The 60,945-nt window shown below is 37.0% G+C and overlaps 6 protein-coding genes across 10 annotated transcripts; 3 read left to right on the forward strand and 3 right to left on the reverse strand.

The window, feature by feature from the left end:
• Nucleotides 1-14,481: 14,481 nt before the first annotated feature.
• On the forward strand, nucleotides 14,482-28,322 carry LOC122007156 (epidermal growth factor receptor substrate 15-like). 2 transcript variants are annotated; one of them, XM_042562960.1, is made up of 14 exons: nucleotides 14,482-14,800; nucleotides 17,379-18,131; nucleotides 18,213-18,516; nucleotides 18,813-19,031; nucleotides 19,169-19,377; nucleotides 20,040-20,114; nucleotides 21,454-21,525; nucleotides 21,776-21,874; nucleotides 21,978-22,049; nucleotides 22,128-22,242; nucleotides 23,551-23,619; nucleotides 26,555-26,948; nucleotides 27,187-27,304; nucleotides 27,409-28,322. In XM_042562960.1, the coding sequence occupies exons 1-14, from the start codon at nucleotides 14,651-14,653 to the stop codon at nucleotides 27,922-27,924; spliced, it is 3,165 nt and encodes a 1,054-aa protein (XP_042418894.1). In that variant the 5' UTR covers nucleotides 14,482-14,650; the 3' UTR covers nucleotides 27,925-28,322. The 2 variants fall into 2 exon arrangements, with proteins under 2 accessions (XP_042418894.1, XP_042418893.1); XM_042562959.1 differs by having other exon boundaries at nucleotides 17,379-18,516.
• Nucleotides 28,323-30,097: 1,775 nt separating this feature from the next.
• On the forward strand, nucleotides 30,098-37,415 carry LOC122007157 (ATP-dependent Clp protease proteolytic subunit-related protein 4, chloroplastic-like). Of its 2 annotated transcripts, none has more exons than XM_042562963.1 (8): nucleotides 30,098-30,504; nucleotides 30,956-31,159; nucleotides 32,407-32,462; nucleotides 34,458-34,584; nucleotides 34,747-34,824; nucleotides 35,814-35,927; nucleotides 36,017-36,894; nucleotides 37,059-37,415. In XM_042562963.1, the coding sequence occupies exons 1-7, from the start codon at nucleotides 30,211-30,213 to the stop codon at nucleotides 36,086-36,088; spliced, it is 945 nt and encodes a 314-aa protein (XP_042418897.1). In that variant the 5' UTR covers nucleotides 30,098-30,210; the 3' UTR covers nucleotides 36,089-36,894; nucleotides 37,059-37,415. The 2 variants fall into 2 exon arrangements, with proteins under 2 accessions (XP_042418897.1, XP_042418896.1); XM_042562962.1 differs by having other exon boundaries at nucleotides 36,017-36,884.
• A 2,154-nt stretch (nucleotides 37,416-39,569) lies between these two features.
• Nucleotides 39,570-43,477, forward strand: LOC122007159 (probable calcium-binding protein CML7). The gene is made up of 2 exons (XM_042562964.1): nucleotides 39,570-40,085; nucleotides 43,221-43,477. The coding sequence occupies exon 1, from the start codon at nucleotides 39,612-39,614 to the stop codon at nucleotides 40,053-40,055; it is 444 nt and encodes a 147-aa protein (XP_042418898.1). The 5' UTR covers nucleotides 39,570-39,611; the 3' UTR covers nucleotides 40,056-40,085; nucleotides 43,221-43,477.
• A 961-nt stretch (nucleotides 43,478-44,438) lies between these two features.
• LOC122004797 lies at nucleotides 44,439-45,635 on the reverse strand. Its single transcript, XM_042559628.1, has 2 exons — nucleotides 44,976-45,635; nucleotides 44,439-44,824 (listed from the first exon to the last, which is right to left on the reverse strand). Exons 1-2 carry the CDS (start codon nucleotides 45,559-45,561, stop codon nucleotides 44,739-44,741), a joined length of 672 nt encoding a protein of 223 aa, XP_042415562.1. The 5' UTR covers nucleotides 45,562-45,635; the 3' UTR covers nucleotides 44,439-44,738.
• A 2,001-nt stretch (nucleotides 45,636-47,636) lies between these two features.
• On the reverse strand, nucleotides 47,637-53,312 carry LOC122007160 (probable protein phosphatase 2C 66). Of its 3 annotated transcripts, XM_042562966.1 has the most exons (6): nucleotides 52,947-53,312; nucleotides 50,963-51,074; nucleotides 50,386-50,757; nucleotides 50,092-50,209; nucleotides 49,297-49,520; nucleotides 47,637-48,480 (listed from the first exon to the last, which is right to left on the reverse strand). In XM_042562966.1, the coding sequence occupies exons 2-6, from the start codon at nucleotides 50,993-50,995 to the stop codon at nucleotides 47,995-47,997; spliced, it is 1,233 nt and encodes a 410-aa protein (XP_042418900.1). In that variant the 5' UTR covers nucleotides 50,996-51,074; nucleotides 52,947-53,312; the 3' UTR covers nucleotides 47,637-47,994. The 3 variants fall into 3 exon arrangements, with proteins under 3 accessions (XP_042418900.1, XP_042418899.1, XP_042418901.1); XM_042562965.1 differs by lacking the exon at nucleotides 50,963-51,074 and having other exon boundaries at nucleotides 52,947-53,306; XM_042562967.1 differs by lacking the exon at nucleotides 52,947-53,312 and having other exon boundaries at nucleotides 50,963-52,801.
• Nucleotides 53,313-57,674: 4,362 nt separating this feature from the next.
• LOC122007161 (ER lumen protein-retaining receptor erd-2.2-like) lies at nucleotides 57,675-60,597 on the reverse strand. Its single transcript, XM_042562968.1, has 6 exons — nucleotides 60,136-60,597; nucleotides 59,445-59,644; nucleotides 58,422-58,562; nucleotides 58,267-58,347; nucleotides 57,979-58,103; nucleotides 57,675-57,888 (listed from the first exon to the last, which is right to left on the reverse strand). Exons 1-6 carry the CDS (start codon nucleotides 60,536-60,538, stop codon nucleotides 57,840-57,842), a joined length of 999 nt encoding a protein of 332 aa, XP_042418902.1. The 5' UTR covers nucleotides 60,539-60,597; the 3' UTR covers nucleotides 57,675-57,839.
• Nucleotides 60,598-60,945: the final 348 nt, after the last annotated feature.

Here is a 60,945-nt window from a genome sequence, read left to right on the forward strand (position 1 = left end):
ATTCCCTTGCAAAATGGTAAAAAGCATGATAGTTCTAATTTTTATCATTTTAATGCTATTTACCATAAAAATAGAAAGCATGAGGGCTTTAAGGAAAAGCATGTGGCCCTACATGCCAAAACTACCCAACCTAAGGTTAGGAAGGTAGATAGAAACTTGGGCGGGAACACTAAGGAAAATAGATACATGCCCAAGATCAAAAATGCTCATGGACCAAAACCTAAGGATTTAATGATAGAAAATCAAGTCTTGAGGTCAAGACTTGATAAAATGGAAAAGACCCTAAAAAGGATGGAAAATATCCTAAAAGGGCAAAATGAGCAATACCTAGGGCTAGGAGCACAAAGGTCATCCAATGGCCATAGAGGTTTGGGATACAAACCAAAGGTTAAGAAGGATGCTCCCTCTTATCATAGAGTTCCATACAGTTATGGAACAAACCCTAGGTCTAGTGGTCAAGTCAAAAATACTAGGGAGGTCATCCCTAAGAGTGTTTTTGCAATAAAAGTGACTAAGGTTTCTCAGAAGTCCAAGAAAGTCACCAACAAGGTCACAAGGGAGGCTATCCCTAGAGTTGACCTAGAAAAAGTGACCAAGGCTTATAAGAAGCCGAACAAGGTCACTAGGAAGGTATCTAGGGAAGTTATCCCTAGTGAATATCTAGAGCATCCAAGGAGCACCAATAGGTGTTGGGTTCCTAGGAGCATCTTCTCTACCCCATAGATGGGTTAGAGAGTGTCAACTCCGATTAGAAGGGTAGGTAACCCAACTTTGAGGAAATTGACACTCAAGGAGCATTTTCAAGGTTTTTGTTAACCTTTGAAAATGAAATGGAATTATTATTTACTTCTTGAAAGAGTAAAATGTGCCTAATGGTGGAAAATTGATTTATCTTAAAATGGCACAAATTAGGAAAATCTTGAGAACTACCAAGTTGGGATTTTGGTATGTTCTTAGGAAATTTAAGGCAATCCGGGCCTTAAATTTAAAAGTGCTACTTTTGTGGAAAAATGAAATTTGCCAATATTTGAGGAATACGCTTAATTTCAATTGGCATACATTAATCAAGGGAATTAGAAATGCCAATTTAGGCTTTGGTATTTTCTTGAAGCACTTTAGGGCAATCTAGGTGTAAGTTGTAAGTTTAGCTAAGATTTTAAGGATGCTTAGATAGTTAATCTAGGTATAAGTTATTTATGCTAAATCTTGTCATGATTGTTTGCCCATCATATGCCATGACATCATAACTATTTTTGCATTCATATTTTATTATGAAAAATACAAAAATACCATGTCATGTCATGCATACATCATGTAGTTATAGAAATATTTCTTTTGAAAGTTATTTTATTTTGATGTATGCCATAACATTATCATGCATTAGTTTAATTCCTTGTAATTAAGGACAAAAGGCATTTAACAACAATTATTAACAAGTGACATCCTTGGTGGATGTCTAGTATATATCTAAAATGCCTAGATAGATATGCATGATTCCTAGAATAGGGCAAAACCAAAATCTCACATCTCACAAGGACTATAAGATGACTTGTATGTGTTTTAGTGCACATTAGATACAAGTGAGATGTTAGGAAGATGAACAAAACTCAAGATGTTGATTTAGTGCATTCTTTTGAGTTTTAGGTTCATCAAAACACATAGTTATGTGTTTTCCCATCATTGGGAAAGCTAATGTACAAGTCATGTGCATTAAGCCCAAGGAACATGGTGGGATATTGGTTTTGAAAATGTTTTCAAAATGATTTTGGAAAACATTGGTGAAGGCTATCTATTGATAGTAATCACCATTGAATAGTTAGACACAAACTTGAATAAAACAATACAGTTTTTGCAAGTTTTCAAGTTTGTGTCAATCTTTGAAAATATGATGTATTTTTATAGAAAACTATTTTTCCTTGATAGTATATACCCTAAACAAAGTCTACACAAAATTTCATGATTTTGGATTTTGTAGAATTTTCTAGGGGTTTCTGTGACTGAAATGGAATTTCAGCAACTATCGAGCTCGATCGATCCATGGATCGATTGAGTGCTGAATCGATCCGTGGATCGATTGGAAGACATTGAGCAGAAGCTCATTGGATCGATCAGCCGATCGATCCGGGTGTCTGAATCGATCGGTGGATCGATTCGGAGAGGTTCAATCGATTGAACCAACTCCAATCGATCCAATTCTGATTTTGGCTGGGAAGGCCTGATTTCAGCATCTTTGAACCGATTTTAGTCTAGGTAACCATTCCAAACCCATAAAATACATTTGTATACATAAAAAGGGTGTTTTCATGTGAAAACAAGGATGGATTGGTTAAGGAAGGCTAAGTTGAAGTTTAGGTTGAGGTTTGTTTCAAATTTTGAATATTTGAACCTCAAAACTTCTAAAATTGGTTTTCCTAATGGTTTAGGGATTCCAAGTCATTGTTGGTGCAATGACAGAAGTTACCACCATGTCTTTAGGGGGAGGGACTCTTTAAAGACATGAAAATTATTTTTCATGAACCTTGGAAGGTGGTTAACCTTCTGTTGTGAACTTGCTCAAGGTTGAGCATTTAAACTTGAAATGGGGATAAATGGGGAGTGGATATCCTCATCATTTCAAGTGGCAACTCAAGTGGTTGAAAATGCTCAAGGTTGGGTATTTGTCAACATTGAGGGAGAAGTTAAGGATAATGAAGGGTATGGGACCTTCAATATTGAGTTGATCACAATGAGTGAAATTGTGATCACGATGAGCAACTCTTCAGGGGGAGAGTCTTCAACAAATGGAGTTGTTGAAGTGTGCCCAAAATTGGAGCATAGGTTGATGTGTGTCTAAAGACGGGTTGATGTGTTAGTAGAGGGTTGATGTGTGCCAATAGGGGGAGAATGAAAGGAAGTAAGTTAGGTTTTCATTACCTAGAGGGAGTTTGCCCTCTTAGGGGGAGAATGAAAAGCTTAATTTATGGGTTCATTACCTAGTGGCATGAAGAAGGAGGCTATAGGATTAGCCTAACTTACATGTGGGATTGTAAGTGTTATTGTGGTATTGTCAAACATCAAAAAGGGGGAGATTGTTGGTGCAATATCCCTCAGGTCAAGGGTGACCTGGTTAACCAAGCTGAGTCTTGGTTAGGGTTTAGATGTTTGACAATAAGATATTGATTGAAGAAGAGTCAAGTAGGTCAAGGTTGATGGATACTTGATCGAAGTCTGAAGTGAATGTCAGGCGGAAGGAAAGTCCTAGTGAGTGAAGCTAGGCGGAAGGAAATCGGTGAGTGAAGCCGGTGAAAGTCCTAGTGAGTGAAGCTAGGCGGAAAGGGAAGCTAGGCGGTGAAAGTCCTAGTAAGTGAAGCTAGGCGGATGGAAAATCCTAGTGAGTGAAGCTAGGTGAAAGCCACGTGAGTGAAGCCGTGCAAGGAAGGAAATCCGGATGGATCAAGTATGATCGGACATCCGGTATTGGGAAGTCCAAGTAGGTCAAAGGATTGATGGATACTTGGCAAGGAAGGAAGTCCAGATGGGTCAAGGTTGACCGGACATCCGGGTGGAAGTCAAGTAGGTCAATGGAGTGACCGGATACTTGGCACGACGAGTAAAAGTCCAAGTGGGTCAAAGGGATTGACGGACACTGGTGGGGAGTCCCGGGTCAAGGGAGTGACCGGATGCGAGGCATGATGTACCAACAGTCAAGGTTGACCGGATGTTGGTTAGAGGTTTGGGACTTGGTTTTGGGCAAAACCAGAGTCGGATCGATCCGTGGATCGATCCAGGATGTGGATCGATCGGTGGATCGATTCAGAATGTGGATCGATCGGTGGATCGATCCGTTCTTCCGTGATCGAACCTCGGATCGATCCGTGGATCGATCAGAGGTCCCGATCGATCGGCCGATCGATCGGACGATCTTTCGCGCGATAAGCGTGGATCGATCCGTGGATCGATCGGCGCTGCCAGAGCAAAGAGGCGCTCCGGATCGATCCGTGGATCGATCCAAGCCTCCGATCGATTCGGAACATTCGATCGGGATCCGACCGTTGCGTCGGGTTTAAAGCCGCAGGCGAGCGTGGTCTTCGGCATCTTCGAACGAGCTCTTCTCATATTCATTCCAGCTCCTCCACAGCTCTCTACAAGCACGTGATCGCCAGTTCTTGAAGGTTCTTGGAGGCTTTCCAAGTCAAGAGGCGGATCTATTGCAAGAGGAAGAAGTTAGGGTTAGGGTTTTTACTGCACATCTTGTAAGCTTTTGCTTAACTTGTATTTCCCTTTCTTCTTCTTGTATTGAGAGTGTTGTAGGGCTTCTCCGCCTTTGGTAGTTACCATAAAGGAGTGTTATTCATAGTGGAGGGTGTGTGCGTTGGTGTGGATCCTTGGATTAGTCACCTCTTGTGAGGTGGATACCAAGTAAACTCCTAGTGTTAGCGTGTTTGTGTTTGTTTATGTATTTTCCGCTGCGCATTCTTGAAGAAACAAGCAACACCGAGCAACGAGCACTCGACGAGCTATTCACCCCCCCCTCTAGCTACTTTTGGTCCTAACAGTAACGAGGGAGAGGCAAGCGAGGCAGGTGCCGGTGGCATAGAGGAAGACTCGTTTGGTGTGGTCGAGCGCTTGAGGGTGGTCAGCAGAAGCGCGACGGAGATGGTGAGGAGGGTGATCGCCCATTTGTAGGCCATCTTGCCCACGCGTTTGAAGTCCCTCTCGTCGTCTGGGGCAGAGCGAGGCGAAGGCTCGGGGGCGGACGGGGGCGGGAGCGGAGGCGGAGGCGAAGGCGGTGGAGTTTGGGGATTATTCTTCTCCTTCTCCTTGGGTAAGGGTTCACCGGTGACTCCTTCACCAGAGACATTTTTCTCGGTAGGAAGGCTAAGGGAGGAAAAGATCGTATGAAGAGAGGGGTTTAGGGTTCGGGAAGGCTAAGGGGGGAAAACAGGGCGCCAAAAAATTTTGAGGGGAGCAAAACATTGCTACAACGAAAATGACAACGGTTTATTAAAACTATTGTCTTTGACCCCTAAAAAAGCGCTTAAAGACAACAGTTTCAGAAAACCGTTGTAAAAGGTATTGTTGATTTTACAAAAAGTCACTCAACGACAACGGTTTTTGCAAAACTGTTGTCTTTTATTTTTTGGAGGAACTCAAAGACAACGGTTTTGTCAAAAATCGTTGTCTTTTACCAAATTAACAACAGTTCCTTCTAAAACCGTTGTCTTTATGGTGTTGTCTTTTAACATTTTTGTTGTAGTGGTTGTTTGTAGATGATATTATTTTGGTAGATGAGACACATGAAGGAGTAAATGCTAAGCTAGAATCTTGGAGGGAAACACTAGAAGGGAAAGGTTTTAAGGTTAGTAGATTAAAGACAGAATATATGGAATTTAAGTTTAGCAATATTAGAAGTAATGAAACAATTGTTAAGATAGGAGAGGACGAGTTGCCTGGAACCAAGCGATTTAAATATTTAGGATCATTTTTACAAAATGGTGGAGGGATTGAGAAAGATGTCTTACATAGAATACAAGCAGGATGGGTGAAATGGAGGGGAGCGTCGAGTGTTTTATGTGACTGTAAAGTACCTCTTAAACTTAAAGGTAAGTTCTATAAAACCGCAGTTAGACCTGCTATGTTATATGGAGTTGAATGTTGGGCTATGACTCGAGCACACGAGCAGAAGATGAGAGTTGCAGAGATGAGGATGTTAAGATGGATATGTGGGCATACGAAGATGGACAAAATAAGAAATGAGAGCATTAGAGAGAAAGTCGGAGTTGCATCTATTGAGGAAAAACTCCGAGAGACACGTTTAAGATGGTATGGACATGTACTTAGACGACCAATAAATGCTCCAGTTAGGCGATGTGAAACTATGATAAACATGCATATCAAACGAGGAAGAGGAAGACCAAAAAAGACTTGGTTAGCAACAATAAAATAAGATAAAATTTATTTAAATATAGATGATGATATAATAAGAGATAGAGCTCAATGGCGTAAAAGGATTCATACAGCCGACCCCACCTAGTGGGAAAAGGCTTGGTTGTTGTTGTTGTTGTTATTTCTTTACTATTTTTCCAGTAGCCAGAGGTACCACTAGACTACTCTGAGCTTATTCTCCCTCAAATAAAGACCGAATGAAGCATTAAGAGCTTATTTCAAGCGATTTAATTAAGTTGCCATGGATGTCTTCTCTGCCACTCCAAAAATTTTAGTGAGCACCTTCTCCTAGAGACTTAGTGATAGTGACTTCTTTCATTCCTTGGTGAGGAAGTCTCCCAAAGACTTTAAAAGCTTATTAGGGAGGGTAGTTAAGTACATTGATGTGGAAGATGCTCAAGTAGTTCGGAAGAAAGAAGTAGTCACACATATTCCAGCCTTTGTCGCAAAATGCAAGGCTCCCCCGCCGCCCATCCAACATAAGCGGCCTATGACAAACCATCACAATCAATCCCATGAACCAAATATGATCCAACATGTGGAGGCTATTTGGACATCATTTGCCGAACCTTGCTGATGGGTCCCCTTTTTTTGTACTTACCACTGGTCAGGGACTCATAACACCTAAGACTGCTATTAGTTCAACCAAAAGATGCATCGAGCAGCTGATCAACGATTCCGACACCAATAACCTCCTCAAAATAGACGTGATAAATGTTCAAAAGGATATTAGGGGAGGGGCCCTGCCAACACCGATCGATCAATTTAGGTGCCCCAACAACAAAATAGCCCGACCCCTGTCCTCACTGTAGCTGAGCCGGAGCACCCTTAGACTCGACAAGAAGAAAGTTGTAGCAACATCGCTCAGAGAGATGTTGGCATGAGTGTTGCCGGCTCGACCAATGGAGATTCTAATAGAGTAAGAAAGTCCCATGGGCGTCAACTTGAGATTCATGCAATTGGTTGTAGCCAAGAACAGGCTAGAGGGCTAGAAATCAATTTTGGTCATAGAGACTTAGAGGGGTAGAGGTGTCCCATGATGATGTATTGATCATCAAAGTTGTTATTATAAATTACAATACGTACAGAACCTTTGTTGATATAAGTAGCTATGTGAATGTCATCTTTAAGAAGACGTTTGACTAGATGCAGATTGATAGAGGCGAACTCCAGCCTATGACAATGCTGTTATACAGATTTACTGGTAATGAGGTACAACAGCTCGGGCAGATCAAACTTGTTATTTCTTTTGAAGAGGAGGCCCTAATGAGGACTTGACAGTCCACATTCATAGTGGCGGACGCGTCTTCTATGTATAATGTGATCTTATGAAGACGAGCATTAAATGAATTCTGAACAGTTGTATCCACATTTTGCTAGAAGATTAAATTTTTGATAGAAGACTTAGTGGGCGAAGTAAAGGGAGACCAACTAGTGGCCCGAAAATATTATGTGGATGTTATCAAAATTGAGGCACGCAAAGCCCTCAAGATCCAGTAAGCAAGGGTAAATGTGATACATGATACCCCCTAGCCCCGCTTCAGGAGGAAAAAGAAGAAGTACAAATCTGCCAAAACATATCTGTAAAGCCCGAAAAATTCCCGAATTTATTTTAGAATTATTCTATGATTTTTCTGGAATTTTTAGATATTTTTCCGGAATTTTCCGAGTAGCGGAAGTAGCAAAAATAATTAGAACCCCAAAATAGCTTAGGCGGGAATCGAACCCGAGACCTATGGTGTAAGGGATAATGCTAGTAACCGGTGAACCCAACAGGGCCGTGCTGAAAGAAAAGAGAACCAAATATATTTATATTAGAGTTGGGTTCATTGAACCACTTGATATGAATAATAAACTTAAGTTGGAATTGGTTTATTTGGGGAACTTGGTTCGGCAACATCTTTTCCACCGAGACCTAACACCACCGCCGCACCTCTCCTCTTCCCCTCTTCCTCACGCACGGCACACACCAAGCTAAGGGTTAAGGGAACATCTTCCGGCGACGACTCCAACACGAAAAAGATTCTTCTCCGCGAGAGGAACGCGAGGACGTAAGCGGTTCGTCGAGAGGATCAGTTTTCCGGAAAACCTAGCGAATAGAATCGTAAGAAAACCTTGCGATTGAGGTAAGAAACCCCTCACCTGCAGTATAATTGCTCTCGCTTGTTAGTTTTGGCGTTAGTTCAGTAGTTTTACAGTTTTCAGTTTTAGGGTGTGCTTTTAGTGCACACCAAGCATTCGGTAGAATGATCAGTTCAAAAGGATGTACCAATAGGCGTCCTAATAGCATGTAAAATGTATTAGAAATATTTTATTCAGTTTGTTATCAGTTATTACAGCTATATGGATCAGATATCCATTGGGTGGGCTCCCACAGTAGCCTCTAGGTTCAGATAACCTAGCTCTAGGTTCAGATAACCTAGAACAGCAAAGTAAAATAAAACAGTATTCAGTATTTTACTTTTATTCAGTTGGCACTGTACTTGGATCAGATATCCATGGGCTGGACTCCCACAGTCGTCCCTAGGTTCAGACAACCTAGTAACCCTGCTGGATTCGGAACTTGCAATCCCGGGTCTTGTAGGGATGCGCGCACAGTAAGTACAGTTGCCAGGGCCCAGCAGCATGTTTAGTATTTTCATCTATTATTATATATAGTTTTTCAAATATTTAATCAGTGATGGAAACACTATCTTAGTTTCAGTTTCAGTTGATTATCTCTAGTTTCAGTTTCAGTTGATTATCTCAGTTAAGTTTCATGATTTGAGTTCATGACCAGTTCAGTATGTATGCTTAGTTTCAGATACAGTATGCTATGCTCAGCTTGTTTGTATGCCATGATCAGTTCAGTACATGTTTGTATGCCATGCCATGTTGCCATGCTCAGTTCAGTTTTCAAATAGCATGTTTTGAAACCATACTCGCATCGTTGCATGTTTTTGTGAGGTAGATGGTTTCTTACTAAGCTTTAAGCTTACAGATACTATTTTCCTTATACTGCAGATACAGGTAAAAGGAAAATGGACTAGCAGTGGAGGCTGGAGGGCAATGCAGATGAGGATGTGTGTGGAAGGAACTGGAATAAAAGACCCTCTGGGGATTTAGCATTTACTTTAGCACTTTACAGTTTATTAGTTCAGTTTTCATGTTATAGGCACTTTTGAACCTTAGCAAGTTTGAGCAATTAGAACTTTTAGAAATTTATATCTTCATGCACTTTAAGTTGTTAAAATGCCATGAATCAGTAAACCTTGCTTTAGCTTAAGTTTAGAATGATTACTACATGTTGCTAGAATGTTTATTATACATTAGTTAGTTGTAGTGTGAGGTTTTGGCACGAACCAGTGCTGAAATCAGAGTTTCTGATTCGAAATCAGAAACCCTGATCGGTCAGCCAACCGATCGGGAATGAGTTGGTGTCACTGGATCGGTCAGCCGACCGACTCAGAGACGAACAGAGAGTTGGCAAGGGTTATGGATCGGTCAGCCGACCGATCCAGAAGCGAACAGAAAGCTAGGAAGTGCACTGATCGGTCTACCGACCGATCAGGGCGCTCTTGGATCGGTCGGTAGACCGATCCAGCTGCGTACAGAACGCAGCAGAAGCACCGAGGCTCACTGATCGGTCTCCCGATCGATCAGGGTGTTCCTGGATCGGTCGGTAGACCGATCCAGTTGCGTACAGGAGCGAGGTAAGCTTATGGATCGGTCAGCAGACCGATCCAGAAGGTGCCTCCGTGCCAGTGTCAGCTGGAACGATCTGTGAATCGTTCCGACAGCTCAATCGACTCACGGATCGGTTGAAATGTCTGATTACAGCTAGCAGGACATTCAAGAGGCATAGATTGTCTCTCCTAGCATGTGTACAACACTTAGGTACTCTTAGAATGTCAGGTTAAGACTTTACAGTAATTAGTTTAGCAAATTTCAAATTTGCTCAGTTTTCTGCACAGTCAGTACAGCAATAACTGTAGCGATTCGCCTTACAGCCTAGTAGTAGAAGGCGGGTCGTTACAATATCAGAGTCCACCACTCGGATAACAATCGACCTGTTCCCAGAACTCAAAAAAGAGTTGGTCACATGTTTGACACGCAATAATGATATATTCGTTTAGACACCACAAAAAATCATGGGTATATCACCAATCGTGATGGAGCATAGACTCCATATTCTCCCGGATGTCCGGCTAGTTAGGCAAAAGAAAAGGGACTTTGGTGCTGACCAGAACAAGATCATTCGAGCAGAAGTCGGCAAGATATTAGAAGCAGGTCTCATTCGAGAGATGTAATTCTCGGCTTGGTTAGATAACATGGTACTGGTATCCAAACTTGAGAATAAATGGCATGTTTGCGTTGATTTCCATGACTTGAACAATGCATGCCCGAAGGATTATTATCCTTTATCTCATATTGATCAAATGGTGGATTCAAGCTCGAGATGTGAGTTAATATGCATGTCAGATTCTTATCAAGGTTATAACTAGGTGCCGCTCGCTAAAGACGATTAGGAAAAGATTAGATTCATCATTGTCAACGAAACTTATTGTTATAATATTATGTTATTCAGGCAGAAAAATGCAAGGGCCATCTATCAATGGCTCATGAGTAAAGTCTTCTGAGATCAGGTTGGAAGAAACATAGAGGTATATGATGAGGACATCTTGATCAAATCTTGTTGATGGCAGATCTATAGTGGTAGATATTGACGAGATATATAACACATTATAAACATATGGGCTCAAGTTAAACCCTAACAAATGTATTTGGAACCAAAAATGATCATTTCCTTGGCTATGTGGTGACAGAGTGAGAGATTGAGGTCAACCTGAGTAAAATACAAACCCTAGGTAATATGGTCCCACCGTGCAATTTGAAGGAAGCACAACGGTTGACTGGATGAATCACTACCTTGCCCTGGTTTATCTCAAGATCATCCAATCAGAGCCTCTTATTTTTCAAGATACTTCGTCGAGTTACCAAATTTCAATGAGATGTGGAGTGTAATAGGGTTATAGAGGATCTTAAATATTATTTATCAAATATGCCTATCTTCACTAAGCCCATGGCTAGAGAACCACTGTGGGTGTACTTGTCCGCTACTAAGGGGGATATCGGATCTGTCCTAGTGAGACAAGAGAATAGTGAATAATAGCTAGTGTACTTTTTAAGTCATTTATTGAAATATGGTAAATGACGTTATACCGCTCTTGAAAAGTTAGCATTCAGACTAGTTTTGGTAGCCCGAAGGCTACAATCTTATTTTCTCTCTCATCCCATCATTCTGTTATAGCAATCTCAGCTTAGTCAAGTTAGGGTCGGTCAATCGATCAGCCGATCGATTGAAACAGAGCCCAATTGATCAGTTGATCTATTGGGAGAGCTTCGCGAGCAAGGATAGCCCAATCGATCAGTCGATCGATTGGGGCTAGGCCAATCGATCAGACAATGGATTGGAGGTCACTCACGAAGAGCACAGTGTACTCCCCAATCGATCAGCCGATCGATTGGGATACTCCAATCCATTGGTCGATCAATTGAAACTTGTTTTCTTGCAAGACTGCGAGGCAGTCTGAATCTATCGGTCAATCGATTCAGAGTTTATCTGTGAGAACATGAGGCGCTCTGAATCGATCGGTTGATCGATTAAAACCTCTCCAATCGATTGGTTAATCGATTGTGATATGACTGTTGCGCAGGATGCAGGCTTTGGACGGCTAGGATCACTGCGATATGACGTGACAATCGATTGAGAGCCCTAGAAACACATATATAAAGGTGACATCGAGTTCAAATGAGACAAGTCTTTTACTCCAATTCTATCTGGCTCTTCACACTCATCATCGCCAGATCTTGAAGCGTTCTTAGGACAAGTGTTGTCACACTTCCAAAAGTCAAGAGGCATCCTCAAGCTACACAAGATCAAGCAAGAAGAGGTTTTCTTTTGTATTTTTGTATTTACTTTTTTCTTTGAGTTGTATCTTGTTGTGTGACTATTGTATGAGGTTTCTCTACCTTCTATTATTCCGAGAAGTTATTTTCTTAGTGGAGGATGTGCTCGGTGTGTGGACCCTTGGATTAGTCACCTCTTATTGGGGTGGATACCAAGTAAATCTATGTGTTAGCATTAGAGAGCCTGATTGTGATTCTATCCATTGCAAACCAACATCTAAGAAGTAAGCGAACGAGCGAGATAAATATTCACCCCCTCCCCCTCTACTCCCAAGTGACCCAACAAGGACAAGAACGTATGAATTGGTTAGCTAGAACATAAGATAATTAAATGTAATAGAATTAATAATTTTTTTTCCAGCAATCGCAGTTGTAGAATGACCAGATATGCTAAGCCAAGTTGGCTTGAAGATGATGATGCAATTGACTATCATGTAACTCCTAATTCCGCCCGAGGTATTCTTGGGTAGAGCCTTGAAATATTTGTGATAGAGAATTTTCTTCATCATCCGACTAATTAGGGACATAGTTAGGAATTTTATATTGATAGGGTGAAAGATGTGTGTTTACGTCGTTGAGGGGCAACTATGTCATTGCCTCCCATTCTATATCTCTTGCACTACAAAATTGAGGGGGAATTTGTGTGTACTTAATTACTGCAAAAAGACAAGTCTAGTGTGTTGCACTTATTCCGAATTCTTTTATACTCGATTTTCTCTTCCGTAGGTACCGATAGAGTTATTTTAGTGGATTACCCATCGATAGGTCCGCGAGACTTGAGCCTTGGAGTAGGAGTCACCGAATGCTCCAAACAAAGTAAAACCGAACATGTGTTCTTTTACTTATTTTTATATTTTCGCTTTCTTACTTAGTTTTTCGTTATACACTTTGTTTCTAAAAACGAAAAAGATTTGTTTTTTAAAACCACATGATTCACGCTCCCTCTCACGTGTGACTTGATCCAACAGGCTCCATCCTTGCTACCAATGGGTTACTATATTTCTCTCATTCTCAATAATCATGTTGTGCAAAATAATATATGTATACATGATGTCCTTCAAATTATCTTTGAACCAAAATTGTTCTGGACCTTTGATCATTGTCCATTGAGATTGGAGCATCCCAAATGTTCGCTCAACATCCTTTCTCGCAACCTTCTGTCATTCCTTAAACATCTTTCTCTTGGGATCTTGGGGGCACAAAAAACTCTTGACGAAAGTAGCACATTCTTGATAGATCTCATCGGTTAGATAGTATTCTTTTATATATTGTGCACTATTAATTGTAAAATTAACTTATGATGTATTTCCTTATAAGACGTTGTTGAATAAAGATAATTCATTAAATACATTAATATCATTACGCGACCCTACAATTCTAAAAAAGACATGTCAAATCCATAAGTCTGTAGATGCTACTGCTTCAAGCTAGTCTTTCCAAGTGCCAAGATAAATTTTCTATTAACAATGTATACAATCAAGACTACTTAACATGTCAGAGAAGTCATGTCTCTGCTTATTCATTTCATACAAGTGTTGGATGTTAGTAACATCTTGTATTCTCAAGTATTAGGCCTTAAACATTTAATTACATGTCGGTAGAAGTTGAACAAGTATTTGATGACAATTGTTTCAATAATCCGTAGGTACTAGTCGTAATGATCGACAGAGATTTCATATGTCAATTGACGAATAGTCGTCGTATATTTCTGAAGTGACAACAAATCTTTTTACTATAGCATCGACCGACCATTGAAAATATTCAGAATGATTTTTCAAGGTATTGACTATGCGAAAAATAATTCTCTTTGCATCCAGAATAAATAATGAAACAAGTCATCCTGGTTCATCAAAGAAGTAATTATTGAAAAGACAAAGCATACCTAATTTCATGATCCTAGTTCAAATAGTCCCCTCGGAGTGGTGCGGTTGTTGAAATATTTGGTGTTGTCATATGAGATCTTTAAGTTGAAACTCGATACATCTGAACATGTCTTCCCCCATATCTTGCCCACCGGTACTAATGGCAGTAACTACTCGTGATTTACATCCTTCACGTTGACCTATGGATGGGTTGGCGGGAACATTGGAGTGAGTGAACCATCTTTTTGTTACATGATCCTAATTCAAATATCTTCTCCTTTATATTCTGTTGAAAGAACTTTAAACTCTTTGACGGACTATTTATAATTACATATATAATCGAAATATTCATTTATTCATTTATTTGGAATTGATAGATCTATTAGATCAACGTGGATTTTCAAATATTTTAAACTAGAGAAGATATTTATGTAGGTGAAAAAGATAATGGTGATAGAATAGAGGATTATATTTCCTTATTTATGTATATAGACTCAATTGAGGATTTCTCTAATAATTTTTGCTTCCTTATTATTTTTCTTTTTTTTTGTCGGCAATGAATCATGGGCTGTCCGCCGGTCAACCGTAGTAAACAGGCTGATGCCGTTGGCGCGGACGCAAATGTTCCACCAACTCCATCACTGGCCGTCCATCCAATGGCATCGCGTGATCTCCTTCCCAACCCATTTCCCGGCCGTCGATCGAGCGAATCCCGTCCCATGACCTGCCACCATAACTCCACGTTCTGAATCTGTTCCCCGTCTCCCAATCCTGGTCGGGCGAAACCCCTCCATGCTTGGTCTCCTGGCCCTCCCTCGATCGGAGGAACCTGAAGAGATCTTCCTCTCGAGTTATTCCTCCTCGATCTTGCAGAGAACCGGAGCTTGATCTCGTGGTCAATTTGGTCCCGAGAAATGGCAGCGCGGCCGGATCAGGTCGTCGACATGCGGGTGTTCGATGCCTACTTTACGAGGGCGGATGCGGATCGAGATGGGAGGATCAGCGGCGCCGAGGCGGTGGCTTTCTTTCAAGGATCCGGTTTGCCTAGAAATGTTCTGGCTCAGGTAGTGCAGATTCTCGACGTTAACTCATCCGATCTCTTCTTTATTGTTTCGTAGCTTTGTTTTATGAATCCTTCTGATATAACTGGTACCGTTCATGAGTTTCGATTCTTATAATTCCTTCACTGACTAGTGAAAACAACTTCTTTTAATCAGGATAGATCTGTTGCCTGTTGTCTTTGAGTTTGTAAAATTAGATTTTATTTTGTTTCGTCTCTGGAGTATGGCATGTCCAAAATACCCGAATGCTGGCACGCAACAGTGAAATTTAAATTTACCATGAAGCATTGCTTTGACACTATTTTGGTTTATTTCAAGATATTAGTGTTGATTGTCGTTTTTGCACTGCATTGGTTGTTAAATGTAGTTTGTTGCCATTGGCAGTACCTTACTCTTTTATTAGAGTGCTATAGTCATATCTTCAAGGAGTATATTGTATGGTAAAAAAAGCCCAAATAAGGAACCAAGTATCATATTGGTTTCAAAACACCATAATAAAGCTCGTTATTCTAGAAACTCCTTTTACCTCCAGAACAATGTCTTGGTAAAAAAACTGTTCTTGCATTGGGAGTTTTGAGGCTTCTCACATGTTGATCACCCATCAAAATGACGAGTTTTGCCTGCGCCGATTGGCTCAAAATGAAATTTAAAACCCTGCTTTGAACTGAACTGTAGACCGAGGGCTTGCCTTCATTGACTTATTAGGTTTGAATACGTGCTTTACTTTTCACAAGACAGATGCAGGCAATGATCTAGATGCCTAGTTCACACATTAAATATATTAACTCTTGTTCTTTTTGCTTTTTTGGTATGTTTCTTCTAGCATGTTTCATTTTCTCCTCAACCAAGCCTCTTTCTTCGTCAAAAGTATCAAACGCCTTATTTTTTTTTCTTTCAAAATATTAGTTCCATCCGTTTTTTTTTTTTCATTTTCTCCGAAACATAAATGCTAAACTCAAATCTTGGCGGGAGAAGCGAAAAGTTTTAGGCTTAGTAGAGTAAATATAGAATATATAAAATTTAAGTTTAGTAATATTAAGCGTAGTTTAATAATTGTTAAAATAGAAGATGACGAGTTGTTTGTAACTGAGAATTTTAAGATCATTTTTTAAAGGGATGGAGGGATTAAGAGATACAACATCTGCTAGAATCATATTTCCACTGAGATACCTTCATATGATCAATTCCAAGTAGGCAGTGTGCACTACTCTGTCGCTTCAATCCTCTCTTTTGTAGATCAATACCTTGTAAACCCAGGATGGGTAAGCCATCTCACTGATTGAAGCAATTTACTAAACACTATGTGCACATTTGGAATCAACCTCCACTTGCAACATACGGTGACTGACAAGAAACAGAAGAGACTGATTTATATAATTCAGTTTATGCCTAATCCACAGATAAATAATCGAACATGAGAGCAAACAATATAAATGCCCAGCCAGCACAATGCTCAAGGCACACTTCTACACCTTAAAATAAACATCCACTCTCTAGATGCCTCTCTCAAATAGATGACTGTACAATAAATACTTTAAGTGCCATTGGAACACATAATACAGTCCCCTTTGTATAGATCCCTCTCCTAGTGCTTCTAGCATCTTGCACTTTGAGGCAATCAAACTGTAACTGTCATGGTTCCCAAGGACTAAAACAACAAGACATAGGCTAAAAAGTTTTGACACTACTCTGTGGTCCCTAAGCAATGCAAAGACCCATCTGCCCAGGCTGAGTGCACACTTTTGTCTGCTAGGGGCTGCATTTGCGCATGATTGGGCTGTGGAAGCCTTCCAACCTGACAATCATTTCATGTACTATTTCATCTTTATATTTCTTTTTATTATTCATTTTATTTTGAGGTCTGGTTCTTACATCACCTGTTTAATTCTTGCTAAACTTGAGGCTTTTCATGCATTTAACCTTGATTTACAAGGCAAAATATATTATTATCTAGCCTAAATTGAACTCAAGTGAGTTGCATTAGCATTTATTCACCAAAGAGGCAAAAAAAGATGCTCCTTTTAGATCCATGAGTTGATTGATTAAAGTGGAAATGCTTCCCCAATGACAGTGTTCAAGTTAAGAAGTGACTCAATTCACACGACACATGCTCATATTGGTAGGCATGGTGCTCTAGGAGGATGAGGAGTTAATGAAGTGGTTAGTAATTTTTGCTTGCTGGACATCTCTGTGAAAACTGTTAGAAGACCTCTTTGATTTCTTTGCTAGTAGTGGCTAATGAGGGTAGTTTTTTATTTGATGGTTTAATCAAGGCTCAAAGGTCATGAGCACGAGGACATTCAAAGCCTTGAGGATACCACATAAGGATATAATTTCAGGCCAGATATCAAGTCCAATGCCTAGTATTGGTATTGGACAAAGTTTTTAACTTGGATCATCAAACAAATTCATAACTCAACCAAAGTAGAGAAGCTCATGATATTCTATAATTTTGAAAGAAGAAACAAGATACCAAAATATTTAATTCGATGCATCTACTGATTAGTTTAGTGTTCTAGTTCAGCACGGTCCTATGCAGGACTAAGAAATTATTTTCCCTTCTGTCATTCTTTTCATACAGGTGTGGATGTATGCTGATCAGAAACGAGCTGGTTTCCTTGGGCGTGAAGAATTTTACAATGCTCTGAGACTTGTAACAGTTGCACAGAGAGGCATACAGCTTACACCTGAGACTGTCCAGGCAGTTCTTAAAATCCCTGATGCAGCTAAAATTCCTGCACCAAAGATAAATCCTGTTCCTGGCCCCCCATCTCAGATGAACATTGCAGCCAGCAGTCCCCCCTCTCAGATGGGTGCCATGGTACCAACTAATCAAAATACTGGTTTAAGGGCACAACCACCACTAGCAAATGCTGAGATTAACCAACATGCCGTTCCCTTTGGAAACCATGTGATGAGGCCACCTCAAACCACACAGGTTTCTGTTTCACCTTTGCTTAAGGAAAGTGGTCAAATTTTACAGCAAGGAAATAACCTGGCAGTTATGCATCCTCCAAGTTCAGTTACACCAAGCTTTTCGACTGATTGGTTCAGTGGTAGGAACAGTGGAACCTTTGCACATGAAACTCAACAACTATCGGTTGCAAGGATCCCCCCCTCAGCAAACCAAGATGGTTTGGGTGTATCCAACTTTGGGTCAGCTCCTGGAATAATTTCTAAACCTTATACACTAGCAACAACAGCCTCAATTCCATCAAAGCCTACACATTCTACTGTGTTACGACCCCAACCAGATTCAAAAGCTTTAGTTTTGAGTGGAAACGGATTCTCTTCTGATTCAAATTATGTTGGTGATGTGTTTTCTTTAACTCAGGTAAAACAAGCAAATACCTTGGGCACCTTTCCTGAAAGTGCTACACCTAACTCTTCCAATAATGTCCCTGTTATCAAAAAGGCGCATGAAGCTGATGCTTGGCAAAACATGGCATTGGTTCCTTCTGGTGAGAACCAAACTCAACCACAGGTCAAGCAAAATCAACCAGACACAAAACAAAGTGGCCTAACAATGACTATTTCAAGTGATTCAATTGGAATTGTTGGTTTTACTTCCACTCAGCCCCAGCTTCCGTGGCCAAAATTTACTCAATCTGATATTCAGAGGTATCTTGCAATATTTTTTAAAGTAGATAATGATAGAGATGGCAAAATCACTGGTGAAGAGGCGCGCAATTTGTTCCTTAGCTGGAGACTACCTAGAGGTAGGCACTGTAGATTTCCATTTTTGAGACTTCATCTTACCAACTCATTGTGTTCATCTTTTTCAAACTTTATGAAATTTTGCCGAGCTATTATATCACATTTTCTTATGTTTAATTTTAATCTACTACTTAAATTGCTACTTTTGTTATCTATATATCTCTTTGCTTCCTTTGTTTTTTTCTCCATTTTTTAATCTTTTGTTTGTATATTGCAGAGGTTCTCTCTTCTAGTCACGTTACTCTGTTTTATTATCTGTTTGTGGCTTAAAACTGATGTTTATTTTCTGCATTTCCAGAGGTCTTAAAACAGGTATGGGATTTATCTGATCAGGACAATGATGGTATGCTTTCTCTTAGGGAGTTTTGCATTTCCCTCTATTTAATGGAGCGGCACCATGAAAAACGTCCTCTTCCAACTGTGCTTCCTGGTAGCATTGCATCTGATCAAACTTTGCTACTTGCAACAAATCAGCCTTTGACTGGATATGGTGGTCCCGTTAGCCGGCCAGCTCCTGGTACGGTTCACAAAATCATGATCTCATAGCTATTACCATTTTCTGAGACTAAAATATTTTTGTATCTTTGTCCATATAATTAATCATCATTATCATATTTAAACATTGGTGCGTTCTGATTCACTTGTCTATACAAGGTCTAGTTATGCCACAACCTCCAATGCCTGCTACTGTAGCAAAACCACCCATGCAAAAACGGATACCTCTGGCTGATGATTCGGGTGAGCCTGTGCAACAAAAGTCAAGAGTACCAGTGTTGGAAAAATATCTAGTTGACCAGCTGAGCAAGGAAGAACAGAGTGCATTGAACACCAAGTTTCAGGAGGCATCGGATGCAGACAAAAAGGTTAGTTCATATTTCTTTATTTTCAATTGCAGTATGCACTTAGAATCATTTTTATTGTAGAGCTCACTTCATTGGAGAAAGTAAAGAAAAACAGAATCAACCAGTGATAAGTGGCTTAACTTAGTTCTTTATTGCCTTATTTTTAGTAAAAGAGAAATACTTATCTGATAATATATATATAGTTGAACAGAGATATATATGAGTATGTGTATTTCTATCTTTAGTGTCTGGTAGAAGTTAGCCTATGGGAATTTGTTATGGAGGTAACTTTGATTTCATGAAATATACACAAGGAGATAATAAGAAAGAGAAAGAAAGCAATGAAGGGAACTTAATAGTTACATCTCTTCTAGATTGAGGCTGATTAGTCTAAAACTCTTTGTAATATCCCAAAGATTATAGATAACTGTTGTGATCTCTATTTGTCACAATTATGACTTCAGTGATGGATTATGATGGATGTATTTCAGTTCCTTTGGTTGCTTGGTTACTTATTTATAGCAAGTAGAGTCTCACTTGGTTATCGATCTATATTAAGTACAGTCTGGGTATCCCATGCACAGCAGCTTACTTATCAGCTTATGATAATTATAATTGAACTATTATTGAGAAATAAAATTTTGTTTATATAATTTAATGCACACTTCTCTTTTTGCATAAAGGTTCAAGACCTGGAGAAGGAAATATTAGATTCCAAAGAGAAAAGTGAATTTTACCGCTCTAAGATGCAAGAACTTGTGAGTTTCTTTCAGAATTACTTGACACTTCTAATTTTCTAGTAACTTAACTATCTGTATCCTTTATATGGTTCAAGTTTCAACAGTCTAAGTACACTACAGAGAAATGAATTGTTGTCCGTTGGTAAGATGACATTGTTGTAATGACTATAATTTCTGTATTGCTTATATCATGGAGAATATATGGTATTTTCTTTACACTACCAGAGAAACTTCTGGGATAGACACTATTTTTGATGGGTAGGCATATGATAATTGTAGTAAAAGGTGATTACGCTCACCCCAGACGCCTCTCACAACCCTTCCTCAAGTTATATGAAGGGAGGTAAATCACGGAATTAGTTTATAACCGACCGCTAAGTGGCTAGCGGGTAGGCATGTGATAATGGTTGTATTGTGTACCTATTGATTGATAATGGACTATAATAGTATATGAATTGTTTCTTAGAATAATGTTCAAATTTTATTTTGTGATCACAATGAACGGTAAGATTTTTAAGGCATTTGATTGATAATGGACTATTAAGTCAAAGAATTATTAATTTATGTTTATGGATATATTAGATTTCTTTTGCATGATTCATGACATGTAAGTTTGGTTTAAGCTCATGAGCTATATAGAAATATTATGTTCTAAATAACCTTATTTGTTTAAACATACCAAATGTTTGTTTGAATTTTTCTCTTGTGGGGCAAAAAAAACTCTACTAAAATTTAATACCTTGCTTTTTATTCACAATATGTCAATAGAAAAAGTTAATGCATTTATCTTACTCTTTCGGTTTTCTTTTTAAGTTGATAAAGGTTGCAAAGATTTAGATTTGGGACTGAATTTTGATAGGAAAAGGCACATGGAGATCATTGAGAATCGTTGTCAATAGAAAGGCATTGCCATCTTAGAAAAATGAAAATTCTGATTCTGGAAATTTCTTAGAAATCTAAAGTACGGGGCTAGCATATCGGATGCTAGGTAGATAAATTAATAATAATCTGAAAATTTTAACTACTTGGATATATATGTTTTGTTTGAAGTTCTTTAACACATTCATTAGTGCTATAGTGAGGTTTTCAAGCCATTTTCAATTATCCAATAATAATAATAAAAAAAAAGAGCAGCTCGGTGCACGAAGCTCCCGCCATGCAGGTCCTAGGGAAGGATTCATTGTACGCAGCCTTACCCTACCTTTTGCAAGAGGCTGTTTTTAGGATTCGAACCCGTGACCTTTTGGTCACAAAGCAACAACTTTACCGTTGCGCCAAGGCTCCCCTTCTTTCAATTATCCAATAATGAATCCTAATATTCGATATCCTAATGAAAATTGGTTTTTATTTGTCTTAGGTTCTTTACAAAAGTAGGTGTGATAATAGATTGAATGAAGTAACTGAAAGGGCATCTGCTGACAAACGGGAGGTAACTTTTCTTTCTTTTTTCATTTGCTTCGCTGCTGCTTCTACTACAATGTTTCTATCTTCTCTTGGTTTAGTTTTGGTTATCTGTCGTTGTAGCTTTTTATGTTGGCAATTCCTTTACTGAAGTTTCTTAGTAAAAAATAACAATAGCTACACAGGAAAATGATAGAATATGTCGAGATTTGAAACCTTGCTTTTATCAATTGAGATTTGTATTCACATTCTGCTATGAATATGTATTTCATTTTTAGGCTGAATCATTAACCAAAAGATATGAACAAAAATGCAAGCAACTTGGAGATGTGGCTTCAAAGTTAACTATTGAAGAGGCAACTTTTCATGATATTCAGGTGTACTTTCGCTTAGTATTGTGTTAATAGGGGCTTAGTTTGTAAGGTTTTAGACCAACTTTTCTTGCCTTTTCCCCTTGTTTTGACCCTGAGTTGTTTTCAGGAGAAAAAAATGGAAATTTACAATGCAATATTAAAAATTGAACAAGGAGAAACTGCAGATGGTTCACTACAGGTAAGTTTTGTTAGTACTATTCTTACATGTATATATTCAAGTCAGTTAAGTTAGTTCATTCGTGTATCGGTTGTCCAGGCACGAGCTGATCATATACAGAAAGACCTTGAGGAGCTTATAAAAATTCTAAATGAAAGATCCAAACAATATGGATTGTGTGCTAAACCAACTACATTGGTGGAGCTTCCTTTTGGTAATCTTATATTGATAAATTTATTTTCTATTTCCTTACACTATTTTCTTTAATGTTGCAATTTAAATTTCTAGAAAGTTGTTGCAATGAGTCTTTTTGTGTTTATGGTTTTCATAGTCTACTGTTTAGATCGTCAATAGTTGATACAATGTCACAGATTGTATATTGTCTTGGTTAGAGTATTTTCTTGATTAATCCAAAGTCAAGTAGCTGTTGAACTATACCAGTGTTGGATTTTTGATGAATTATTTTTCCCTACTAAATTGGTCCACTTCAAATTCTTTGTTCTTTTTTGTGTTATATGTTCATCACATCAATTTACTTGTAAGAGCTAGGTAAAATATCAAATATTTTTAATATAGTTTTAAATAATTACTTAAAAATGGTTCTGTAAGTAAAAGAGTTTGAAGACCAAACTATATTGTTCTTATATATGTAAGCTTGAATTACTCATTTCTGTTTGTGATGGCATGGACTAGGTTATCCTTGCGACAGACATACTCATTTAGTAGCAGTTATATATGCTCTGGAAGGCCCAAATTTTATAATGTGTTCGATAATGTATAATGCTTAAACCAGTGAACCTGTGTTGGTATGACGTCATCTTTCAGTGGAGCTATGGGTGTTAGCAGAGCCTAAGTTGGACACCTCTAAAGAAATCTGACTTTCACCTTTAACAAGGACTAATCGTCAATCATTTTTTTATGAATAAAAGGATTATACTTCATTCAACACAGATGAGTATAATCATCTTTCCCTTTTCTTTAAAGGGCTGCTGCCTTGTGTTTCTATGTTAGTAGCATATGAGTTAGCCTTTGCAGCTTTGCTATTATTAACAATCACATGGATTGGCTTATATATATAATAATTTTATATAATATAATAGTATATATCAGTGTATATATTTTGGTATATGCATATTGTTGTGTGTATATATACATTTTCATAGATAGTGATGATGCCAAACTAATATGGTGGATAGTTGGGAAGGTTGACTGGGTACTGATGCCTTAGCTTCTCACTTTTCTAGTCCAATGATTATGACCTGCTACATACTTAGATAGAGGTTTGATTTGTTGATATTCTCTGAGTTATTTTTATTCTACATTCCTAGTTTGCTGACTTCTCATATTGTTCCGCTCCGTTATTTTATTGAACCATAAGATTATGATATTTGCATTGGTTTCTCATTGAGTTAACTGGAGGTGACTATTCATTCTAGTGCTAATTCTAGTGCTGTTAATTCCCTTTGCTTAAGTTTCTAGTAATGTACTGACGTGGCAAAAAAATTTCTGTCATTTTGTTAAGGTTGGCAAGCTGGCATACAGGAAGGGTCTGCTGATTGGAATGAAGACTGGGACAAATTTGAAGAAGATGGTAGGTTGACAAATTCTCATGTTTGTATGGTCATAAGTAAATATTTGTTGACTTGTTATTACAATGAAATGCTTTGTTGTTGCTCCATGTGATGCTAAGTGATTTGAAAATGGATTTTGTGTTTGTAATTCTACTAATTAGGATTTATTACTTTTAACTGTGTGGCTGTGTTGTATCTCTAATCCTTGCATGGGATGTTGCCCTAGCCATACCAGTTAGGAATTTGTAGTTCAAAACTTTATCGTCAAAGATCTCAATTATACACATTATTGAAATTCTCAAAACAAGAAATGCTAATTCTAGTGCTGTCTAAAATCTTAGTTACCTGTGAGGGTAATAATGTTTATTCTCCCCATTTAATATGTGTTGCTTGAGTATATTTTATTTTTTGTTAATGATAAGACATTGTTTTGGAAAATTTAACTTTGTAGTTGAATACTGATATAAAAGAATACATAGATAATTATACTGCTAGTAATTCATTTTCATCTTAGAATTAATAGATTTTATGCATGATCAAAAGTAGTTAATTCTGTCGGCAAGCTTTTTCAACCAAATTTATGTTGTGCCTATTATTGGTATGAATATTTTATGAATACAAATTTTTTCAGTGTGTGTAGCTTTTCAGACTTCTTATAGCTTATGCTTCATGAGTCTCATTAGATTTTCAAATAATTAGCTTCATTACGTTTCCATGAAAGAATTTGTTTAGAGCATGAAAAATAGAATATATGATTGCTCAAGTGATAGTGTTTGTATCCACCTTTTTTTTGTACCAGTGTTTTATCATTGGCATAATGCTTTATGATGGGCATTTTAGTTCTGTTTATTGTTCTTTAATTCCTTTATGTTTTAGTCAGTTTGCTAAATTTTTGGAACTTAATCAAATAGTGTTTGATTATCTAGTAATAATGTGTAATATTATATTGTTGGAATAAACTACGTCTGACGAGCAGAATTAGCATGATAAGGGTTATTCCAGTGTCATTTCTAGCTTTTGCCTTACATTTTCTTGTTTCTCCTATACATTATCTATATTACTTCTTTTGTACAACCCTCTAGCATTTCAGTGCTAGATAGGAGCCATAAAATCCTGTTTTGCTCTTAGTTTTATTCTCAAGGAAAGTTTTATATTATACATATTCTTAGTTTTATTCTCAAGGAAAGTATTCTATTATACATATTCAATTAATATGTACTATTTGTCTTTTCCATTATGTGCACATGATTTTGACTGATTCACATCTAACGCAAACTATATCTCACATTCAGTATAATTAACCATTTCCATTTTTTTTTTAGATTTTCTCAGTTTGATGTTGTGGAATAATTATTTATGATCTTGAATCTTTAGCATTTTTTCCCCGCAAAATAATCCCCCTGAGAGTTGGTTTTCTACCGGTGAGGCTCATGTACACTCATTAAATTGACAAAACAAGTCGTTGATTTATTGTTTGATATATGTAGTAATGGGATATCACATTAGTTTGGCTTACTAAATTTCATGCTAACATTCACATCTCAATTATCTCGCCAAATTAATAACATAAAAATGGTTAATCTTTGTTAGCTTGTATGCATTTTTTGGTGTAATTACTTAATATAACTGTTTGTTCACTGAAAATGTCTCCTATATATGATCCAATCCTGTCACTTGTAACTACAATATTTGAGTATCTATTTTTTTTGGTAATTTTCCATAATTGTGCACGTAATAATATGAGGGGGCGTTTGGTTCTTTCCTAGGAATAGGAATCGGAATGAAAATCATTGTATTGTGGAATGGGAATGGGTATGAGCATGGATATCACTCTTAAAAGCAATGTTTGGTTAGTTGTATATCTTCTATCGGAATAAATCAAAGTTTCCTTTTTTACCCTTAAAGGAAAATAAGAGAAAAAATTAGATGTGAGAGAAAGATGAATGTGAGAGAAAAATATGATGAAAGAGAATGATGAGAGAGAAAGTGTGATAAGAAAGAATGAAGAGAGAGAAAGTGTGGTGAGAGAAAATAAAAAAAGAGAGTGTGATTGGAGAGAGCATGATGAGAGAAAATATGATGTGAGAGAAAGTATGATAGGAGAGGATGAAGAGAGAGAAAATATAGTGAGAAAAAAATGAGGAGAGAGAGTGTCATGAGAGAGATTGAGGAGAGAGAAAGTATGGTGAGAGAAAAAGAGAGCAATGAATATGATGGGAGAGATTGAGGAGAGAGAAAGTATGATGAGAGAGAAAGTATATTGAGGAAAAAAGTAGTAAGTGTGATAAGAGAGATTGAGGAGAGAGAAAGTATGATGAGAGAGAAAGTGTGTTGAGGAAAAAAGGAGGAAGTGTGATAAGAGAGATTGAGGAGAGAGAAAGTGTGATGAGAAAAAAGAGTGTGATGGGAGAGATTGAGGAGAGAGAAAGTATGATGAGAGAGAAAGTGTGATGAGGAAAAAAAGAAGGAAGAGAGTGCGATGGAAGAGATTGAGGAGAGAGAAAGTATGATGAGAGAAAAAGTGTAATGAGAAAAAAAGAGGAAAGAGAGTGTGATAGGAGAGATTAAGGAGAGAGAAAGTGTGTGATAAAATGATGAGAGAGAAAATATGATAAGAGAGAATAAGGAAAGATAAGTGATATGAAAGAAAAAGTAAATAAATATATTTTGATATTTGATATTAATGGAGAAAATTTTAGTTTTAAGTCAAGGGTATTTTTGGAATAAGGGAATATTTTGATTGATGAAAATAGGGTAATGACTCATTGAAGGGGAGGTACATGGGAATGAGTTATTATCCAATTTCAAGGATTCATTCCCTTATTTGTATTCCTATTCCTATAATCCAAACATTAACAATGGGAATCAATGATTCTCATTCCCATTCCCCACTCCTATTACCCTAAACCAAACGCCCCCTGAATATGCTAATCTATCTTAATTATTCATTTTCAGGATTTTCTATTATAAAGGAGCTTACAATAGAAGTGGAAAAGGCTATCCCCACTGAAAAGCCCAAGCCCCAAGAAGTTCAAAATGAAAAACATGAAACAGAGGAGGGGTTGCAAGCAGCAACTTTGAATGGTGAGGACAAGACTGTGGCAACATTTTCAGATGGTGAGGACAAGACTGTGGCAACATTTTCAGATGCTGAGGAAGAGACTGTGAAGCCATCAAATTCTACCATTGTCAAGCCGATTACTGAAAATGGATCAACTAATCTTGATAGATCTGATAACACTAATAACAGTCATGCAGATCCGGGATCAAGTGCTATGGAAAATTCTAAGGACCTTCACCCATTACATGCGAGACATGATGATTCTTCCCATGCAGATGAGAATAGCAGGTAACTCTGATCTTTGCTTGGAAAACTTTGTAACACATGAAAACTATAAATTACAAACGGAAGAAGTTGATGCCTCAGTCATATAAAAAGAATATAAAATTGCATACAGACTCTTCAAATTTTCTACCTCTTATCATTTGGTAAATAAATATGGCTGCATTTTTTTTTTACTTTCTGTATTCCTTTTCACACTCCACAAACTTGTATATTTTGTTGAGCATACCTCTTTCTTCCTCAGTGATCATGAGAATGCTGAGTCTTATAATTTGGATGACAAGCATGCTGTTGAGCCTTCATGGGGTCCTACTTTTGATCGTAGTGATGATATTGATTCTGTCTGGAGCTACAATTCAAAGGTAAAGCATTGTGATGACATAATTAGGAATTGACTGCTATTTACTCATTTTATGAGGTGTGTCTTGGTTCATATTTTTTTTTCATGTCTTTTATTCTGTCTCAGGAGGCCGATCATCAGGTGCAAAGAAAACATTCCTTTGGATCCGATGACTTTGGTTTATTTCCTCCAATCAAGACAGATTCTCCTAGTGCTGCAAGTGTTAAGGGACCGTTCTTTGATTCTGTTCCAAGCACACCACTATACGGCTCTGGTTATTCTCCGAAGTTTTCAGAGGCACCAGATGACCACTCTTTCAATAGCCTCTCCCAACATGATTTCTTCAACACGCATGATACCAGTTCTTTTGGTCAGCGTGATAGCCTTGCAAGGTTTGATTCATTTCGTAGTACAACTGACTACAGCAGGGGTGAAAGCTTTGCAGCATCTGATTCCATGAGCAGCATATTTGACCACAGAAGGGGAGAAAGCTTCGCTAGGTTTGACTCCATGCGCAGCACAGCAGACTACACCGGGGGCTTTTCCAGTTTCGATGGCGTTGACTTGTTTGGCTCAGGACCTTTCAAATCCTCAGACAACCACAGCCCGAAAAAGGGCACTACTAATTGGGATGCATTTTAGCATAATTACTGCAGTAGCATTGCGGATCTGTTGTCTTCTGTTTTTACATCACGAGAGAAGATTTTTTTTTCCTTTTTCTGTACGATAAATACACCTCTCCCTCTCCCTCTCCCTCTTCCTCTTCCTCTCCCTCTCTTCCTTGTGTATTCATCATTATTTGTCATTCGGGTGCTTGGGAAATTGTGGCTCCAAACATTTGGCTCTTGATGTCCTTGTGTGCATGGTTTGTTCATACGCATGGTTTGCTCTTATGAACCAATAATAAGGCTCGCAAGCCTAATGCATTTTGATTCTATGTGACTTGGCATATCAGGGACAATTGTGTATTCATCATTTTGTCACAGCACATCCACCTGTGTTGTTCATTTCATTGTTCAGAAAACTTCCATTTTACAATATCATCTTTTATTCATAGTTGTATTAGATACTATCTAGTCAGTGGTAATCTCAAGCATTCTTGTAGATTACACAAAATCTTCATTATCAAGCCAATTGCTTGTGTTAGAAGGCAAATTATGGCTTATTTGATAGCATATTATGTTTTTCGTTCAGCTTTTGTTGGATAGATGATTACATTTTCCTGTATTGTTTCAAGATAGGATATGCATGTGGTTCGAAAAACAACGGATCAAAGATCTTTATTCTTAAGATAGGCTATAGTACAGTGGAAGATCTTTCAGTTGTCATTTAGATATCTACGATTTGATTTTCAATTATAATATATTTATAAAGATTTTTTTCCCCAATGAAATTTGTAACGGGGAATGTTAGATTTATGGATCGATTGTTATGAGCGTTTTTTGATTTATTATAACAATGGATAGAAAATTTTCATGAGTTTGATTGATTATTCTAAATTTAATGTTATCAAATTTTGTTATTTTTTTTTATTCTTATCTCATTTGGTTGAACATTTTTTTCATTCTTAAATCTTAATTCGCACAGGTACGGAATTACATTGGTATACACAGTAAATTTATGGTTTGAGTTTTCTTCTGTATTTCGCATTGGCAGAAGCTAATGTGGACAAAAGTTTACGTTCCCAAGTTTAATCTCTTTTGCATTTGCATATTATAGAATAGGCAGGGATGAGCGTCGGATTTGGATTAGATTCTATATCTGTTATTTTCATCTCTATTTATTATATCCTGTCATATTAACTTTTATTCTCGTATCCATGGTAGATTAAATATTCATCCTTATATCGAGTTATTGTATGTCTGTTTTCTTCATTTCATCCCACCTCAATAAAAATAAATTAGAATTAACAGTAGATCTACAAAAATATATAATTTAAGAAATGGATTAAATATTTATAACATAATCCTAACTTAATCATATTTAATTAAAATAAATTAAATATCAACAAAAATAATTAGTAAGCTCTAGAAAAAAAATCATTATTTTATAGGGACATAGTCAGAAATTTCATACTAAGAGAGAGAAATATATGTATTTATATTGAGGAGAGACGACCATGAGTTAGATATTAGAGGAGGAGGAGGAGGAGGAGGCCCCTCTCTTTAGCTTCGTCCTTGCTATTGACTACTAGATTCGTTTTCATATCCGATTATCCAAATACTTATACCCTATTATCCGTTTATTTAATTGTGTCCAAAAATCCATTCGTATCCTTTTTCATTTGAATCATATATCAAATTTTCTATTAAATTCGGAAAAAAATTAGTATCCCTATTAATAAAAGTGAATAATTAGTTAAGTGAATCAATCTAATAGTTTAAGTCGAAATAAAATAAATTGATCCTTTTTATCTAATTGAATCCATCGAATTTTTAAATAAAATTAAAATAAATCAAACAAGATAAAATATTAAATAAATTGATAAAAATTAAAATAATCAAAGTTTTTATCATAGATTGAGATTGATATTTATTGATTATGTATAATCAAGTCAAATGATCAATTGTTAAATATTATATTTGATTTTTTAAGTGTAGCAATTAGTTGATTGATTGCTAATAACATAGTAGATTTTTTATTTAATTGGTTTAATTAAATTTAGATTTTTAACATTGAGACCGAAACAATTTAATCACAATAATCTATATTTTAATAATTCAAATTAATCTAACCGAAGTGAACTTATAATTTCAATCGATCAATTTTATCGATCTAAGATATATAATTATGCCACGCAGTCGCATCGCACGTGCGTTATATAGCTAGGCACATTTCCGACCCTTCGCCGCTGTCGCTTCATCGTCTTCCCTTCGAGCCGGCGGCGGAGCCATCTTTTGCCGGAGAGAAAAAGGGAGGGGACACGCCATGGAGATCGCCTTGTTCTCTCCGCGCACAATCCCTGCCGATGCCTGCCGCGTTCTTTCCATTTCCCCCAGATCGTCGTGGAGCAGCGGCAGGTCAGCGCCTAGGGCTTCCGTCTCTGCCTCGTCCTTCTCTTCCGCTTCCTCGAGGCCTTCTTCCCTAAGTTGCAGCCTCGTCGCTACTCCTTTCCTCGGCGGTGGGAGCGTCCATAGCGACTTCAACGGATTAAGGGTTCCGTCCCTGAAGCTGCCTACTCTACCCCACGCCCGCCGGCCCATGAGGGGTGTCGTTACCATGGTAAAATAACACGAGAAGAAAAATATTGTCTTTGTATCAATTGTTAATTTGTGGGCAGTCCATCCTTGTTTAAGCTACTTTTTTTCCCAGACTGTAGTGGCGTTTATGTTTCGTTGATTCATTAGTTAAGTGTGCCTTTTTAATGACTAGTACGGGAGTCAAGTTCAAAATATTCATTTTCTTCGATTGCTACTGTTTTTGCCCTTCTTTTCTACTTCAAAACGAGTATTTTTGGGGTTTATCTGGTACATCTACGTGGAGACTTTCTTGGATATGTTAGGTTCTTGTTTGCTTTTTTTTTTTTTTGAGACTCCTGGGTGGAAATTTAATTACTTACAATAGCTCTTTTGCCATTTCATGAAAATATGTCTATTGTTGTTAGCCACATTGGTGAATCATTTTTGTCTGAATCGTTCTCAACTTTTGTCGCTTGATTTTACTTTCTTAATAGGTCATTCCTTTCTTGAGAGGAACAGCATGGGAGCAACCGCCTCCGGATCTAGCTTCTTACTTGTATAAAAATCGAATTGTATACTTGGGCATGTGTCTTGTTCCAGCAGTGACAGAGTTGATGATGGCAGAGTTCTTATATCTTCAATATGAAGATGCTAAGAAGCCAATTTACCTATACATTAATTCCACCGGCACAACAAAGGTTAGTAGATTTTCCCTTCTTGAAGTATTATACCAATTTACCACAATGACGTACTACAGGATTTGTTGATTTAATGCATTAAAAAATGTGTGTACAACTTGTTCTTCCATCAGAATTTGCTAATTCAATCATTTTATTTGAGTGATACATGACATTGATTGCCTTGGTAGCTCTGTATTCTATTTTGTGCCATACAAAAAACTTATTTTTTGTTGAGTTACATTTGCGTGCTTCATGTAACTGTTGAAATATAATTTTGGCTAATGATATCAACTAAATCTCTAGTTGAAGCATTTCTGTATGGCTTCGCTTGCATTTTGTTTGCTTCATTTCATGATAATTATTGGTTCATTGTTTTGCATTTGTTCTTTTCTGGTCTGGTCATGATTTCAAAGTCATAATATCTATTTTGCTTGGTGCCTGTTTTTCTAGAAATATTCTGTGTTCCTGTGCCATTTCTTGCATCTCTACGTTACTTCTTCTCGATATGGTTAGTAAGATTTTTTCCCCCAAAGATTTGGTTTCTTTGCCATCAGATTTCTTATATAATCTTGAATAAGATGATATTTATTGATTTAAATTTACCATGGACCGAAGGATTACTGGGTGGGAATTTGTAAAGTTCCTATTTAGTAGCAAGAAAAGTAATGTAATCACTTTTTTGCTCTTGTATGAATCTATTTCATTGATGATCTAGTTAGTCTTGTTTTGCGCGTCGTTCTGGAATTATAGTTTCAGTGACATGCATAGTTTGTGGACAACAAAAAATAACCTTTTTATTTATTAGTTTCCCTTTGTCATAGTTAAGTATAGAATTAAGGTCATCTTAGATTACAATCGAAATTGGACATGGACATGTGCGTATTTTACCGAGTTATTTTTGTTTTAGAAATATGTTTTTGGCTTGCATGACCAAATGAAACTGGCCTAATTCACAACATTAGACAAACTGAACAGTTAAAATGAGTTTTTCCTGGATGAATCCTCTAGAATCTGTTTGTGTTCACTAAAATTTGATGTTCTGTATTGCCAAAAACTTCCATATCTAAATAAAAAAATACTGGCAATGAATTTCTCGTAAATCATAATTATGAATCTAGGTTAAAATGCTCCTTTGATCATTTATAGAGTTCATGTCATTCCATTAACGCCTTTTCTTCTTTTTATGACTGTTACATTCTGGAACCTAACTATATTATTTGTGCACATAGTAATTTTCGCTGAACTAACCCTGTTAGTTCCTGTAGGGTGGAGAAAAGTTGGGCTATGAGACAGAAGCATTTGCAATTTATGATGTTATGAGGTTAATTCATTTACTCATTCTATTTAAACAATGCAATTTTTCTATTTATTTTGTTTCTAGTCTGTTGGCCGCTTGCCAACGCTCTTGATGCTATGAAGTGCCACTTTCATATGTTGCTCAAATGATAGGCATTTGCTTGAGCGAACTAGAGAACACATACATATTGTAAACTCTAAAACCCATTGGAGGTTTTTTAAGGAATAATGTTCCTAGAATAAATAATGTATTATCATATCTGTTAGAATATAATGCTAAATAAAGATGACAATAATATGCTAAACCTTTACATTGGCATGAAAACTTTTAGAGTTGGTTTAAGTAATGTGTCAATCGAGTAATCAAAGAACTATCTAAACTCTAAAGTGCTAGCAAGTTGGATCCTTAGGTTCTTAGTTCTCTTCATGTCCATTTGATGGATGCTCTTTTTTCGTGTTTATCAATTAATCATGGAAGGGTAAGGTTGTTTACAATAGGCCCTTCCATAGAACCTCGCATTCACGGGAGTTTCGTGCACCGGGCTGTCATTTTTTATCAATTAATCATGGAAATTTTGAAAAGTTGTCAAGACATTAAGTAGAGAAATTGAAAAACAAAAAATAGAGATAAGTAAAGAAAATAGCATAACTAATTTCATATGAAATTAGAAAGAAAGTGAATATACTCTTAAGAAAAAGTAATAGTGAAGGAGAAAGATCAATATTGTGTTTACTTGAGAGGAAAGGAGTCCAAATGGAGGGAAAGGAGGAAAAACAATCTTTTCCCTTGTCACTTCGGTGGAAGAAAGAAGAAAAGATCAATTTCAAGGTTCTTTTTCCACTTTTGGTTCCTTCCAGAAGTGGTGGGAAGTAGAGAGGAAAAGAGTAAATCTCTATTTGGTTTGGCAATGACATAAACAAAGGTTAATTTGTCATTTTCTGTAATTTTTTGTGTTTTCCTCTCTTTTCAAGTAGACAAAACAAAGTAAATCTCTCCCCTCTCGGTTCCCCAACACTTTCCCTTTCTTTCCCCTCTTCCTTCCTTCAACTAGACACAATAAGAGATGAAAAGCTGCAAGAAATTTTCTTCCAAAAAGAAAGTAGAGAGAGATAAATAAAGAAGTATCAGGAGCAATGGCAAGTACTTTAAGTTACCAACTGATGTAATGTATTTCACAGAGGTGGTACTCGTAACAGTAGCACCAAGGACAAAGGGGAAGAGAATATGCTGGAGTTGGAAGTGGAGAAAATGAGGAGCTGGAGGTTTCTCATAGAGAAGATGAAAAAAGATAGGAAAAGTGAAGGGAGCTGAATAAGAAAAGGAAACCTTCTGAGATGCCAGATAGACTTGACAAGGGAGAAAGATGAGGAAAGTAAAGAAGGGAGTTTAAGAAAAAGTCATTGTAAAGACGGGAGATTTAAAGATGACAAAATGTAAGAAATTTTCTTCAAAGAAGAAACTAGAAGAGAAAAATAGAGAGAGAGATAAGTTCATAGTCTACTCTGAAGGCATGCTGATCACAACCAGTACCTATTGGTACCTGGTTAGACCAGCGTGTGGTAAGTTTTTGCTTTCCGTATTTTGCAGCTTAAATTCATAGTCTTTCAAAAGTCATAATCCCTTGACAATGATATCTAAGCTCTTCCCAGAAAACCCTGAAAATGAAACCAAAATAGAGAAACAAGATTGATCACAGTGGAAATATCTTAACTGAAAAACCCAAAAGTCATAATCCCTGTGATATGTTTTTTTTGTCAATTGTTCTCTTTAAATATAGTAACTGAAACGATTTTCTTGTAACAGTTTAGTGTTGTGTTGCCAAAATGGAATTATCTTCTTCCTTAATTGATTGCCTTGCTTCTTTTATGTTTGAGGACCAATCCGTCTAGATGTGAATCTTTGAAATGACCGTTATTCAATATTTTTCTCATTTCTTATTTAGAATAGAATGTGCCACTTCTGACATACCGAGTGAACACAAATACATCTGCAAATGCATTTCTTACTTTCAAAATACAGGTACATTAAAACTCCAATATTTACACTGTGTGTTGGCAATGCTTGGGGAGAGGCTGCACTGCTCTTGGCCGCTGGTGCTAAAGGAAACCGTTCCGCTTTACCATCATCAACAATAATGATAAGACAGGTAGGGGTCACCAATCTCCACTTATCTCTTGCTAATTTTAAGTCTAATTGTTGTATGCTTTGCTTCTTGTTCTGCCTGCCATTCACTGGAGCTAGTAATATATTCTTTTTTTTAGTTGTGTGTGTATTCAGATAGATGACTGAAACACTGCTTATATCGCAGCCTATTGCAAGATTTCAAGGTCAAGCGTCAGATGTTGACATTGCAAGAAAAGAAATAAGCAATGTCAAGGCTGAATTGGTATACCACTCTTCTTTAAACTGTTTAAGCATGATGCAGTTTGCAAGTTTAGATCATTCATATTCTCTATGTTAATATTAATTATTTTAAAGGTCACTCAAATATATGCTATTTCGCTCTATGCTCTTAACATTACTATAATGTGGTTCTCCTCTAAGAAGAGCTTTTGTGAATATCAAATAGCTAACCTAGTCATATCTGCACATGATACATTGAACATTTTCAAAAATTACTACGGAAAAGATTGTGTAGAAAAACTAGCTGTCTGTAAATAATATCTATTGGGAGTTTCAGATTTATCTTAGGAGTTTGTGTTAGAGATTGCATATTCAATTCACAAGGTGAACCTGGCACTGACAAAAGTAGCTGATTCATTACATGCCTATTCCTTGAGCTGATTCTTATATTCTCTCTTTTTCTATTCCTTTTCAAGTGAGATTTTGCAGTACAGGGTGATAAATAGATCTGGTCAGAACCAATCTGGAGTGAACTATAGGTTTCTGCCGTAAATATACTGAAGCTATTTATCCCCGAACCAAGTGGGTGATCTGCTCTTGAATCTTGCCGCCCTGAGAGACAACAATGTGAATGAATGTCCAGATCTCAGTGGAAGTTGTACTCTACTTCTTTTCTCATTATTCTCCTCGGAATAGATATACTTATTTCCTGTTCTTGGTCACCAACATATCTCTCTTCAGGATCATGCAACTAGTCATCGTAGCTTTTATCGTATGCTTGCATGACGATTAACATCTCTCAAATGCTTTGCATTTCTACTACATAAAAACCCTGGAATATACTGGATTTTGCTGTCTAAGCCAGTTAGCTTATTGTAATAGGACATGCTTATGAATTATAATATAGCATGTATATCTAGTATCTAGTAGTATGTTTTTATGTTTCTGACATTTGAATGCAGATTAGATGAATATAAATAAGATTGATATAATACATCTTGTCAACTTCAAAACTGACCTTGACGTGTTCAGGTTGGACTATACTCGAGACATATAGGAAAATCCCGTGAGCAGATCGAAGAAGACATCAGACGCCCTAAATATTTCAGTCCTAGTGAAGCAGTCGAATACGGGATCATCGATAAGGTAAATATTTGACAAAATAGTATTTCTTCTTCTTCTTTTTCTTTCTTGAAACTATATAGAAACTATCTAAAATTTTGGTTTATTATCAGGTATTGTACAACGAAAAAAGACAGGAAGATCAAAGTGTTATCTCTGATCTTAAAAAAGGACAACTCTCATAGACTGGTTAATGCAAATGGCTGGTAACAAAAATGTTAAATTACATTAAGTTGTGATTACCTCTTTATTCATTTCCCATTTGCTGTAACTTAAAGTAAACAAGATTAGTAGAGTTTCTTATTATTAATTCGGGTGCTTCGTGCATCAAATTGCCCTTTAGTAATGTGAAAATGCTAATGAGAATCAATTGGGGAAGGAGATGCAACGAACCTTCAAGCATCAATCCCCAGAGCAAGAATGGGATTATATATAGGTTGAGATTGGCAAGGTTTATCCCTGAAAGCATATGATCTTTCTAATGCTTCAATCGATAGCTAAGGATTCTCTTAAAATATTCTTAATGTGCTACAACAATGCAAGCTATCATCTTAGTGTTGAAATAAATGTTTATTGGTAAATTTAGTGTTTGGTTTGGAAAGAAGTTATTTATATTTGTTCAAGATATATATGTTGGTGCGGTGAGCATTAACGGTCTAATTCAGGTTTTGATGAATGACAAAGTAGGTTAAGTTAGTTTCGTTGTGATCTAATACTTTGAATAAGTGTGCAGAAGAAATCCAGCTAGGTCGACGGGCTAACCTAATAACTAGCACGAAGCCAAGTTAGATCGACGGGCCGACCTGGTAGTTGGCACGAAATTCAGACTGGTCGATGGGCGGACCTGATGTTTGGCACGAAGTCCAGACTAGTCGACAGGCTGACCTGATGTCTGGCACGAAGTTCAGCTAGGTCGACGAGCTGACCTGATAGTTGGCACGAAGTTCAAACGGGTCGACGGGTTGACCGGACGTCTGGCAGGTAAGTTAAAGTAAGCCACTGAGGGGAGTGACTTGGTGAGGATGCGTTCCCCGTTCGAGGGAACAGTAGGCGTCGATCCAACTTAGAATCATTTTGAGAATCTAAGTTGAGATCGTGACTAGATTCCGGTCTCGATGAGATGATATTTTACCTCGGACTAACATTTTCTTGCAGGAAAAGGACTTTCTGGAAGACGGTGGTCCGGGCGCCCGGAAGGCAAAAACTCTATCCTGTTACAACGAGGAGCGCGTTGATTGGCCGGACCTACATCACGGTCCGAGCGTCCGGAAGGGATCCGGGCGCCCGGAGTGTCCTATATAAGGAGGTCTCACCCTGGAGCAAAACACAACAACTTCTTCCTGCTCCACTGTGCTGTGCTTTTGCGACGCTGCAAAGCTTCTCCGACAACCTGCTGCTAAAAGTTTTCTTTCTTTCATTGTTGTCGGTATTTCTTATTTAAAAGTTTTTGTACTTACATTTGTACCCTTTTTGCGAACTGCTAATGAATTGTCCAACGAAAGCACTCGACGAGTACGAGCCTTGGAGTAGGAGTCGACAAAGGCTCTGAATTAAGTAAAAACAATCTGTATTAGCGTTGTGTTTTGCTTTTAGTTTTCCGCTACTTATTCTAACTCGTTACGAATTTTTAAATCACTATTCACCCTCCCCTCCTTTAGCAAGCTCTACGATCTAACAATATAAAGTAATTAAATGATCAATCTTGAATAATTTATTGTACTAAATGAATAAGTTTGGATATATGTATATATTTGGTAGTTAATATTCATAAGATTGTGAATTATTCATGAATAATGTTTATAAATAATAACCACAAATAAGATTTATAAATCATCCAAAAAAAATAAAAATAATGGTGATACCTTGTACATTCCATTGGTAGGCGATTGTTGAGCGACTTTCATTGAATTCGGGCGAATGGATCCTTACTAAGCACCTTGAGTGGATTTTGACCTCTCGAGGCGCCTAGGAGGGATTCGAGCTTTTGCACTCAGTGAGAGTCCTCCAGCAGTCGCTCACAAACGAGTGTGCAAGTATATATATGTTAAGGAGACTAACAAAATGATTAGTGTTAATTGTTTCATGGTTAATTGTCCTATGCTGATTACGGTTTAGGCTCGACAACCGGCTCTACGAGTTTGGGACGGGTTTAGTTATAGGCCTGGGTCAGATCCAATTCAGCCCGACCTGAGGTCAAGTTTTAAATTTCAAAAATATGCAATGCTTTCCTATGATATCTCTCTTCTTTCTACCCGACCTGAGGTCAAGTTTTAAATTTCAAAAATATGCAATGCTTTCCTATGATATCTCTCTTCTTTCTACCCGACCTGAGGTCAAGTTTTAAATTTCAAAAATATGCAATGCTTTCCTATGATATCTCTTTTCTTTCCACGATCAAATTTTCCTTTCCACGATCAAATTTGTCTCAATCGTTCTAAAATTCATCGATATTAATTTATATTGTTGAATTCATATATGAAGGCATGAATATATTCAAAAAGTTTTTAGAAATATATTAATTTTAATTTGAAGTGATTCAGGGTTCTTTAGATTTATTAGACAATTTTGAACAAAACTAATTGATAGATATATACCATTTAAAAATTTAAAAGTTTGATATTTTAAGAATCAGGAGAGTTTTAATTGTAGTAAAAGGTGATTATGCTCACTTCAGACATCCCTCACAGTTTGTCCTTAAATTATGTGAAGAAGATAAATTATGAAGTTAACTTATAGTCGACTGTCAAGTTGGCTAATGGGTGGGAAGGATTTTTTTTCTGAGGACATGCGTTTACCAGAAATTGATCTCTTGTTCTATTATAGTAAATCTATTATCCTCTTACCAGCTAAGCATCCCGTAAATCTATTATCCTCTTACCAACTAAGCATCCCGTGGGAATAATTAAAGGAGTTTTAATAACACATTGATGGTGTTAATGAGTAAGTATTATTATCCTAAGCTTGATAAATAAATTTTATTAAGTTTTTTCTTGTTTAAAAATTTATTATTTTCAATATATGCTGTCGAATTCAAACATAAGAACATATAATATATTTATGGAGAATGGTAGGAATATATTAATTTTGATTTGAAGTAATTTGAAGTTGTCTAAATTTATTAATTAATATTGTTTGAAATTGATTTAAAGATGTAAAGAACTCTGAATAATAATAATTTCAAATTAAAATTAATGTACTAATACAAATATTTTTAATGTATTTATGTTTTATATCTAAATTTGACCGTGTAAATCATGAGAATTTTTAAATCAGTAGAGTAAAATTTAGACCATAGTGTAATGGGAAAGTATTATTTATTTTTGGAATTTGAAAACTTGATTGTGTCAAATGGGTACTACTGAAGCTCACACGGTTTAGTAAAATGCCGCTATTTTATTTATGAAATTTAAATGCGAAATTATATTGTTTTAAACATATTTTTAAAGGTAGGTAAATCAATAGACAACTCATTTAGTATTTCATCTACACTATTTAATTCTAGCAATAGCCACAAGTCTACAATATTTTAAATCTTTTTTAATTTTAGACCTTCTTCCAATTTTGTAATTTTTTAAATTGTAAGCACGTTTTGACAAGAAGACCACACAATTCGCAATAGAGTAGAATAAAAGGAAAGGGGGGCAGCGGAGCGGCCGCGGGAGAGAGAGAGAGAGAGAGAGAGAGAGAAGGGAGATAGCAGCGGCGGTGATGGGGAAGGAGCCGACAGACGAGCAGGTGGCGTCGATGAAGGAGGCCTTCAACTTGTTCGACACCGACGGCGATGGCCGGATCGCGGCGTCGGAGCTGGGCATCCTGATGCGCTCCCTGGGCGGCAACCCCACCCAGGCGCAGCTCAAGGATATCACCGCCACCGAGGGCCTCACCGACCCCTTCGACTTCCCCAGATTCCTGGATCTCATGCGCAAGCACCTCCGCCCCGAGCCCTTCGACCGCCTGCTCCGCGATGCATTCCGCGTCCTCGACAAGGATTCCACCGGTAAAGTCGCCGTCGCCGACCTGCGCCACGTCCTCACCAGCATCGGCGAGAAACTCGATCCCGCCGAGTTTGATGAGTGGATCCGCGAGGTGGAGGTGGGACCCGACGGTACCATCCAATACGAGGACTTCATCCTTCGCATGGTCGCCAAGTGATCCCTTCGTTTCCGGCGGCGTGTGAACTAGGTATGTACTGATCTTTGATTCCATTATGCGATCTGGTCGTCCTGGATGAGATCTGATCATACTTCGACCTTAAATTTATCCCTCAAACCTCAATTATGTCGATGATTAGGGTCTCCACTTATTTCTGCTTACCGTCTGATCTGAATGCATTTGCAAAGTACATCGAGTATATGATGTTAAACTGTACGATTGTGTAAACATTTTCTCTGATTGCATATTTTCGTTCTCCAAATCCACTTTTTTTGTTAAAAAAAATTATTTCACTTCGTGTCACGATTCATTTGTTTTGAAGGATTGTGTTTCTATACTTCAATGAAGGTCTATTCATGTTCTTAGGAAGCGTAGAATTTTTTAGAAGTAAATAAATATTTCTATACCAACCTAGTTTTATGCGTTTATAGTTCACATATGAATATAATTTACAGACAAATGGACTCAAAGCTCTTCTTTTGCGAGCTAGATTCTCCCATTGACACAACCAAAATTCTCCATCTATTGATACTTTTTTTTACCTATAAAATGAATATCTCTACTCTCCATCTAAAATTGAAGACAAACTTTAGTTTAGTCAGAAAATGCCCTTATCAATCCTTATCGGATTTAGAAAGACGACTTACAACTATTGAGCTATCTAATCTCATTTGCTCCCCTACCTTTCATCTCTCGGTATCTTGGTCTATCTCAATTAGTATGAGTATCAAAGATCTAGGAGCAAAAAAAAAAAAAAATAGAATCATAGTTGTAAATTGATTGTATTTTTAGAACTCTTTATCTCTCTAATTTTGCTTTTCTCGTCTTGAATCTTGCACTCTGGCGGAGATGGTAAACTATCATTATACCACTGATCAGATTTTATTTATATCCTCTCATGGTGTTAAAAGACTTAAATGTCCAAGTTCCCTATAAACTTATAATATCGATGGCTAATCTGTCAAATAATATGGTTACCTGTCAAATAATATGGTTACATCTAGATGTTAGTTGTCATTTTGACAAAATCTGTGAAAATAATGTACCGACCATTATAACCAATAACATATTTAAGTAATTTGAGGTACTTTTCTCATTGAAAGATGCCCCAAAATTTTGTCAATGGTTATTTCATAGTAAGATAAAGTCGTTTGGAGAAATTAGATAAGGCATGTTTGTTGGCAGTTATGGAAACAAACAAACGCATGAGATGTATAGAGCTTTATAAACAGTGTAGTTGGTTTAGCATAATATCACAAAGGTATACATTGAAGATTAAATCCTGCCAAATACCAACAATTACAACAACAAAACACCTGTTCGAACTATTGCTTTTGTAGATGTATTTTTTCTGTCAATATAACCATTTTATTGGGTATTTTCATGTAAAGAAAACTTGCCAGATGGAGTAAACAATAAGAGGCATATAGCATTGCGCTACAAAAATATATTTGAAACTGAGATAAATATGTTTGTTTAGGCTTTCTGTTCTGAAATTCCATAGTTCCATTGAAATATTTTGATGTTCATGACTAAAACATAAACTACTTCTGGACTTAGATGATTAGAAACTTAAAACACCACCAGAATATGCCAAAGTAAAAAATAAAAAAAAATAAAAAAATAAGAGCATAAAACTCTTACCCGAGCTTATTTGATGATCCCTATTGGGTTTTAGTGCTAGGTATTAGCATTAAAGCTCGTGCTTCTCCTACTTGATCCTTCTCAAGTTCTTTGTCAAACAACTATCTTAGTGCTTTTCTGGATTGAGAGATTTGGGGGGGAATCAAGAGGATGGATTTGGTTTCGATTATCTGTGAAGCCAATTAAAAGGATGGATTATCTTTCAATTTTTCCTTCACATTTTTGCATGGCAATTTGGAGATATTCATTTGTCTTCTGTTCGCCTCTAGTTGTTTCTTTTACTCCCTTCCCTCTCCCATGATTATGAGTTCCTATACAAACATTAGTAGAAGTCCAATATATTCTATAGTTAACAATTTAAATCGATTTGTAGGTGTGAGGAATAGAGAGAGGAAATTAAAACTAAAGTAAACATAATTAAATAAGAAATCCGAATATTACTAGTGATATTGCAATATAGTCAATGTTAAAGAGTTGGATTAACATGGCTGATGATAAAAACATTGGTAAAAGTCTTTTTTAAGTCTTTCCATTTTGCTATCACACTTATAGATATCAAATGAACTCTTTATAGTTTACCTCTATTAATTTATAGACAATTTTTCTGTTACAGTTCAACTTTAAAAGATTCAACTCTTTGAACTATAGTCTACTATTTGTCTTCGAACATTCCAATACCATATCTTGTACAGGACTATACTAACTCAAATATAGGTTTCACCCTATCGGCATACCAATTGAGCTTCGCCTAGTGGTACACTCTCGATACTGGCCTTGTTGCTCCGAATCCATTTGAGAAATATCCCCTTGGCCTCATGAACAACTCTTTCTTCCTCGTACAGCTCTCTTCCTTTCTTGTGATGGACTCGAACTAGGATAATCCCAAACATAAAATTGTTTTTATTTACGTTTTCAAATACATTTTATATGAGCATATAAGTATAATATGCTATGTGATAGAGCTATGTGATAGAACAGGCATGCGGTGGGTGGCATGCGTCAAAATTCCAGATAAGAGCTATGTGATAGATACATTTGAATACCTACATCCTGCTGATACTTTGTGATAATATGGTTCAGTATGAGTTCAGATGTCGACTATATCTGTTTAGAGTTTCTTGTCAGTCATATCCTTCAACAAAGACATATTCAATGATGAACAATCAAAGAAAACACAATGAATTCATATAGGCGAATAGAATAGTCGATCCCAAATAGTTGGGATTTAAATGCAGGCTTGATGATAATGATTAGAATGTGGGCATATCCATGGTTTTCATTGAATCTACATGACCCTGCAGAACTTTGTATGCTTGTGAATTTCAGTATACTTATTGCTAGTCGTTTTTCTATCTCGACGCTTTAGTAATTTTTTTTTTTGTGCTTCATATGATTAAATTTTCAGGTAAATCTTCAATTAGATTGTATCTTGATATTATCTAACACATGAACTACTGTTTTCCGTGCTACTCAAAACTTTGAGAAGTTTTCCCTGATTTTATTTACCGCGAACTTTTTCAGACTTTCCTTCCAAGCATGATTGTTCCTTCCAAGCGACAAGCGTGATTGTTCGACGAACGGGTCACGACCGATGGTCGTATCGAGTGAGTTGTTACCTTTTCTCCAGTGTTATGTCGGACTCGGTCATTTACATTAGCTTGATTAGCATTTTGTCTTAGTGTTTCGATTGTTACCATAAAGCTTATCGTGTGGCATTCTCTAATGCTATTTTGTTTGTAATGAATTTGGCATTTGCAAAGTATCGTAGTCGAACACAATTTCGAGATCGTCCGTTTAAAGTAAATATGATTAAAAAAAATATTAATATTTTATTAGATTTGAGATGTATTAATTTTTTAAATTTCAATTTGCACTTGTTCAATAAATCTAAATGTATTAATTCAGCAGGCATTTATTTATTAATTTGGTAGATTAATTGAGTATTTTTAATCAACTGTAGTTGTACTTAAAAACAAATTATTGAACTAGTAATCTAAGCTAGGATCGAATCACGGATCCTTGATGATAATTTGACATCCTTTCGATGTATTATAATTATAATTTCAGGTTTAAAATGTTGAATCAAGTAATATCGAATCTGAGTTGATTGATTGTCACATGGAAATTTCTGGACCATGAGGATAAATCAGGAAATGGATAATTAAAAGTCTAGCATCTTATCTTATGATTGAGTATCTCATTTTTTTTAAAAAAATTATAAATGTACTCTCATTTTTTTAAAAAAATTATAAATGTATGGAATTAGGATTGAATCGCATATGCCTGAAGATAATTTAGGGCTCTCCAATCACTCCAACTGCACAGAGCCGGTGACTCAACTGCAGGCGTACTGGTTCTATATGCCAAGATGCACAAAACAATATTGGTAGATGCACCTATTTAATTAAAATTATTTTTTAAAAATAATAAAATAAACCTTTTTTTAGCTCAAAGAAGTATGAATATTTACAAAGCATATTTAATTAACACAAGTTAATTTATAAATTATGTTATAATTTAATCTTTCATCCATTAGCTTTCGTCCATATAACATACTCGAAATAATTTTTCGTATAAATTCCTACGGATAGTTATTATAACGTGAACAAACTACGGAGTATAAATTACAATGTATTCGAAGGGTTTAGAATTTACTAAAAACTATCTAATAGTGTCATAAAACGTATTTCTGGTGAGTTGAAAGTTTAAGATGCATTCGTATATCAAACATCTTATAACTTGATACAAACAATTAAACTTCATTAAAAATTATTTTAAACCCGATTACAGTAAAATTATATGGAATGAAAACAAAATATTCTCGCGAAAATTGTTAATTTCTTTTACAAACTCAAAATTTCCGTGAGAGAGAGAGAAACTGCCACAATTATTAGAAAATATGAACAGGGGAAGAGAAGGGAGATGTGAAAGCCCAACGGAATGCTAGCTCCAACACACAAAATCCTGCTGCATTATTACGATTATTATTCACAGAGAAAGAAGCAAAGAGGGAAGAAGAAGAACCTCTCTCTCGATCTCTCAACTACTCAGACGCGACGCCGAAGTGAGAGCCACCGCTTGAGCCCAAACCTTCAGCCGCGCCTTCACGTCCTTGGGATCGTCGCCTGCGCAACAAAAAAAAGGCCATGGCGTTCTTGATCACCGACTGTTCGACGAAATGTTCGAAGAGCTCGAAGATCGGAGAGTAATCGTGGAGAAGCCTCGAATTGTGTAGGAAAGGGAAAAAATCTGTGGAGATGTTGATCGGATCTGTACCTGGACTCGAGATCCTCCAGCTGACGGGGGAGTTTCCGCCGCTGCTTGTGTCGGCCGTCAGATCGGAGAAGGTTTCGGGGATCTCGAACTTCCAGTCCGCCGGCAGGCCGATGCCGAGGTCGCGGCACGCCCGGACTTCCTCCATGTCCATCCGCATCCGCCCGGATCCGCACCGCGGCCGGACGACCACCCGGCACTCGGCGGCCGATCCGTCCTCCGCGGCCGCGTGGCTCTTCTTCAACTGCCACGCCCGCTCCAGACGCCGCTCCCTCCGCCGCCGCCCGTGGCGCCTCCTCCTCCCGCCGCCGCGGGCTTCTGTCTCGCTCGCGTACTCCTTGACCCAATCCTGCCCCGGCAGGCCGCGGATCGGCGTCCCCGGCATCGACGCCACTCCCGTGCCCGAACCCTCGTCCTCCTCCTTGCTCGATCCGCCCGATCGCATACCGCCGCCGCCGCCGCCGACGGCACTCTTAGGCGCGCTCCTCGAGCCTTCGTCCTCCGACGAGGGCTCCACGTCGGCGTCGTCCCCCTCCGACTCCAGCGAGAGGCGAGACATCCTGTAGCTACTCGCCTCCTCGAACGCCATGGGGATGTGCTCGAATGTGACCAAAAAGAGCAGGGAGACACGGAATCGACTCCGGGGGTTAAAGTCTGATTAACGGCTTTATATATAGCAAATCAAAAGCCAAGCATTCATTAAATATAGGGTAAAAATAAAAAAGACAACTTAAATAAAAAAAAGGGGTTAAATAACATAAGCGAAATATCGATTCAATCTATTAATTAGAAAATTCAATTTTTTTAAAAACAAATTTCGATTATTTTGATTTTAATTTTTAAATTTAAATTTCGAATAAATCGATTAAGTGGAGTCAATGGGTAGGAGTGATGATCAACTACTCTACTTTAATAGGTATTTTTTTGATAATCAATTGAATTAATTAATTTTCTTATTTGTTCTATTTATTTCATTATCGTGATTAAGTTTGGTCGGTTTAATTTGTTAAAAAAATAATTTACTTAATTTAATGGGTTAAATTTTTGACCAATTACTTAATCTTATATCACTCATATGTTTTATATATCAAAAATATCTCTTATTCTAATACTTTCAGAGTAAAAAAATAATTATTTTGTTTTAATCAAAATTATTATATGTAGAATACTGTTTTATCATATTTTAAAATAATTATAATTACTCTGAATCAACTTAATTAAAATTATTTTAAATTGATGATTTCGTAAGAATATTTTTGAGATAAAAATGATATAACGAGGCATTCTTCTCATTTTAATATTTTTTTTTTAAAAAATATCTTTTGATATCTACCTAGAGCAATTATCCAAAAGGCCCCCTGATATGTCAAAATTTTAAAATAAAAGATATTTTTGGCGTAGGTTGCGCTATAAAACTAGTCTGAATTCAAATATTTTAATGTATCGAGGGCTTGACTGGGTAATTGCTCTCGAGATAACGCTCGTGTGAAATGGAAGAGAACACATAATGCGAGATAACGAATTAAGTTAATCAAATATATTAGTGTTAAGTAGGCTCCTTAACCACGCTGTTTTGCTGTAATAACACTATTAGTCACCAAGTTAATGGTTTGGTTGTACTCAAATTAATTATAAGGTTGTCTGAAGATATACGGCACGTGAGATAATATTTTTAGTATTTTTATTATTTTATAAATTTAAATTCTATTTCCCAACATTTATATTCAACATATATATATATATATAAGGAATTACTTTAATTATTTACATGACGTCATATATCCTTAAAAGAATTACTTTCCCGCAATTCCCGCAGCAAACGGGTATCTCCTACCAGAACCATTGTCTCACAGGACAATCCTGGCCGTCCAAGTGGCTGGATAGCGACTGCCACGTCAAAATGGTCGATGCGGATGGCTCTTTTTCGCCTACCGTACGGCGACGCCAGGGGCCCACGCCTGGCCCGGACCGACACGTACCCTTTGCGAGCCCAGTGGGCCCGCCGCGCCTGACTCGTGTGGAAGACCAGGAGATCCACGTAGTCCGCCTGCCGACAGCGTGGACCGCGTCCTGTTGCTTTTCTCAAAAAAAAATTGCCGGCTCACGGAGGGTTCTGAACCACCGACCCTCGGCGATAACTTCTGTGGGCCCCATTCGATAGACCAGTGACATTCTCGGTGGAGCGAGGGGGGGACCACTTCGCGGCAGCACGTTCGCGGCAAGGTCCTCAAAGCGAAAAAGCTCCATCAGATTCCTCCACGTGGACGAGCATCGGAGTGCCACGGCACGTTATCCAATGCGGCAAATCTTCCTTATCCGCTTCGTAACGTCACGCACGAGAGGATAAGGGAAGAGAGAGAAGAATACCTTGTTTACTTTGAAGGACGGATTCACCTTCCATTCCTTGCGATCTTCTCCCTCAAAGTAAACGCACAGTGTAGACCCATTGATATTTAATAGGACAGAGTAAGCCACGTGTCAGCAAGTGTCACAGTGAGCTATACAACGCCGACTTAGTCAACTTAATGCGCGTGAGATTTTCAAACCGGCCAGGTCAACTCATTCGTCATAGTCAACATAATCTTAACAATTCACGTAAGCTTTCATTAACGATTTAATAATAATAATAATATTATTATTATTTAAAACTAATGACTTCGTGAGTAAGATAAAACGACTACTCTTGGATATTTTAATCAAATGACAGTTACATCAATTATTAATTTAAACCGATCAGGTTGACCAAAGCTTCGAGTCAACTTGATGAGCTCCTATCGAAAGTCGTTATAACTAATCTAATTAAATTAGCTATTTTCTTAAAAGTGAAGAAACATACATATTTCACAAGCAAGTAAAAAAAGAAGATTGTGAACTTACTGCAGAATCATAATGCTCCAATGATCTATGTGATCATACACTTTCAGATATCGAAGAAGCTCCGAGTCTACTAGCTTTTGTTTCAGACTTTCCTGAGAATCTGAGATATCAAACAATGGAAAGAATGGAGAAATCCATCTTTAAATCAATAATCTGTAGATCTTTTTCCAGTATTCAAAGATCTTGGGATATCGAGTATCGAGTTCACTCTCGTTACGCCTTCGAGAGCAGACCATTCATCATCCTCGACGGTCGATATGCAAGCAGCAAGGGTCTTAGTAGGTTCTTCAGTTACTGGTACAATCTCATCCAGTGGAGAATTATGATTCTCAGTTCCATAAACCGAATGATCCATTTCTAGCATGGTTGTAGCTTCCTTATCTGGAGGGCCCTCCGTCGATTCTGATGGGTGAGTAGGTGTTTTCTTGGAATCGGCTTTCTGAAATTGGTCGGTTGATGATTGCTTCTCAAAGAACAGACAGACAACAGCACAATCATCGATCTTTGAGGTAGGAAATTTCAGCCTCCAGCATTGCACCGCACAGTCGACAAGGGCTCTTGCGGCTGTCGCACGAGATGGTGCTGAAGCAACAATGTCAACAGCCTCCTTGTTCGATAGAACATCCCATACCTATCAAAGATTCGCGATCAGTCAGTAACATAATCAAGCAATACATTCTCGAAGATCATTTAGTTACACGACTCCAATATCCGACAAGGCTGTTGTTAACCGTATCATCACAATTTAAAATCTAACACTACTGCCATTAAGTCAAGATCAATGATGAAAGCGAGCTGAAGAACTAGTAGTTATTTCAAGAAGAGAAAATAACACAGAAAAAAAACAAAGGAATTGATCGACAAAAAAGAGTACTATAGGTTGGACAATTTTGGTGTATGGACGAAAGCATCCTTGCTAGCCTCCTACAACATAAAGCTGACAAATTTGTGCTAATTTAGAAAAGATTACACTGATGCAAAAAGATTGTAGTGTGAAGATTTCATAGGAGAAGTTAGAATTTTATATATCTTTGACCACCAAGATTACAATCTAACAACAAACATGTCGATGATGTTGCCAACACATGTCGATGAGGAAAACCTCTAAACTAAGGAATATTAAGCATGTTGAAGATTAGGCATGCCAAGACATGAAATACATAAAGAACAATGAAGATACATGGACTATAGAAGCAATTAGGCGACATGAGACTATGAAAATACATACATTAATTGAGGATGATGAGAGACCAAAGAAGACTTGATTAGCAATGCTAAAATAAGATAAAATTCATTTAAATAAGGATATAGTAAGAGATCGATAGTGGGATAAAGGTTTGATTATTGTTGTTGTTGTAGATTATATGAAACAATGGCAATAAATTGTCTATGTTATTTCTAGTTCATAAGTTGAAATGTGATTCTTTGACACAGTAAAACAACATACCCCGTCAGAAGCAAGAATGATAAATTTATCTTTATCTGTGAGACGGTGATACAAGATATCTGGCACAGATATCAAACCATAATCTTTAAGGCAGAAGTCCCCAAAAGCTCTTGACATGGCCAGGCCTGGTGAGTCCCTGTTTGGTAGCCATAAACGTGCAGTTTCTGGTTCGTCCTTCAGGGCAAAAACTCTTCCTTTGCATTTCTGAATTCTTGCTGCTTCTCCTAGATAATGGTATGCCGATGTTTCATTGCCGAAAAAATGATAATGCCTCAACAATGAGGCTTTATAACAACATAAAAATTCACAACGGGAGCGGTAAGCCTTAGTGCCACAATAAGTCTGCTCTATGACTCAAATAAATCTCCAGTGGTAGAACAAGTTCTATATAATAATCCCATCTAAAGACTGAATTAGTGGGGGTCGCTCATGCATGGGTTGTCAACTTTCTCAACGCCATTCAAAATAATGTTGATTGTTGGATGGACTGAAAAAGACACACTACAGAGATATCAAAGTTATCTTGCTTTCGCTTAATTCAAAATAACAAAAAGTGGTGGATAAGACTGTCTGCTCAGCTCTAGCTTAACCCAGTACAAAAACAGCACCAAGTTTAATTTTGGGTCTTAAACAAATTTGATGAAAGAAATAGAAATATAACAAGATGATTGGTGAACTAGGAAATAGACATGTACAACTTCCAAGAAAAATCAATGTGTTGAGTAAAAATCTAAACACTCTTAGTCAGTTGGTGAGCATATCATATAGTTGGGGAACGAGAGAAAGGCATTATACCTGGAAGATTAGGCTTGAAATCCACAGTCATCTGTACTGCAATCAAATTGTTATCTTTATCTCTGGTGCCCATCACTGCTCTTGAGTCACCTAGATTTCCAATTACAAGATCTTGTCCCTGGATAATTGTAGGAAATACAAGTTAAACTGCATAGACTGGAAGCTTATCTTCATTGTGTTTTTGGAATACCAAAACTAGAACAAAAATTAGGACAAGTTATATCAATTAAAACAAGAGACAATGCCTAACTTTTTTTTGAAGGAGGAAAAGACAAATGTTTTAGAACTTGTTACCTGCTTTACCATAGTAACAGCAGTAGTTCCACTACAGAAACAGTCAACTGCTGAGTTATCTTTCAAATCTTTGTCAACTACCTTAAAGGCTTCTAAGAAGGATTTCTTTAGTGGAGGATACATTTCAGGTACTGTGCCATTCCCATGGAACTCCGAGGAGTCACTAGGTTCTTCATCAGGTTCTTCATCAGTATTGAAGGATGTCATTTCTTCAGAATCCTTACTTCTCACCTTAGCAATAAGGTTAGCGCTCCATTTGTTAGACAATTTGAGAGGAAGAGAATCTCTGACCTTTTGGGCCACCAGGTGACCAAATGGACCATGGCCATCGAACACTCCACAGAAGATGGTGTCGCTTCTTGATACAAAATTCTACAGGAACAAGAATATCATTGTACCTCAAGGAATTTTTGGCGTGTTAAGCAGGAATTTAATTAATATCAGTAAATCAATTGCATAAAGATTTACATGTCTATATTTGTAATGCTTCTCAGGTCTCAGATAACATATTTGTTATAACTGAAATAAAAAAGTAAGCAATTAAAGGGGAAAGGCACTAATTGAACGAATCACAGACATTGTCAGAAGAGTTGCCTGAGGAGCAGCTCATATTGCAAAATATCCTTGATAATTAGATAAGCCACCAATGCACACCGATGGATGCATGGTCAGGCTTAAAAGATGTGCACCTGTGGAAACTAAAATTATAAGATAATGGTCATGAAGTACGCAAATAAATATCTAATTGAAAAACTAAAACTGACAGAGAATTTGATTCAATTGGAAGCGTAACTGGATACAGAGAAAAACTGAAGTTGGGTCCATGATGATTGGAGAAAGAAATTAAGTGGAATGTGCTTGAAATTTTTTGTAGTTCCACATGATAACATTCATAACCACTTCAATAAAGCTAGAGCATGTTTAAATGTCCATGTTTTAGGAAGTAAACCTGATCCTATTGTTGGACATTTAATATGAAGATATTAGGACTTTTGAACACCTACCTAGGGGAAAATATATAACTCATTCTACAGGGGTGGGATAGGACATAAATCACAGTTAAAACATATACATTGCTAGCTAGGAGAATCTATGACTTTAAATTCTGTTAACAAGACTTGGCCATATCAATGAATTATTGTTTACACTGAATAACATGATAAAGTGGGAATCCAACCACCGCCCCATAGAAATTTCCCACCAGCCACCAGGATAAATCAGGAAGCGCATACGGCGGCCAACTCAGAAGCCCAGCATCCTTTGATTGCACCCTCCATTTGGAGGAAAAAATCCTACAAATACGTCATAACTGGGGTTCGAACCGCGGGTGCCTAGGTGACAACCTGGATGTCCTACCGTGGCCCCATAGCCACGGGGACTAAAACTAAGGTAGCGTAAACTTTTTATAATGACTGGCCCCACCGCTGAGCGACCCCATACCCCAGAAACCCCCGAAGGGATTTTTTGGGGAGGCACAGTTCCACTTTGTTGCCAAGAGGACTCGAACACGGTACCTCAGGCAACATTATGCAAATATTGCATTTTTATTTGTTGCTAAGAGGGCTCGAATCCGGCACCTCGGGCAACATGGTATCAATGTGCTAGCCACTAGGGCAAAGCAACGCCAATCCCTAAAATGGCATCATCGAGAATGGAGAGAGGAGAGAGGAGAGCGGAGAGAGAGAGAGATTGGACTTGTTGGAGGAAATCTCTAACCTCACACACTAGTTATATTGTACTGAATTGAATGCCTTTAGGTTGCATATTGATTGTCTATTTATAGAATTACATGGAGAACTAATAAAATTAGTTAACCTTATCACAAGGTCTATAGACCAATGATATTATGTAACGTATTCTATGGACTAATCATGTTATTTAACCTACTCTAATATCCTATTGTCTCTATTGTTGTTGCTTGGATTCTTTTTGGCCTGATCCATTTGGTTGATTGATTGATTCATCCTTCTCAAGCCCAATCCATGTGGAGAGCAAGTACATAGCATCTCTTCTCTCTAGAAAATTGTACACATCCTCAAGCATGAAGTTTGACCATCTTTAATGGAGTATTTTCAACTCATGATGGACCGAGGGGACTTGTTGATGATAGGATGCTTAGTCCAACAAGTACAGTGTTATCTCCAAGGGTAAACCTTCCTAAATGACTAGTTATTTGGGGATGGAATGAACTCTAACTCAGTTTAACATATATCGTCTTGTCAAATCTCCACTTGCTGGAATCCTTCTAAATTCCCTCGCCCTTCCTATTTCTTCTTCCTCCCTTCACAAATTTTCTGTGATCAATCACTTTTGCTAATTTTAATGTTATGCGATTCTCATTTTGAAGGGATTCCACTTGATTTTTCTTGTCAGTTTGAAAATGAAAGGGAACCCAGATAACATCTTAAAACACTAAAAAGCTTACCATGATGTGATGAACAATTGCCCAAATGGGGCTAATCCAATATGAATCCCTAACCAGAAAACCCCCCCTTCTTCCGCATTCAATCCCCAAAACGACAGAAAGTATAAGGCGAAAAAAAAATCTTTTTGACCGATACCTCCCAAACGATCATGGCGTCCTGGTTGGACCATTTATGCCCCTGCTGCGTGTGAAGGCAGGCCATCTCGCTGGCCCCGTTCGAGAACAGACGACCAGTAAAGCGGTGCAGCTCATCCTCCTCGATCTCGCAAGCGACAGACTCGACTTCCAGCAACCGTCCCTTGCCGCCGCCACTAACCTCCGTCCCTTCCTCCTGCTTCGGCTTCTTCCTCGACCTCCGATTAGCAGAGTCGCCCAAGTAACGGGACGATGATGCTGCGGAGGTCTGCCCCACTTCTGCCGGCGGCCGGCAGCACGACAAGCACGCGCCCATTATCTGCGACCGGCGTGGGGACGAAACCGACGACCGAAGGAGCGTCTCGATGCGGTCGGTTGGTAAGTTACATAATATTTTAAATTTTATTTATTTTTTCTTTAACCTTTTAGCCAATATATTTTCATAATATATTACTAATCAAAATGATTAGTAGTAATTAATTATACCTTATTTTTGAAGATATTAACTTTCCCGATGTCAACGTTAACTTCGAAACTATTACTCGACATGATCAACGATTTTAAGTGACCATCATTTACGTATCAATTTGGCCCTAAGTTATGATATTATAAGATATTTAGATTATCATTCGGGTGTCTATCAATTCGATTCTAACAATGGTATATTTATTTCTAAATTTTTTTTCTTTAAATACGATCCGGACTAACTAAATTTATTATTTATCCATCAATTTGACTTTAAAATGCTTGTTGATTTTATTGTTAAGGAGTTTTTTTTTCTTTAAATGGCACGTGATTAAGAATGTGGCTTGTATGTAGAATACCTTGATTAATAATCACTCTAAACTTTCTCCTCGTTGAAGGAAGGAATTCAAGCATGATTATTTCTTCGGGTTAATGATTTACTCATTAAATCAGCGGATCTTTAGTCAAATTATATACATTGCATATGAGAAATTGTTTATGGGCAAAAATTAAAAAGGTAATGTTTATTATTATTATTATTAAAAAATATTTGAATTTTTTAAAATTTTAAATTATTTATAAGATATATTAAAAATTAAAACGACTTGTTTACCCAAAGGAGCGATTACGTTATCTTATTTATCAAAAGAAACATCCTAGTTTCAAAACTATCAAAAAGAGCACTAAACACAGTATTATTCTCTTCCTATCAACCTCCTAAATCTCACGTTATTTTTCAATGCATGAGTCTGATATGGGAAAATATCAAGTCTACGCTGGACTTAATATTGGACCATATCAGACTCAACATGGGCCTGATATTTTTTATATCATGTCCAACATGCATGATATGGAAAAATATTAGGCCCATTGTGGGCCTGATATTTATATATTAGGCCTATTGTGGGCCTGATATTTCTATATCAGGTCCACGCTGGGCTTGATATTGGATCATATCATGCTAGAATATGTCTGATATGGAAAAATATTAGGCTCATTGTGGGTCTGATATGGAATCATATCCGGCACAACAGTGGGTCTAATATGGGAATATATCAAACTCTTTGGAGAAAGAAAAAAAATGATAATATCAGTTAGTCTCATTGACTATTGCTGGGGTGACCGGCCTGACCCTACGAAAATTTCTCATCGACCACCAGAGTAAATCGGAAAGTGCACATGGTGGCTAGCACAGAAGCCAGCATCATTTGATTGCGCCCCCTATTTGGAGGAAAAATTCCTGCAAATACGTCATAGTTGGAATTGGAACTGTTGGTGCCTAGGCGACAGGCTGGTGCCTAGGCGACAACCTAGATGTCCTATCATGGCACCATAGCTCTGGGGATGTAAAATAATAATCCCAGTTAGCTTTATTTACTATTCATGGGAGTGACCAGGCCGACCCCACAGAAGTTTTCCACCGGTCACCCGGGTAAATCGGGAAGCGCACACGACGATCACGTCAGAAGCCCATCATCGTTTGATTGCGTCCCTCATTTGAAAGAAAATTTTCTATAAATATATTATAGCTGAAGTTCAAACCATAAATACTTGATCGATAATTTAAACATCCTATCATAATATCATAGTCCCAAGACAACTCTATGGAGAAAGATAATGTATTAGAAAAGGTGAGAGGGGATTTAGGAGAGATTTTTTATTTTTCATAAATAAAGAAACATGATGACGGTTTTTGGTAAATCCGAAATTAAAAAGCTCAAGGATAAAAATCGAAAGGTGTCCAATTTTTGTGTTAATCATACAGGACCTCCCATTTTTACTTTTTTTTTTTCATAAAAAGACGTATCTTGTCGTGTATGTTTATTCTCTTATTCTTATTACTATTTCCCGCTTAAACCGATTAAGCACGTTGTAATAGTTATAGTGTGTGGTTACTATACATATTATAGTAATTATAATTTCATAATTATTATAATATCTATTTAACATATTTAAAGATATTCATATTTTCACAATTAAATTTCATAATTATTATCATGCGAATTCAACCTGTGTCCTTATTCACTCATCATTTAGCTTATAGCAACTATAAAATTATATCTATTATAAATGTGTAAAAGTTATGCTTTTATACATAAATGTTGTAACGTTTCTGAGAATTTAAAATGTAAGATAATAATAAAAATAATACTAGGCACAGTCATATCATCGGGCTTTAAAACGAGCACGTACCTCACCATCACTGATCCGACGGACCAGATCCATAGGCCGCCATCCGACCGCCAACATCGGAATCCCACCTGTCTATCCACGTAGGACCTGATCTGCAGTCCTCCTCGCGACACGCACTACGCTTTTTGTTTGCGTTAACGTTTCGAATTCGGAGGGATCGTCGCCGTCCACGTCAGCCGAAGCCCTTTAAGTCTCCGTTTCCCGACAAAATACGGGGCCCAGATGAGTCGTATGGGGTAGACGCCGTCGCAGTCGGTAGCCACGTGGTCAAGAGTTTATGGCTTTAGTGTTCGGGACAGGACAGGGAAGCAAAAATCTCCGATCGTGGAAGTGACAAGCGAACGACATCTGTTCGATTCCATGATAATTTATACTTAAGAAAAACATATTAAAACTGAATAAAACAGTTAAGTGACACTGGGAATGAATATAAATATTAGTTTGATGGTAAGAATGTGAATAGAAAATAAAAATGTAATATTGTTTGATTGTTATAAATTTAAAAATAATTTTAAATTATTATTTTTAAATTTATAATTTAAATACTATTTTTTACTATCATTTTATTTTCTTAATTTTAAATCCACCAACTAAATCATCCAGCATTAAGTTGATAATTAATCATATATAATGTTTTATACAAATTTAATAGAAATGTTTATATTTTGGAGAAAATAAATTAAAGGGCTCTCTTTATTTTTAAAATTATTAAAAAGTACTAATTCTATTTTTATTTTAAAAATATTCTTATTCCAATTTTTTCCTATAGTCATTTTAACTACTATATTTTAATTAAAGTATTTGTAACTAATGTTAAAAATAAAGCACACCGCCCACACAAACTCGCCCACGGTTGTCGTGCACAGGTGGCGGTGTGCAGCAGGATATTGATTCTTTAACGATTATAAATATTACTTTTTTATTTATATGAATTATAAATATATAAGCATTTTAAATTTTCCAAAGAAGTTAATGGAAATCAACATTTTATACTTATTTTTCATCAGCTCAAATCTTATCTTCCCAGATCTGATGTCCACTTTATTACACTTATTGATCGGATGAATTATATCACATCTTAAGAATATAATTTATTAATTGAATGGATTATATCACATCTTAAGAATATAATGTATATCATGAGATTATCATATATGTTCGATCGATAAGGATATATGAGGATACGGGATATGAGGACAGAAAATTTGAATTGATTTTTTATTTCAAGATTTTGAAATTAATTTTGATTTTAGCGTATCAACAAAACAAACTAAAATTATACAAGTTTAAATGCTACTTTCTAATTATTACGCCACAAAAATTAATTTTAAAAGTTTTAGATTTGTTAATATATTTTATAGTATGATTTTATAAGATAAATTAGTTGTCCAGAGATTATTGTTGATTTAAGAATATTAGATTGATCAACTGTTCACTATATCAATTTAAAATTAATCTATATAAACTGAATACTTACCGACTAAAAAAATAAAAATAAACATAAAACTAAAATAGTTGATGGGTAAATACCCAGTTAAAGGAAAAATAATTTCTGCAGTGTCAAAAGAAGAGTAGTTGGAATATACTATTTAAATAATTTTAAATAGAAATTATCTAAATAATTATAATAAAAATTATCTTTCGTAAACTCGTAACTCCATAAAAAAAACATAAACTTTCTCCAACAATCAAATTACTTTATTAATGAAGAAAAATTATGTCACTTTTCTCAAACAATAATTTTTTAAACATGTTTTAAACTTTTAATGAAAAAATAGACCTTAACGGGTGTTTGAATGATTAAGTAATATAGAACTCTATTGTAGTTTTTGACATGCATATTTGTCAGATACAAATTTATAAGTCTTTAAAAATTTTACAAACTGTTCAAGTTAAATTAGACCAAAATGTACAAACATTTGTGAAACATAGATTTAAAATGAAACTTAAACAAAAACAACAATGTACTTAGCAAATGAATGATATTGCCAAAGTATCAAATTCCAATTAGATAATTTAGAATCAAAGCTTGATATTAAGACTTGATTCTTGAAGGAAATACAAGCTTTCAATGTATTAAAATGTTCTAGAGGAAAGGATTTTTTTTTCCTACTTAAATAACCAAGATAATTATTTTTGAAGTAGGAATTATTATGGCAAATGTTGAAATAAATTCTCTATAACATGACAAGTATGAAAAAAAATCATCTGGAATTTGAATTGCTTCTTTGGAAGATCATACCACACCAGAAGAAAGCCTCAACACCAACTGGCCACCAAATACACTGCAGCAGAGATGAAAAGAGGGAGGGAAATGGGATAAGAAATTCAAAAACTAATCCTTGGGCAATCGAATTCGGAACTTAAATACTTACCTCTTCACGTAATAGTAACAAAAATCTGCCAAGATAAAGGTCTGAACAATCTCAGCAATAAGAACCATAGGTGGCCACAAACCATGTCCCATAGCAGTCAGCAAGCCTCCACGAGTATCCACAACCTGAAGAATCGGATTATGTCAGAAGGATTTTGCCGAGAAGGTTAAGCAGATAATACTGGCATCTTACTTGAATCAAATCAATGTGACTAAGATTAAAAACAAAAGGTTCAAGTGAAATGGTTCAGACATTGGTAAAACTTAGCAGAGAAACATATAGTGGCACCTTTAGGACCCAGTGTGCACAGCTCAGGAATCTTGTAACCCCCAATGCAAATACATAGTGAGCTGTGAATGGCTCGACAATCTGGCAGCCATTAGGCAGAATTACTAAAAGGAAAAGTTGATACGAGAGCAATGCTATCAGTTTTCAACTTATACCTGAGTGTTTTGCATAAGACGTAACTGTGGCAACACTGAAACAGCCTCCACATAAACACAAAATGCCCAGAAAATCCTATTAAAAATAAAATGGGCCGTTGAAGGATGAACTACAACAGCTAACAGGACAGAAGGAACAATCTACAAGGAAAAAAGAATATATCAGAGAAAATATCATCTAAGGACAATATGTATGAAAGATGGTAACTTCTCCATGACAAATTTTCACAATATCAACTGGATATTTGAAGAAAAGAACAAAATTATCTTAGTTTTGTACGGTGTAAAGTGAATTTTTTGGAAACATCTGCAACTACTGCAATTCTACATGTAGTGTGTCTTAGTTACTAAAAAGTAGCAACGAAAAGTTTTTTGTGCAGTACTTGTGCAAAAGGAACATTGAACTTGTGGATATCTCATATCTTCAACTACAAAATTAATGACAGAAAAGCAGAACTAATGTCATTTATCTGAAGTTTTAATAGGAAGATTGAACTTTCAGTATAATGCATATGATTATCTCCATTCTAAGACATTGAATAAATGAGGTGTTCCCTTCCGTCTATTTAGGGTTTAACCACGTTACCATTCAAAAAAAAAAATTAAGATCTTAGCTCAATGCTCCTGAATGTTGTTGTTGTTAAATCAATATGAAGTGGGAAGCAAATAAAATGAGGAAGAGTTAGGAATTTAAGACTGTAATATCTTGTTAACTAGTCTTTAATACAACTTTAGGTTATTGTAAACATTCATGGTATGTTTCAAGATAATTTCGAAACAAAACAGAGAACATGAGTGAACAATAAAGATTCAACTCCAAAACAATTCCAAGATCGTCTCAGGAAAAATACTTGAAATGCTTTTAATGTGTATGAACAGATCAAAGCCTTAACAATGACAAGTTAAAAAGTTGGTGATCTAAACATGCTCTATTACTTCTCTAAATTTAACAGCACATAGTCAATAAATAATCAACTGAAAGTTAAAAATTTCTAGATCAATTATTCTCTTTCAGAATCTTACCACATAGTAAATTGCAAAATTGTCCTTGTCTTCCATGTAGCTTGATTTTAATTTATATTGAATCATGTAAATTACCCAAAGAGTAGTTGCAAGTGTTGCAGTATCTAGCACTGTATGTATGTCATTTTCCAAAATAAAGCTGCAATATAGTCTTACAGCTAAAAATAAAGCTGTTAAATATTGAGACTTAAGCGAAAGCCCTGCATTGTGAAAATTGAACGCCAAAATAATTAGTTGGAGATTGAAAATGTAGATGTTGAAATAAGCAAACTAGAATTATAAACAAATGGTAAACATTGAAAACAAGGCTAGAATTAATTTAATTTTGGAGTATAGTGCATTAGGTTCCAATCTCCCAGTTCAGTGTGATAAAGAAAGATGGATGTGCACGACTAACAACTATCCACAAATGCACAGATATCTTGGCTACAAGCAAAAGCTTGACATCTTTTCCACAATAAAATAAACAGTGGAAATTGAAAACTAACAAAATGCATCTCTATTAACTCTTCTCAGTTGATTGTAAATCGACGGGTTCTAGGTATCTCGTCGGACGTCGAATAAATTCGGAAGGAAAAAAATAAAAAATAAAAAATAAAAAAGAGGTAAAACGACACTAAATAACCCATCGAATAAGCGAGAAATGAAAGAAGGGCAAGCAGCCAAAACAGAAAGGCAAGGAACGACGCACCGGCGCAAGTCCGCTCCTTAACCAGCTTATAGATGAGGACGGAGATGCCGACGGCGTGAGCAGCTTCGGCGGCGACGAAGAGGTTGTCGTGGTTATGAACTACGAGGCCGAGGAAGACGAGCGCGGCGATGCTGACGACGACGCAGAGGCAAGCCCTGATCTTGGGCGGCTGCCGCGTCACCCATCCCACCACGGTGTTGATCGGCCGCTTCGACCCCGCTCCCATCGCTCTACTCTCCTCCTTTCCTTTCTCCCCCACCGCCACCGATTTCAATGAGACAAAAAAAAAAAACGAATGCGAGGCGAGAGGAAGTAGCGCACGAAGGGAGGAAGGAAGAAGCGTTTCTGACGGATGGAAACGGGGGAGAAGCGTAAGATTTAAAGATGCTTCTGACTGTTTCATTTAATTTCTTAAAGATGCTTCTAACGGGAGAGGAAGGGGGATTAAGAAACGGGGATAAAGTGGAGCGAGAGCGAGCGAGAGACAAGGCAGAGAGGGGCCGTTGGAGAAGCATCGGGCCGCTGTTGTTGTTGGTGAAGAGGGAGGAGAAGCTTCGATCTGTCTGTCCCTTTGCATCGCTTCGCGGCGGGTTTCTAACTTCGATGGAATCGGATTGAGGACCGGAATCGAGAAACCGAGCGAGAATCTTCGTTTCTTGTGGTCGGCGTTGGATTCGAGAGAGCGTCTTTCTCTCTCTGTCTTAAATATGACTGTCTAGTTTCTTGATATCACAAAGTGGCAAACAGAAGGATGCTAAAAATCTCTTCTCGTAGGCTTGGGTCATCCATAGTGCGAGACGAGGTTTGAAG

The sequence above is a fragment of the Zingiber officinale genome, chromosome 7B, assembly GCF_018446385.1.
Source record: "Zingiber officinale cultivar Zhangliang chromosome 7B, Zo_v1.1, whole genome shotgun sequence".
Taxonomy (NCBI): Eukaryota; Viridiplantae; Streptophyta; class Magnoliopsida; order Zingiberales; family Zingiberaceae; genus Zingiber; species Zingiber officinale.

Coding starts and splice junctions, on each gene's coding strand:
- LOC122007156 (XM_042562959.1), top strand. CDS start 14,651: ATGGCAGCGCGGCCGGATCAGGTCGTCGACATGCGGGTGTTCGATGCC. Junction 20,115..21,453: donor GCTCTAAGATGCAAGAACTT/GTGAGTTTCTTT, acceptor TATTTGTCTTAG/GTTCTTTACAAAAGTAGGTG. Junction 23,620..26,554: donor GGACAAATTTGAAGAAGATG/GTAGGTTGACAA, acceptor ATTCATTTTCAG/GATTTTCTATTATAAAGGAG.
- LOC122007157 (XM_042562963.1), top strand. CDS start 30,211: ATGGAGATCGCCTTGTTCTCTCCGCGCACAATCCCTGCCGATGCCTGC. Junction 32,463..34,457: donor GCAATTTATGATGTTATGAG/GTTAATTCATTT, acceptor TTCAAAATACAG/GTACATTAAAACTCCAATAT. Junction 35,928..36,016: donor AATACGGGATCATCGATAAG/GTAAATATTTGA, acceptor GTTTATTATCAG/GTATTGTACAACGAAAAAAG.
- LOC122007159 (XM_042562964.1), top strand. CDS start 39,612: ATGGGGAAGGAGCCGACAGACGAGCAGGTGGCGTCGATGAAGGAGGCC.
- LOC122004797 (XM_042559628.1), bottom strand. CDS start 45,561: ATGGCGTTCGAGGAGGCGAGTAGCTACAGGATGTCTCGCCTCTCGCTG. Junction 44,825..44,975: donor CTGGAGGATCTCGAGTCCAG/GTACAGATCCGA, acceptor TTTGTTGCGCAG/GCGACGATCCCAAGGACGTG.
- LOC122007160 (XM_042562965.1), bottom strand. CDS start 53,261: ATGGGCGCGTGCTTGTCGTGCTGCCGGCCGCCGGCAGAAGTGGGGCAG. Junction 49,521..50,091: donor TTTCAAGCCTAATCTTCCAG/GTATAATGCCTT, acceptor ACCATTATCTAG/GAGAAGCAGCAAGAATTCAG. Junction 48,481..49,296: donor TCATTCTTGCTTCTGACGGG/GTATGTTGTTTT, acceptor AATCTTTGATAG/GTATGGGATGTTCTATCGAA.
- LOC122007161 (XM_042562968.1), bottom strand. CDS start 60,538: ATGAAACAGTCAGAAGCATCTTTAAATCTTACGCTTCTCCCCCGTTTC. Junction 58,104..58,266: donor GTGCACACTGGGTCCTAAAG/GTGCCACTATAT, acceptor CCGATTCTTCAG/GTTGTGGATACTCGTGGAGG. Junction 57,889..57,978: donor TGTTACTATTACGTGAAGAG/GTAAGTATTTAA, acceptor TCTCTGCTGCAG/TGTATTTGGTGGCCAGTTGG.